The sequence below is a fragment of the Phaseolus vulgaris genome, chromosome 4 (assembly GCF_051622355.1).
Source record: "Phaseolus vulgaris cultivar YP4 chromosome 4, ASM5162235v1, whole genome shotgun sequence".
Classification (NCBI taxonomy): domain Eukaryota; kingdom Viridiplantae; phylum Streptophyta; class Magnoliopsida; order Fabales; family Fabaceae; genus Phaseolus; species Phaseolus vulgaris.
Window position 1 is genome coordinate 36,141,086 of NC_143501.1, and position 66,269 is coordinate 36,207,354.

The following is a 66,269-nucleotide window of genomic DNA, read 5'->3' on the forward strand; positions in this document are numbered from 1 at the left end:
GTGGGTGGAATTCATTGAGCAATTTCCTTATGTGATCAAACACAAGCAAGGCAAAGTAAATATTGTGGCGGATGCTCTTTCTAAAAGATACAATTTGCTAAATCTTTTAACCTCTCAATATCTTGGTTTTGATCACATTAAGGAACTTTATCATGATGACCTTGATTTTTCTCTCATCTATCAAGAGTGTCTTAAGGGAGGACACAAAGATTTTTTTATTCAAGATGGCTTTCTTTTTAAAGGAAAACGTCTTTGTGTTCCCCAATGCTCTATTAGATTATCTCTTGTTAGAGAAGCTCATGAGGGGGGTTTAATGGGACATTTTGGGGTTGCTAAAACTTTGAATGTGTTGCATGAACATTTTTTTTGGCCACATATGCATAAACATGTTCATAGTTTGTGTGATAAATGCATAGCTTGCCGCAAAGCTAAGTCTAAAATGCATCCCCATGGTCTTTATACTCCTCTTCCTATCCCTTTAATGCCTTGGGTAGATATATCTATGGATTTCATCTTAGGCTTACCCAAGACATCAAAGGGAAAGGACTCCATTTTTGTGGTAGTGGATCGTTTTTCCAAGATGGCTCACTTTATTCCTTGCCACAAAGTGGATGATGCATGCCACATTGCAAACCTCTTCTTCCAAGAAGTGGTTCGCTTACATGGGATTCCTAGGTCTATAGTGTCCGATAGAGATCCTAAATTCTTGAGTCACTTTTGGAAGACCTTGTGGGGCAAGCTTGGGACTAAGCTTTTATTTTCTACCACTTGCCACCCACAAACTGATGGTCAAACCGAGGTGGTGAATAGAACTTTAGGACAACTATTGAGATGTTTTATTTCAGGGAATCCTAGAGTGTGGGAGAATTTACTACCCCTTGTTGAGTTTGCATATAATCGTGTAGTAAATTCTACCACCTCCCATTCTCCTTTTGAGGTGGTCTATGGGTTTAATCCCCTAACACCTCTTGATCTTCTTCCTATTCCCCTTCATGGAGATGTCTTGTGCAAAGATGGGGATGAAAAGGCTTCTTTTGTAAAAACTTTGCAGAAAGACATCAAGAAGAGAATCGAGAAGAAGGTTGGCAAGTATGCTGAACTTGCCAATAAAAGGAGAAAAGCATTGTTGTTTGATGAGGGCGATTGGGTTTGGCTTCACTTGAGGAAGGATCGTTTTCCTACTCAAAGGAAGTCCAAACTAATGCCTCGAGGGGATGAACCTTTCCAAGTCCTCAAGAGGATTAATGACAATGCTTATGAGTTAGATATGCCTGATACATTCTTAGGTAGTCATACTTTTAATGTCAGCGATCTAACTCGTTTTTCTGTAGGTCTCCAGAATTCGTGGACGAATTCTCTCCAACTCGGGGAGTATGATGGAGATCAAGCTCAAGAGTACATGGAGGCCAATCAACAAGATCAAGAAGAGGTAGAGGCACAAATGGAGGACGCCCATGGAGGTCAAAGCCCACCTCAAAGGATTACAAGAAGCATGTTCAAAGCTTTGGGAGCTAGGGGACATTTATTTTCTCTTTTTGTAATTTCTTTAGTTGAAGGTGCTTAGAGGGAAACATTAGAAACCTCTTTTGTTGTAGCATCTTTTAGGCTTTAGTTAGGAGCTTTAGGAGGGGGGTGTATTAGTAGATAGGTGTAGGAGTAGAATAGGAGGTGCCAAAGTGAAGGAAGAAGTCACACCTTCCTCATGCATGGTTTAGGCGCCGGTTTTGAATAGGTTTAGGAGGGAATTTTGAATTCTCTTAGCTTTGTTTTTCAGCACCTTAGGCTATAAATAGAGGTGCTCTCTTTGTAAATTTCAGATTTGAATTTATCTAAAGAAACTATACTCAAAATTGGAGTGAGCATTGGAGAGCTTTTGAGCCTTCTTCTCTAGTCTTATCTTGAAGGATCCATGGTGTCCTCAAGTGGCGGCAACACTCTCATCTAGGAGCAACCACACTTCTAGTGGCGAGATCATTCATCATTCATCCATCTTCATGAGCACTCTCTTCTCCTTCCTTTCTTCTCTTGTTAATTTCCTTGTCTTAGCTTGTTTCCTAGTTGTTTAGGTTCGGCAATTTCAGCTTGTTATTGTGTAGCTATGGTTCATTTGTGTTCTTGGCTGTTTTTCATCTTTTCTTCTTCAATTCCAGCAATTTGATTCGGTACCTTACTGTTTTGTTTTGTTAATTAGTATTTTTGCCTTTCCTCCATCTCTTTTGGTTCAATTTGACAATATGTGGAACATCCAAATGAGTTTGGGATTTGGTACTAGTTTTTGGTGAGTTCTTGTCTTAGAACAATGATCCAACTCTAAGAAAAGCGCCTCAATAATGTCCAGCTCAAGGTGATTCCTAAGAATGTCAAGAATCATTCTCTATATGGCTAGTGGAATCACATCAGAACAAGTAATCCAATCTTAATTTGATTCTCATGCTTATTATCGTTGCAAATTCCTATTTAAATTCGCTGAAATTAGCTTTCAGGATTAAATGGTTGCTTTGGATTGATAATAAGGGTTTAGGATTGAAATTCTAACTGACCAAGAGGAGAATCTTGTGAACTTTGGATTCTTTAGTGCAATGTTTTTGGTATTGCTGATATAAATTATTTGAATTAAAAATACTGAATGCTAAATTTTTGTAGTTAATTCTTTGGAGAGGAGAGAGGTTTGCAGAGGAGGAAGAGAAATGAATAAGAAATCTGCAAACACCCAAGCCTTTGAGTGTTTTTTACTGTGTTCTTATATAAGTATTCAGAGCAAATGCTGTCAGGCTAAGATACTTTTTTTTCTCGCAAGCAATTTAAGAGGTTCAAACTTGAAATTAGTAAAATCTGATTGAAACTGAAATTTACTGAGAGCAACTCATTTTCACTTCTAGGTTCTAGTCAGATCTAGCGAGCCCTCCAGTTCTGTGCAAGCCCAAGACATAACACCCCTCAGGCTGTACTTTGCCATAACTGAGAGGGCAATCAGCGCAGTGCTAGTGCAGGATCAGGACCAGATCCAAAGGCCTATATATTTCGTTAGCAAGGTGCTGCAAGGCCCGGAGGTAAGGTACCAGGCCCTAGAAAAGGCAGCATTGGCGGTTGTATTCTCGGCGAGGAGATTGCGCCATTACTTCCAGAGCTTCACGGTACTGGTGATGACTGATTTGCCAGTCCAGAAGGTTTTGAAGAAGCCCGATGGCTGGAAGGATGGTGAAGTGGGCGGTCGAGCTTTCGGAGTTCGACATCAAGTATGAACCCCGGGGATCGATCAAAGGGCAAGTCTTCGCCGATTTTGTGGTCGAGTTGTCCTCCGAGGTGGCACAGAACGCCGAGGGTGACTTTCGCTGGGTACTCTCTGTTGATGGGTCGTCCAACCAGCTGGGCAGCGGGGCTGGGGTCATTTTGGAAGGGCCCAGCAGAGTGTTGATAGAGCAGTCATTGAGGTTCGCTTTCAAATCAAGAAACAACCAAGCAGAGTATGAGGCTTTGATCGCTGGAATCCTGCTGGCTAAGGAAATGGGGGCGAGAGTGCTGATGGCCAAGAGCGACTCGCTGTTGGTCACAGGACAAGTAACTGGCGAGTTCCAAGCCAAGACCCGCAGATGGCAGCCTACTTGGAGTACGTGCAAGAGCTAAGAAGATCTTTCGCTTCATTTGAAGTGGTGCACGTGCCAAGAGAACAGAATGCCCGAGCTGACTTCCTAGCCAAGCTCGCCAGTTCGGGCAAGGGGGGCAGGCAGAGGACTGTCATTCAAGAAACTTTGAAAGCGCCTCGAGCATTCGTGGCAGACCACCAAGTTCTCCATGTTGGTAGATCAATGGGAAGACCGGCGAGAAGTCATAGATCCCTAACGCAGGAAACTCTGAGGGCGCTGAGGGTCAGAGCGCGCCCAGCGAAAGGGGCAAGATCGATGCATGTTTGCGCTGTCCACGAGCCAGACACGTGGATAACGCCTTACCAACGTTATTTAGCGGATGGTGTGCTTCCAGTTGACTCAACTGAGGCCAGAAAAGTAAAGAAGAGCTCCAGCAAGTTTACCCTTATTGACGGCGAGCTGTACAGGTTTGGATTCACACACCCTCTTCTTGTATGTATACACAGAGAGAAGTGCGCAAGGATTATGGCTGAGCTCCATGAGGGAATTTGCGGGAGCCACATTGGAGGTCGATCGCTGGCGACAAGGACTATCCGTGCAGGCTATTACTGGCCCACGATGAGAGAAGATTGCAAGAGATACGCCCAGCGTTGCAAGCAATGCTAGCAGCACTCCGATTGGCACAAGGCACCCCCAGAAGAGCTGAAGTCGATTTACAGCCCCGGGCCGTTTCATACTTGGGGAATTGACATTCTGGGACCCTTCCCATTGGCGATCAGGCAGATGAAGTACTTGGTAGTGGCGATTGAATACTTCACCAAGTGGATCGAAGCGGAGCCAGTGGCCCAGATCACCGCACACAAGATCGAGAGCTTTGTATGGAAGAACATAGTGTGCCGGTTTGGTGTGCCTAAACGCTTGGTGTCAGACAATGGGACTCAGTTTGCAAGTCACCTCTTGAAAAAGCTGTGCGAAGAGGTGGGGATACAACAGGTGTTTGCATCCGTCGAGCACCCACAGACGAATGGCAAAGTGGAGTCTGCCAATCGGGTGTTGCTGAGAGGTTTAAAGAGAAGATTAGAGAAAGCTAAGGGATCGTGGGCTGAAGAGGTACCCCGCATAGTTTGGGCATACCATACCACTGAGCAGTCAGGAACCCACGAGACCCCCTTTAGTTTGGTTTATGGATGTGATGCAATGATTCCAGTCGAAATCCAGGAAAGCTCGCCGAGATTCCAGAACTTTGTGGCGGAAGACTCGAACGAAGAAAGAAGAATGAATATGGATTTGCTGGATGAGGTCAGGGAGGAGGCGAGAGTGAAGGCCGAAGCAGTAAAGAGAAGAGTTGAGCGAAGGTACAACTCTAAGGTAATGTCAAGGCAGTTTAGAAGCGGCGATCTGGTGATGAGGAAGGCCCATCAGTATGAGATGCAGAACAAGTTATCGCCTAAGTGGACGGGACCGTTCAGAATAACCGAGGTGCTCGGGAATGGGCCTATCGCTTGGAGACGTTAGAAGGAGGGGCGATTCCTCGCACTTGGAACGCCACACATCTCAAGTCATATTACAGTTAAAGCCTTGTAAGTAAAGACGAATATGAAGAGATTTGAATAGTTTCTGTTAAAACAATTTCAAGGGGGCACTCTTTTTTCCCTAAGGAGGGTTTTTAATGAGGCCACCCAATAAAGAAGAGTTTTTCAAAGTTTAAAGCTTCTATGTTTGCATGCTTATGGCTTTGAGAGTTTTAGAAACAAGGCCTTATTACTCGTATGTGATCTAGGGCAACAGTAAAGTCACATTGCATGCTTCAATGAGTAAAAGTTTTAAAGTCCCCATCGTTTTTCGGCGATCGGTGGCAATAGCATAATGTTTTAAGATCTCATCGCCACCTGGCGATCGGAGGCAAACGAGTATAAGTTTCAACTCCTTATCGCTGCTTGGCGATTGGAGGCACAAGTTAAGTTTTAAGTCCTCATCGCCACTCGGCGATCGGAGGCACTAGTATAAAGTTTTCAAGTCCTCATCGCCACCTAGCGATCGGAGGAACAAGTATAAAGTTTTTAAGTCCTTGTCACCACCTGGCAATCAGAGGTGAAAGTTAAGTTTTAAGTCTTACTCGCCAAGAACGAGTTTAGGCGAGAACAGATCATAAGTCCTACTCGCCAAGAACGAGTTTAGGCGAGAACAGATCAGAAGTCCTACTCGCCAAGAACGAGTTTAGGCGAGAACAGATCATAAGTCCTACTCGCCAAGAACGAGTTTAGGCGAGAACAGATTAAGAAGTCCTACTCGCCAAGAATGAGTATAGGCGAGAGTTCAGAGCAAGATGACAGGTATGTCCAGTATGAGTTAAAATCCGAACGCCTAGTCCTTGAGCAGGGGTTAAGGGATTCCTTCGGGACGCCCCCTCCTCAAGTATGAATAGCTAGCCCCGGTACCAGATAACAGTTAAAATCCGGGCACCTAGTCCTTGAGCAGGGGTTAAGGGATTCCTTCGGAATGCCCCCTCCTCAAGTATGAATAGCTAGCCCCGGTACGAGATGAGATTAAAAGTCCTCAGTGCATCCAGGTGAAAGGTAGCCCTGGGCAAGTTGAGGCACCAGAGAAAGTCCTCCTCACCCTCGAGTGAGTTCAGGCGAGATGAGATTGAAAGTCCTTAGTGCATCCAGGGAAAAGGTAGCCCCTGGGCAAGTTGAGGCACCAGAGAAAGACCTCATCGCCTCGAGCGAGTGTAGGCGAGAAAAGATTAAAAAGCCCTACTCGCCGTTGCGAGTGTAGGCGAGAAGAGATTAAAAAGACCTCCTCGCCTCGAGCGAGTGTAGGCGAGAAAAGATTAAAAAGACCTACTCGCCGTGAGCGAGAATAGGCGAGAAGAGATTAAAAGTCCTCCTCGCCTAGAGCGGGTGCAGGCCATAACAGATACAAGACCTCTTTGCGAGAGCGAATTGAGGCGAGATTGCAAGTTCCTCAGTGCATGCAAGGGGAGAAGAGAAGGATCTGAAAGGCAGCTCTAGCCCCCGATGAGGGAACAATGGTAAAGATCAAGTTGTTTCAAATTAAAGGCTCAGGGAAGGCAGAGGGGGATCCGTTGAAGGCAGCTGTCCTCCCAGAATGAGCAAACTTGATAGCTCAAGATACGAGGCAGCTTCGTAGAGGACGCCTTGGCAGTCAAAAAGGAAAATAGCATCCGAGGAAGCCCATGGCTTCGTGTTTGAAGCTCGAAAGAAGAAGTACACAGCGAGAACTAAGTTAGCAGAGTTTGAGGCGATGACATAGAAGTGAGCATATCACTTGGCAGGACAGGCGAGCTAGATTTCAGATACTAAGATTAACCCACGCCTACTGCCTACAAGAGTTAGTCAGTTATATCAGATGATTACGCAGCAGATAAAGGCGAAACCATGCGTACATTGAAGGAGAAAATGGAGTAGTGAACTTCTTAGTCTTTCCGCTGAAAACAAGTTATCAGCTCAAGACTGGGGGGCTTGTGTACTGACCAGGTCATCAGGCGTGATGATGTGTCTTGCACGTGCTCGGGTGGGGCGTGCTCAATGGAACGCGTAGGCTAGAAAAAATGAATGGTTCAGAAGTGGGCATAGTCGCTGATCGCTGAATTGGCGTTCTCCGATCTCCAGTGTGCATAACCGGCGGTCACCAGAGTTACGTCGCAGTCGCCGTATGAGAGTGCTAGGAGAACGGATGATCAGAGATCGCCCAGGAATGCTAGGAGATCGGGTGGTTTACACGCCGCCATAAGGAGCACATCGCCGGATCTCCCAGCAAACTTAGTTAAAGCTGTTGAAGGCTCAGAAGGGTAATTTCAAGCGTGTAAGTTCAGTAAGACGATTGTGGCACCAGCATGGGGCATGAAGGTCGAGGGGGTTGGAGGGAACACCTTGCTCATCAACGACAGGATCCCCAGAGTGGACATTTGTTGGTGGCGAGGTTTCCCCAGCTAGAACATGCATGGCGTAGCAGTAAGGAGGGTGCCATTCGCGATGAGCGATATCACAGAGATGATGCACTTTGTTGCATCCGATACTCGCCTTGTCGGGTGGTGTTTCACAGCGCATTATGTCCAGGTTGCTCCTTGAGTTGAGGACTTAGCTGTGCGGCTGGTTACTACACAAGAATGACGTTCAAGTTGCCCCAATTCAGATGACGACACGTGTAGGGTTGGATGTCACCAGTTACTCCAACCTAGATGATAACACGTGTAGGGTTGGGAGCAATGGAGAAATGACGCTTAAGTTGCCTTAGCTCAGATGAAGACACGTGTAGGGTTGGGCGCTACCTGCTATCCCAGCCCAGATGGCGACACGTGCAGGGCTGGATGCGAGCCACGCGTCCAAAAGCATAACGGCCTGGAGAGAGAAGAAACCTAGCTATAAAGGTAACCTTAACAGAATCTGCAGAGGTACGTTTTTCATTACGGCTGATACTGCTAGGGTTGTGTGCCTACAATACGGTCCTACAGAGCATATTCTCTCTTAGTTTTTGGGTGTTCTTGTCACTGACTTGAGCGTCGGAGCGCCACCGGCCGCAGAGGCGCCACTGTGTTTTTCAGGTTCTCAGAGAGGCTATCTGTGGAGTGGACTTGGAAGGCACGTGGTGTCAAGCTGGTGAGGAAGATCGTGACGAGGCAACGCTCTTGCGCTAAGTCAACCGGCAGGATCAGTTTCTTTTCTTAAAACAATCTCATTTAAAGACATTGTTTGCGTGGGATGATCTATCTCTTCTATGTTAGTTGCTTCTTAATTTTTCTTAAATTGTTTCAGATTGATGTTTGATTTGACAACAAGCTTTGGTATATATCTTTTTATCAGCTTTCTCAATATTCTTTATACTTGCAAATTTTTTGATTTTTTTTCTTGTGTTATGAAGAAATTATGATGAAACCACAAATATGATTTTCATTAGATATATATAGTAAGTTGGTTGGTTCAGTAATATTTGGATTGGAATGACATACAATTTTTATTGCCGACTGTTTTTAAAGAAAAAAAAATAGTATCAAGACTTATCAACCATCTTACTGTCTAAATACTCACTCCTATTCACCTCAATTTTCCTATCATTAGAAAATTTGTTTTAGACCCTGTAATGACTAATTTCTCATGATCAGGATTTGGTCCCCATAGTTTTCACTCAATTTAGGTTTTGATCCCAGTACATTTTGTTTAGGTTTCTTTCCCTGTAGTATACCAAACATCAGCTAGTGTATTGGCATGTTGTTGATAACCGGGGCTAAATCAAACTGTTTACAACTTAAGTCAAAATCAAGGTAAAGCTAAGTGTAGACTAGAAATGTATTTAAACCTTATTTTTATTCCACAAAGGAGACAAGAGCTAGTCATCGAATTTAATGTATCATTTTTTCTTGGAATTCATAAGCATATTTTTTTTATTTTGTTTCTTCTGGTTATTTATTACTTTCCCTTTAAATGTATTAATATTTTATCTAATTGCTTTAAATTGGTGGATCTTCAAGAAATGTTGAAGAAAAGGTAGACCAGATGACAACAAAGCATGCAAAGGTACAACCATCTATTAATGAGGTACAAATTATATACTTAAAATTTTATTCTAATACCGTTTTCATTTATTTTTTAAAAATTGTCAATTAACTGTGATCATATTTTAACTTATTTCAGGTACCGGATGTTGGAAGTGGTGCTTAATGGATGATGATGTATTGATCAGATGATATACTGGATTGCTTTGATGATGGTGTATTGATCATGATGATATACTGGACTGCTTTGATGATGATGTATTGATCATGATGATATATTGGACTGCTTTGTACTTTTGAACAATTATGTGTTGTTATTTTAAACTTAATTAGGGATGTATGAACTTTTGAACCATTATGTGTTGTAATTTAAAACTTGATTAGGGATGTATGAACTTTTTATGTGTTTTAATTTTCAATTACATATAAACTTTTGAACATTATTTGTGTGCTTTAATTTTCAATGAAATGAATGGATAATTATAACTTTATACTCTATTTTATTTTATTATGAAAAAGTGGTGGTTAAATTTTATAATTGTATAAAACAGATTAAAAAAAAATATAAAAAAGTGCTGGTTAAATTTTATTTATTCAGAATTAAAATTACGTCAGTTAAAAACGTCACTACTTACATATATTATGGTGCCATAATTTTTTTCAATGAATGTAAATTGCGATGGTTATAACTGACACTATTTACATATAAAAACCGCCACTACTTACACTATGTTTAAAGTGGCGGGTGTTGCGGCGGGTAGTGTAAAACCGCCACATTAAACTTTGTGGCGGCCAGTTCTGTGGCGGTTATAAACGCCAGTTTATACGAAAATAACCGCCACAATATACACTTTTTTTTGTAGTGATTGGACCAAATGTTGTTCTCTGATAGGACATACTTAATATGATCCTTCTAAAAGATGTCAATCGATATTTTGCTTGTTGAATATCATTGAAATGTTTTTTCTAATATATACTTCTTCTTATGTTTAAAATTTATTTCAATAACTTACTTTTACATATTTTTTTGTTTTGTGAACTACGATAACAATACTATGTATACAAGTATATACATATATAAGTGCAAAAACATTTGAAAGACAATAAATTCCATTAGACTTATCCTTGTGAATATCTTGTATATATTTAATGTTTTATGTATTTATTTTTGTACCGTCCTGGTAGTCGGAAGTGATGACGTGGCAGCGAGCTATTATGTAGGCGTGTTGAGCAAGGCCCATGGCTGGCAGAAGGGAAGGAAGTCGGGGGGCTCGTGTGGTCGTCAGTTATTAAGTTGGCGTGCCCCGGTCTCTAGCATACCTAAACCGGCGGTCACCGGGTTTGAGATGAAGTCGCCAGATGCGAACCCTCGACGACCTAGTGGTTAGCGATCGCCGAAACGGGAACATCGCCGAAGATGAAGTCAGATAGTCATTTTCTAGCTAGCCAGAGGATGAGGTCGGGAGACAGCTTACCTGAACATACACGGTGAAGCAAGTAAAGTAGATCATGAAGGCGGCCGGCGAGACCGCAGGGAAGGTGTGTACGAAGGCACCCGAGCTCGCCACTCAGAAGAGATCACGCTCCAAGACAGCTATGCACTGAGGTGTGTCATGCATAAGTAACTTAGCCAAAAGCCTGAAGAGTAAGAAGTGGCGCCCAAGTCAAGGATGCTCCAGATGGTGACACGTGTATAGCTGGATGCGAGCCACGTGTCCAGATGTGTAACTGACTGGAGAGAGAAAGTGCGCAGGTATATAAGAGATTCTAACGAACTTCTGAGGTACGCACGTTTAGATTACTTCTTTACGCTTGCGAGTCTTGAGTACGCTGAGAGAGAATTTTGCACGGTTCTTTAGAGTTCTTGAGTTTTCTCTTAGTATTTGGTGGTTCAGTCGCTGACTTGGGCGTCGGAGCGTGATCGGCCGCAGCGGCGCCGTTCTGTCTTTTGCAGGTTCTTGAGGTGAATCACGGTGAAGGACGGAGGCTAACACGGCGCAAAAGTCGATCCAGGTTTGACGAGGCAAGGTTCTTGCGTCCCGGTCAACAGGCAGGATCAATTTTGAAATACTTTTATGCCTTGAATTGACTATATGTTGGGTTTACTACTAATAGATCATAAATATTTAGGGTGTTACATCAACGGATAAAAAAATAATTAAAATGTCAAATATAATAAAAAAACTAATCCAAAAAAAAATGTCATTATCAATCATTATTAGAAAATAAATTTGTGATAAACATTTTAACAATTCTTTTATTTTAATGACATTCATTGTGAACAATTAACTTACTGAAAAACATTTAAAGAATAAAAAAATCCAAAGATCGATTAATAACTAAGGTTTTTAAAATTCTAATATAATAGTAAAATATTTTTTCAGTATTAGTTGTCAATACAGCATAAAGACAATATGTATATAATTATTTCATTATTATGAATAAAGTCAAACAAATTACTATATTTTTTATGGTATAATTAAATTTTTTTAAGTTATATAATGTTTTCATAGCAGTATCAGTCAAAGATATTATATGTAACTTACTTCTATGATCAATCTAAATTTTTTTCATATTTTTTTCTAAAATATATCATATAAATGACCTATAGTTTAATTTCTAAAATTATAAATGAACCAGTGAATTAATAATTAAGTTACTACTAGGAAATAAATTAATTAATTACTCAACTATATTTTTTTTTATTCCTAGGTTTTAGATTTCAATTTTAAAAATCTAAAAGACATCCATTTATACTAATAAATTAATTATTAAAATTAATTTTAATATTCAAAATTTCAAATTTATACATCTAATTAACACAGTTTCAATATCAAGACTAAGTAATAAGAATTTGAGGGAGACATTAATGCTTTGTTGTGATTGAAATATCCAAAAACATATATAAAATTCAAAAACAAACAAGAGGTTTAAACCGTTGACCTCAAATAAGAAAAAAAATATTACCACCCTTTTTTACTCTTGTACCGATCAGGTAATCGGAAGTGATGATGTGGCAACAAGCGATAATATAGGCGTGTTGAACGGGACACCTGACTGACAGAAGGGAAGTACATCGGGAAGTCTGTGTAGTCGCCAATCGTTGATTTGGCACTCTCCGATCTCTAGTGTGTGTAATTGGCGGTCGCCAGAGTTGCGCCATAGTCGCCATATATGAGTACTAGGAGATCAGGCGGTTAGAGACCGCCGAAAGGGGCACATCGCCGAAAGATTAGGAAAGCTTGCCTAAGGCTTTCAAGGGGTACAAGTACGAAGAAGGCGCCAATGATATGCTTATCACGCAGCAGTGGAGGATGAGGTTATCAGATGATCATTCCCTAGCCAGAGGTCAAGGCAAGGGAACAGTTTCCCAGAGCATGCATAATGTGCAAGTGAAGCAGATCATAATAGCGGCAGGCGAGACCACAGAGAAGGTGTGCATGGTGACACCCCGTACTCGCCACTTAAAGGGTCGCGCTCCAAGGTAAGTTGTGCACCAAGTTACTCCTTGTATGGGTAACTTAGTCAAATGGCTTGAAGAGTAGAGGTGACGCTCAAGTGGAGGGAGCTCCAGATGGTGTCACGTGTACAGCGGGATGCGAGCCACGTGTCCAGAGGTGTAACCATCAGGAGAGAGAAAGTGCTCAGGTATATAAGGAACACTTAACAGACTTTTGAGGTACGCTTTCAGAATACTTTCTAGTACACTGAGATTCATTGCGCACGGTTCCTTGAGTTGAGATATTCTCTCTGAGTTTTTGGTGATTCCGTCACTGACTTGAGCGTCGGAGTGCGATCGGCCGCAGCGGCGCCACTTTGTTTTCTTCAGGTTCTTGCGAGGAATTAGGGCGTGAGGAGCAAAGGCTAACGTGGTGCGAAGCTGATCAAGAGGAGAGACCTTTGACGTGGCAAGACTCTTGCACTCAGGTCAACCGGTAGGATCATCAGGCGCCCACCGTGGGGCCGTGTAAAACGTGTTTCCCATCCACAGCGTGAGTTTCTTGAAGTTTCTGTAGTTCTTGTGTGGTTGTGTGCTAGGGCAACCATTTTCAAGTTTTTCACCGTTTGTTTGAGTTTTCGATCGGTGAATTGAGGTTTTTCACCGTTTGTTTGAGTGTTCGATCGGAGAATTGAAGTTTTCCACCGTTTGTGCGAGTTTCGTTCGGTAAATCGAGGTTTTTACCGTTCGTTTGAATCTTCGATCGGTGAATCGGGAGTTTTAGTAGGAAAGCAGGAGTTACGTGTTGAGATTGCGAGTTTCTGTGGAGGTGTTGACCGATTGATTGCTGGATCGATCGTTCTGCTGGAAAAGGTTCTGGTCGTTGGAGTTTGATCTGCTGGTATTTCATGAGAAAGACGAGAAGCACGCGTCCAAGTCCCGTTGTGCCGACTACTGAAGAAGGCGCCATGAGCATGGCGCAAATGATGGAGATCATGCACGCGTTGCAAGTCGCGCGTCCAGCAGGCGAAGATGCACGAAGACCTCGCCTCTCAGGCCAGGAACGAGGAACTCAGCAAGGTCACTGAGGAGCTGCGTCAGGCTCTTCACGAGCAGAGAGGACGCGCAACTGTTGAAGAAATTACACCGTCATCGCCGCCACGCGTCTTTCCGATGCCGTTTGCTTAGGCGATCACGGACACGGCGATCCCTGCGAGCGTGGTAGCCGTGACAGCTTCTTTCACCGGCGTGGAAGATCCTGAAGCACATCTCACTGCGTTCCACACGCAGATGATGCTGTCAGGAGGCTCAGACGCAGTTTATTGCAAGATGTTTATGAGCACACTCCAGGGAACAGCGCTGGAATGGTTCGTTAGCCTGCCTACAGGTCACATAACCAGCTTCCAGCAATTCTCAAAGCTTTTCGTTGACCATTACATCGTGAACAAGGCGCCACCTAGGGTGTCTTACGACTTGTTCGACGTAAGGCAGTATCAAGGAGAGTCCCTCAGGGACTATCTGAATCGTTTCGGAGCACAGATGGTTCGCTCGCCTGCCAAGGACGAGGAGATGTTGGTATACGCCTTCAAAAAGGGCGTGCTGCCTGAACCTTTCAGCGAGGCGTTGATTAGGGGCCACCCCGCCACGTTTGCTGAAGTTCGGCGACTTGCTGTGGCCCACATCGCCGACGAGAGCGAGGTTGCAGAAAAGAGAGGGAATGTGGCTCCTGCTAGGCCACGGGCCCAAACTAGAATTCAGCCGCAGAGGGTGCTGGAGACGGCGACAGCTAAGAAGGATCAAAGGACTCGCCATCCTTACGACCCAAAGAAAAACAAGGGAAGGGGCCCAAGGCGCCCTAGGGAGTTCAATCGCCCACCCAGGTACAAGTTCGTCATGGGGTTGGCGGACCTGATCGTCGTTCCCAACATAGCTGCCAGGCTTAAGGCGCTTGAGAAAGTTTCAGACAAGGTGTTAGGACCAAAACCGAACGCATGGTGCGAATTCCACCAAAGTTTTGGTCACTCCCTTGATTCATGCTTGGCCCTGGGTTACCAGCTCGACGATTTGGTCAAGAGCGGCTTCTTGAACGACTACTTACTAGACAAGAGAACGGGGCAAGCGTCGAGCTCCCAGCCGGCGAGCAGTGAGGGCCAGCAGCATGAGGTGCCCTCTCACGGCGAGATCCACACCATCGCCGGAGGCTTCTCAAGTGGTGGATGTACCGCATCACAGAGGAAGAAATATGCAAGGTCTGTGATGGCAGTAGATGTGTTCGAAGATCACTCACCAGATGTGGACATTACGTTCAGAAAGGAGGATCTCAGGGACGTTGTGCCTCATGACAACGATCCCATAGTTATCTCGCTAGTCACGGCGGGAAGGAAGGTCCACCAAGTACTGGTGGACCAAGGTAGCTCGGCAGATGTCATGTTCTGGCTGACTTTTACCAAGCTACAATTACCCCTTGACCAGTTAAGGCCCTACGGAGGATGCCTGTATGGGTTCGCTGACGACCAGGTGGAGGTTAGGGGGTACATCGAGTTGAGAACCACGTTCACAGACGAGGCGGCCTCGAGGACGGAGAAGATCAAGTACCTCGTCGTGAATGCCCCCTCAGCGTATAACATTCTGTTGGGAAGATCGACCCTCAACAGAATAGGAGTTGTGCCCTCAACCAGGCACATGAAGGTTAAATTGTCGTCGATGGAAGGGGTGGTGATCACTATAAGGTCTGACCAGAAGGAGGCAAAGAAGTGTTACGAAAACAGCCTCAAGACCAAGAGGTCGGTAAGCTACGTCACCACGACACCACCTCCCGGTGTGGAGCCTGGGGCAGCAGAGGGGCGGGTTGTCGATTCGGCGATGGAAGTGACCACCGACGGCGATGTCGTCATTGTGCACGCCGAAGCAGGGGGAGAGAACGCCGATCGGGGGGAAGAAGCGAGAAACCGCCCAGAGGAGGCTAGGGAGTCGGGAATCGCCAGGGCGGTGATCGCCAGTGAAACAAGGCCCAAACCCGTCGAGGAGTGGCTCGAGAGGGAGATCGGGGGCAAGGTCTTCAAGTTAGGAAGATCTTTGGAAGGTGAGATACAAGACCAGATCGCCAGGGTGATAGAAAGGCATCTGGATGCTTTTGCATGGTCTGCTTCAGACATGCCGGGAATCGATCCCGATTTCCTGTGTCACCACCTAGCAATGGTCACACAGGTCAGACCAGTGCGACAGAGAAGAAGAAAGTTTAATGAGGAGAGAAGACAGGCGATTAGGGATGAAACGCAGAAACTCCTCGCCGCAGGCCATATCAGGGAGGTCCAGTACCCTGAGTGGTTAGCTAATGTCGTGCTGGTAAAGAACAACAACGGGAAGTGGCGCATGTGCGTCGACTTCACGGATCTAAACAAGGCTTGCCCAAAGGATTCATACCCTTTGCTAAGTATAGACGCCCTAGTCGACAGTGCAGCAGGGCGCAAGTTGTTGAGCTTCCTCGATGCCTTCTCTGGGTACAACCAGATTAAGATACATCCTATGGATGAAGAGAAGACCGCCTTCATGACTGAGAGATCGTGCTACTGCTACACAGTAATGCCCTTCGGGATGAAAAACGCAGGGGCCACGTACCAAAGGTTGATGGACAAGGTACTTGCACCGATGCTGGGAAGGAATGTGCAAGCGTACGTAGATGATATGGTCGTGACTTCGTTAGAAAAAAGCAAGCACATCTCAGATCTAGAGGAGCTGTTTACCACGATCGCCAAGTACAAATTAAAGCTAAACCCAAGAAGTGCAATTTTGGCGTAGAGGCCGGGAAGTTCTTGGGTTTCCTCTTAACTGAAAGGGGAATTGAAGCAAATCCTGATAAGTGTGCTGCCATCTTGGCGATGAGAAGCCCCGCTACCGTGAAGGAGGTGCAGCAGCTTACAGGTCGGATGGCCGCCCTATCTCATTTCGTGTCAGCTAGTGGAGAGAAAGGCCATCCGTATTTCCAATGCTTAAGGCGAAACAATAAGTTTGTCTGGTCGAAGGAATGCGAAGAAGCTTTCGTGAAGCTTAAAGAGTACCTGGCGAGCCCGCCGGTTTTGTGCAAACCTTTGGTAGGAACCCCACTCAGGTTGTATTTTGCTGTAACTGAGAGGGCGGTGAGTGCGGTGCTCGCCCAAGATCAAGATCAGGCTCAGAAACCTATCTACTTCGTTAGCAAGGTGTTGCAAGGCCCAGAAGTAAGGTATCAAGCCTTGGAGAAAGCTGCACTGGCAGTCATATTCTCGGCGAGGAGGTTGCGCCACTATTTTCACAGCTTTACGGTGTTGGTGATGACCGACTTGCCTATCCAGTCTTAAAGAAGCCTGATGTAGCTGGGAGAATGGTGAAGTGGGCAGTGGAGCTGTCAGAGTTCGACATCAAATACGAGCCCCGAGGACCGATCAAGGGGCAGATTTTCGCTGATTTTGTGGTCGAGCTCTCGTCGGAAGCAGCACGAGTTGAGGGGGACGATTTTCGTTGGGTACTTTCGGTGGACGGATCGTCTAACCAGCAGGGTAGCGGTGCTTGAGTCATTCTAGAAGGGCCCAACGGCGTGCTGATAGAACAGTCCCTGAGGTTTGCCTTTAAAGCTAGCAACAACCAAGCAGAATATGAGGCGTTGATCGCAGGTATCTTGTTGGCTAAGGAGATGGGAGCTAGGGTGTTGATGGCCAAGAGTGACTCATTGTTGGTCACGGGACAAGTAACAGGCGAGTTCCAGGCTAAGGATCCACAAATGGCGGCTTACTTGGAGTATGTGCTGGAGTTGAAAGGTTCCTTTGCCTCGTTTGAGGTGGTGCATGTACCCAGAGAGCAAAATGCCCGAGCTGACTTGCTAGCCAAGCTCGCCAGTTCAGGCAAGGGGGGTAGGCAGAGGACAGTTATTCAAGAAACTCTGAAGACGCCCAGGGCGTTTGTGGCAGACCACCAGGTTCTTCAGATAAGTAAGTCGACGGAGAAAGCGATGAGTCCTTGACCCAGGAGACCTTGAGATCGCTGAGAATAAGAGCATTTCGAGGGGAGAGGGTGAATGTGGCGCAGGTCTGCGCTATGCATAAGCCAGACACATGGATAACGCAATACCAGCGCTGCCTGGCAGATGGCGTTCTCCCGCTGGATCCGACGGAGGCTAGGAAGATAAAGAAGAACTCTAGCAAGTTCACCTTGATCGACGGCGAGTTGTACAGGTTTGGGTTTACGCACCCACTTCTAGAATGTGTGCACGGAGAAAAATGTACAAGAATTATGGCCGAGCTCCATGAAGGTATATGTGGGAGTCACATCGGGGGTCGAGCTCTGGCTGCAAGAGCTCTCCGTGCAGGTTATTACTGGCCAACGATGAAGGAGGACTGCAAGAAGTATGCTCAATGTTGCAAGCAATGTCAGTAGCACGCCGATAGGCACAAGGCACCCCAGAAGAGCTGAAGTCAATTTATAGCCCCTAGCCGTTTCACACTTGGGGAATTGACATTCTGGGACCCTTCCCATTGGCGGTCAGGCAGATGAAGTACTTGGTAGTGGCGATTGAATACTTCACCAAGTGGATCGAAGCGGAGCCAGTAGCCCAGATCACCGCACACAAGATCGAAGGCTTTGTATGGAAGAACCTCGTGTGCCGGTTTGGTGTGCCTAAACGCCTGGTGTCGGACAATGGGACTCAGTTTGCAAGTCACCTGTTGAAGAAGCTATGCGAAGAGGTGGGAATACAACAAGTGTTTGCATCCGTTGAGCACCCACAGATGAATGGCCAAGTGGAGTCTGCCAATCGAGTGTTGCTGAGAGGTTTAAAGAGAAGACTAGAGAAAGCTAAGGGATCGTGGGCTGAAGAGGTACCCCGCATAGTTTGGGCGTACCATACCACTGAACAGTCAGGAACCCACGAGACCCCGTTTAGCCTGGTTTATGGGTGTGATGCGATGATTCCAGAACTTTGTGGCGGAAGACTCGAACGAAGAAAGAAGATTGAATCTGGATTTACTGGATGAGGTCAGGGAGGAGGCGAGAGTGAAGGCTGAAGCAGTGAAGAGGAGGATTGAGCGAAGGTATAACTCTAAGGTAATGCCGAGGCAGTTCAGAGAGGGCGACCTGGTGATGAGGAAGGCCCATCAATACGAGATGGAGAACAAGTTATCACCTAAGTGGACGGGACCGTTCAGAATAACCGTGGTGCTCAGGAACGGTGCCTACCGCTTAGAGACGTTAGAAGGAGGGGCGATTCCTCGCACTTGGAACGCCACGCATCTCAAATTATATTACAGTTAAAGCCTTGTAAGTAAAAAGACGAACATGAAGAGATTTACATGCTTTCTGTTAAAACAATTCAAGGGGGCACTCTTTTTTCCCTAAGGAGGGTTTTTAACGAGCCCACCCAATAAAGAAGAGTTTTCAACTTTAAAGTTTCTAAGATTGCATGCTTTCTAGTTAAAAGTTTTAAAGTCCCCATCGCTTTTCGGCGATTGGCGGTATCTAGTTAAAAGTTTTAAAGTCCCCATCGTTTTTCGGCGATTGGCAGCATCAGTTAAAAGTTTTAAAGTCCCCATCGTTTTTCGGCGATTGAAGGCATCAGTTAAAAGTTTTAAAGTCCCCATCGTTTTTCGGCGATTGGCAGCATCAGTTAAAAGTTTTAAAGTCCCCATCGTTTTTCGGCGATTGAAGGCATCAGTTAAAAGTTTTAAAGTTCCCATCGTCCTTCGGCGATCGGTGGCAATAGTTAAAAAGTTTAAAAGACCTCATCGTCTTTCGGCGATCGGAGGCACCAGTGATGATCAAAGACCTCAACGCTCTCGTGCGTCTTGAGGCAACAGAGGATGTCCTCCTCGCCTTTGAGCGAGTGTAGGCAAGAACAGAGGAAGTCCTCCTCGCCTTTGAGTGAGTGCAGGTGAGAACAGAAGAAGTCCTCCTCGCCTTTGAGTGAGTGCAGGCGAGAACAGAAGAAGTCCTCCTCGCCTTGAGCGAGTGCAGGCGAGAACAGAAGAAGTCCTCCTCGCCTTGAGCGAGTGCAGGCGAGAACAGAAGAAGTCCTCCACGCCTTGAGCGAGTGCAGGCGAGAACAGAAGAAGTCCTCCTCGCCTTTGAGTGAGTGCAGGCGAGAACAGGTTAAAGGTCCTCAGTGCATCCAGGGGGGAGGAGGTGTATACCCTGGGAAAGCTGAGGCACCAGAGAAAGTCCTTCTCACCCCAGAGTGAGTTCAAGAAAGATAAACTGAAGGATCAGAGGTGTTCGTGACCTTAAACGGCGGGAAGGGAAGGTTGATGGGAAACGCCCTTCCTCCTTTAAGCGAAACATCAATTTTGACCCAGTAAGACCAGATAAAGCTTCCATGCTTGCAGGCGGTGCGAAGAAAGAAAATCCCTCTCGTCTTGAACGAGTTCGGATTATTGTTCTAAAACTCAGGGAGGTAGAGAAGGATCCGAAAGGCGCCTCTACCCAGAGATGAGGGAACCATGATCAAGTTATAAAAGGAAGAAAGATCGCATCGCCAGAACCCTACAGCGTGAGGGTTGAGATAGCGAATGGGCTGTACGGCGATTAGAAGAGTACCAGGCGATGACAGGAGTGAGGAGTCACCTCGCTTGGCAGATCAGGTAAACTGTGTTTTAATACTAGTTTGAGTTAAAACCTGCTGCCTAGTAAGTGATTTATGCTAACGCTTGTTGCCTTAAGTTCACAAGTTGTGTTAAATGTCATCGCTAAAGAGTTAATAGTTGCTCAAGTTTACTTTGAGTTAACAGTTTGATAACTTGTTATAAGGTTAACAGTTTACTCAAGTTAAAAGCAGTATGTGAAGGGTTAAGCCCGAGTATTGCTGAGTTGATGCAGTTAAGTAAGTTTCACTGGTTACGCTAGTTAACCCCACAGCAAATAGAGGCAAAAGCATGCAAGGTAAGAAGAAAGACGATATTCAGGAAATGAAAATTATATAAAGCAACGTCAAAACAAGTCTATACACAGATAGCTATTACAAACAAAAGATGAACGACAAGTTTCAAAGAAGAGGTGATGGGGAGAGGCAGTTAGTCTTCGGAGGGTACAATCTTCCCATCCACCACTTCGTTGCAGATCGACACCATGGAAAGGTCGAGCTCAGGGTATTGGCATGCTACTTGCTCCAGAGCGGCGTCGAACCCGGCGGAGAGGACTTGAGCAGCGCTCTGCTCGAGCTCATGAGTTTGCTTCTTCAGACCTTCTTTCTCCTCATGAGATCGAGCAAGTTCTTCAGCAGCTTTTTTGCTCTCGTCCCAAGTTTGGGCCAGCTCTGCAGCGATCTTCTTGGTCTCCTCGCGAGCTTCGGCGAGCTCGGCGAGAGCCTTGTCCCTTTCATTCTCGACCTTCCCTAGGAAGACCTCCCTATCTGCCGACCTTTTCTCAAGTTTTTCCACCAGGGAATCTTCAGCTTTTCGTGCAGCCTCCATATCTGCAACCTTGACCCTGTATGGAACTAATTTGCTCTCCAGGTCAATCTTCTCTTGAAGCTGGGTGTGCAGTTTTTGGCGCAGATCGGAGGCCTCCTTGTGTGTGTTCCTTAGCTCAGCGTCCAATGCATCCTCCAACCTTGAGTGTTCCATCTCAGTCATCAGCAGGTTGCAAGTGAGCTTCTCCGCCTCAGCCCTTATCATAAGATTTGATTCCTTGAGCGCGGAGTTCTCCTCTTGAAGCTTCTTGAGTGAAGCCTTCACAACTCTTGATACGAGCAAAGGAAGATCTTCCGCCATGGTCTTCAGTTGGGTTGTGAAGGGTCCCAAGGTCTCTTCGAAGGAAGCTGGGAGGCTTGAGGCCGATGCTAGAGGCACTGGCGGGGTTTGATGTTGACTTTCACCACCACCCTCTTGAGTTTGTAAAGCAAGGGGGCTTCTAGGCGTGGTGGTGAGGTCGGGGATTCTTTTATCAGTATAGGCGAAATCTGAGCGCCCTCATCTTCTCCTAGTGCGGCCCCAGCGATGGATGTGGTGGAAGGAGGACCCTCACCGACAGATACAAACGGTGTTGAGGCACTTGGAGGGTTTTCCACGTAGTTAGGGTCGCTGCTTTCAACTACTTGGGGCGCGGCGGCCAAGGGTGTTGCTTGGACTGGTCCTAGCAGAGCTGGAGGTGAGGGCGGTGTTGGTGTTGGGAGTGTAGGTGGTGTAGAGATGGCCACCCTTGTCCTCTTAGTAATAAGACCATCCTCAGTATCTTCGTCGTCATGTTCTTCCTCTTGCACCACCCGAGGAGTCTTCCTTTTGGGTTTCCTCAAAATTAGTTTTTTCCTTTCTGGGGCGGGTTGTGCCCCAAAAGAAGTTGGACCTCGGGGAGGAGTCTTGCCTTGGGCAGCGGCAATCTCCACCACCGGGTTGGGCACAGGTTGGGAGCCCGCCGCGAGCTTGTGAGATCGGACGATCGCCCTCAATTACGCCAGTTTCCCTTTTCCCAACATGTTATCTGCACAAGGTAAAGGATAGATGAGCAACCAAAACAGAAGCAGAACATACAAGTATATTTATACAGAGACAACACAAACAACACATGGATTAATGATCAAGGCCTGTACAGAAGGGTAAAAATGCTAAGTCAGTTTAACATGAAGCAAGAGTCTTGGTACTAGAGTAGGGGCTAACCTATGTGTATTTCGAGTTCGCTCTCGAAGAACTCGAAGGGAATTATTGAGGCAGTAGGGAAGGTGATGTTGGCAGCAGCCACACTCTTCCAGAAGAGACAAAGATCTTTGTCTAACTCCCCCATGTTGTCAGGACTTCTTGGTCTCCTGAAGCTGTCCTTGGAGTCCTTGTTCCCCTTGTTTACCCAATACAGGGGGAAGCCGTCAAGCAGTGAGGGGTCTTGATCGTTCTGGCACACCTTCACAAACTTCCCTTTCCAGTCTTTATAAGATTGCTGGAAGATTGAGAAGATTGATCTCCCAGCAATCCCGTTCAAGCTGACCCCGGGGCAATCTCCGGGATTCTTTGCCTCAAAAAGGAAGAGGAAGACATCGACTGAGGCTGGCAGCAACAAGTGCGCACAGAGGATTTGGAACGCCCTTACGAACGCCCAGCTGTTGGGATGAAGCTGGGCAGGGGCGATGTTGAGCTCGGTCAGTACCTCTCTCTCGAAACGAGTAAAAGGAAGCCTAAGCTTCACTTTCTTGAACAAAGTAGCGTAGATGAAGCAGAACAACTCGCCGTTGTTCCCCTTATCGTCCGCACAAATCGGTTCTCCCGAGAGGCAAGGCAGTACGGTCACTTTGCTATCATGCTCCTTGTGAAATGAAAGGTCGGGTTGATCTCATTTCCTTAGTCGGTGCACGCCTAACTCAGTATTTATTGAGGAGGTCTCTTTCAACAGAGTTGGGGTGGCCCAAGGATAGAGCTCTTTATAGTCTTGCAGAGGAAGGGAGGCTCCTCCGGCGAGTGGTGGAGTTGCCTGGGTAGGGTTGGCATGAGAAGAGGCAGGTGATGAGAATCAAATAAAGGAGGCTTTTATTAATGAAGGGAGAGGTCATTCACCTACACATTTGAAGTTCTTCCTTCTAGTCTTTTCAAAATTAAAAGAAGACATAAAATAAAGAGAGGATCAAGCCTAAAGCCAAAGAAGTCTACAAACCTTCAAAGAATGGGCTTCAAATAAATATCTCTCTTTATAGTTTCTTTTATAAAATGTAGAATGTTTAAATATATAGTTTTTAGGAAGGCGCTTAGAGGGAAACCTTAGATACCTCTTTTGTAAAAGCATCTTTAGGCATTAGTTTAGAATTTTCTAGAAGGTGACTCTTCATGCTTAACTTTAGGTGCTAGAAGTGAGTAGCATGCAAGGGACTTTTGGTTAGCTTGTTTTGTAAGCTTCATGACCAGCCCTTGCTCTTATAAAAGGAGGGCTTAGGTCCTTCATAATGGAGATTTGGAAATTGTAATAGAGAAACTCTACTCAAATTGAGAGAGAATTGTGAGAACTTTGTCTTCTCCTACACCTTGTCTTATCTTAAGTGCCTTGGTTCTCTCAAGTGGCGGCTTCCCACACTTATCTTGGAGCATTCATACTTCAAGTGGCGTGTTCATCAACCAAGTTCTTCAACCACATAAGTCTTCTCTCTTTTCCATCTAGTTCTTCCATTTCCATGTCCATATGAACTCCAAAACAAGTGTAGTTTCTTTTAATCGGTTCATCTTCCTTTTCTTACACTTTTGTTCGGTTCTTTTCAATTTCTCACTGTTTTAATTCGGTTCAGTAGCTTCTTTTCATGTTTTTTTCGGTTCAATTGCTTTCTTTAGAGTTTCAATCGGTTCATTTACTTTCTTGTTCAATTTAATCGGTTCAATTGGCAAGAAATGGAACTTCCATGTGAGTTTGGTGTTTGGTGCAAGTTTTGGTGAGTTCTTGAAACATAGAACATTGATCCATCTCTATAAAAGTGCCTATTCAATCTCCAACTCAAGTTGATTCCATAAAATGTCAAAGAATCATCTATATCTTGCTATTGGAATCATATCATGTGGTATCATGAGTCTTAGGTTTGTTCTTGTTTAATTTTGAGTTGTGTTGCACTTTTAATTCAAGAGCTCTATCTTCTTGTTGTTTCTTTTCTGTTTTTAGGATTATAATTGAGTATTCTTGCTGTTTTCTTAATTGTGCCTACCAAGTGTTTGTGTTTTTTCCTTTTTGAATCCATACAAGTTTTGTCATAGTCATGTTTTTCCAAGAATGTCATCACTTCTTGTAGTACTTTTATTGCATTTTTTGTTTCTTGCTTTGGTGTAATACAGTTTTCTGCATTTGTATCTTGATCCTTTGTGCATTTTCTGTTTTAGAATTGAGTTCATACTTGTATTTTAGACCTATACAAGTTCCTATACCTCATTTTCCATTATGTCTTTGCTAGTTCTTAATTCTGTTTTTCATTCCTGTTAGGATTCCTCTGTTTTCTGAAAACGTGCTTACTGTTTTTCCTTATTGCAATTGATTTACTCACTGGGAAATTCTGAAATTCTGGATTTGCGTTCTTCAAAGTGTTATAAAAGCATAGAAAAAAGAAGTACTAAAAAATTCAAAGTACACAAAAAATGATAAATAAAATACAAAATGTGTACAATTCTGCCGAAAAAAATACGGTAATCTGGCAGCGATTTTGAAAAATTTATCTCAATTAATTGGCTTACCGTTTTTAAGTAATTCCAGTGCCATTATTGAGTTAACATCTTGAAGTTTCTGTGGTTTAAATTTCATAATCCAGTTCGCTCTATATCATTCCAGTTAAATCAGTGAACATCAAGCACAGTTTGCATAAAAAATATTTTCCAGTAGCTTGTTTTTGTTTTCTTCATCTACTCTAGTGCTTTTCTTTAGGTATTCTTTTGTGTGCCTACTTTTTCATTGAGTTCCTTATTTTCTTGCTTGTCTTTTATTCATTAATCTTTGAGTTTTTCATACATCTAGTTTTCCTTTTGTTATAGCCTTTCATTGCTTATACCTTTTCTTGTTTGTCTTTATTGCTTCATTGGTTTTGTTGTGGTTGGCTTTGAGATTGGTGTGCCTTGCTTTGACATCTTTCATTTGAGGATTCCAAGACCTCAAGATCAGATTGGTGCAGGGACATTATTTCTTTGAGAGTGACTTCTTAAGCCAAATTCACTTCGGAAGTTTGCTACCAAATTACTTTTTGCTAACTTTGTTTGCTGTTTTGTTGTTTGCTGTTTTCTTTTATACATGGCTTCATATTACAGCAGTGGTTCTTCCAAACAGCTTTCTTCTAGCAAAGCTGCTGCTCTTGATGAATTAAAAAAGGCAAAACGAACCATTAATCTCAATGATGAAGCTACAAGAAAGTTGGAGGAAAGATTACAAAGACTTGAAATGAAGCAAGCTAGGTCCTCTCATTCTATTCATGGAGAGCATCATCATTATAGACCTTCATCAAGAGGCTCTTCCAATGATCATGGACGTGAAGAAGATCATAGAAGAAGGAGACCTCAACCCAACTTTCATGGATTTAGACCATCTCATGCTCATGAAGATAAACGTGAAGATGACTACTACCGAAATGCAAAGGCTAGGCTACCTTCGGTCCAACTTCCTTGTTTCAATGGCTCTAGTGATCCTAATGTATATTTAGATTGGGAGGCTAAGTGTGAACAAATATTTGAGACCCATAAGATCCTTGATGAGCACAAATATAAGCTAGCCACCTTAGAATTTAGTGAGCCAAAGAATGGTGGCGTACAATTGTAATGGACATTATGTATCGCAAGAAACCTCCCGTGGTTTCTTGAAATACTTTGAAAGAGTATATGCGCGCGAGGTTTGTTCCTCATTCTAGGAAGGAACACTTGTTGAAGTTCCAAAGGCTTCCTCAAGGACATAGGATGGTAGATGAATACTTTAAAGATTTTGAAACCACTTTGACTAAAATGAATATGCATGCTAATGAAAAGTCAAAGATAAAATGGTTTGTCCGTGGTTTAAGAAGAGATATTAGAGAATTTATAGAATTAAATGAGTACTCTTCTTTGAAGCAAGTGTTTCGCATAGCCATCAAGATGGAATTATATCTTTTGAAAACCACGTCTACAAAACAAGTTTCTACTACAAATTCTTCTACTCCTAAGTCACCTACCAAAACTTCCAATATAAAATGTTTTAAATGTTTAGGTTTTGGGCACATAGCTCTTCATTGTCCACAAAAAACCTTAATGACAAACAAGGTAAAACAAGACCTACCTCACCCACCTCCCTCATGTAAAAATGAAAAAGACAAAGAAAGCCAAGTTGACATGAGTCTTATCCTTTCACCTCCAAGGTGTTTTCCTTCCTATTCTTTTTCATTACCCAAGGTTTCTATTTCAACACCATCTTGGTTAAAAAGTGTTAGGGATGATTTCATATCTCCTAATGGTTTTCACCATTTAAGAGGCCTTTTTCCAAAAGATATCATCATTCCCAAACAAATTTTTCCAACTTGGTCGATTTATAGAACCTCCTTTTCTGAAATCCCATTGTTTACAAATGATAAGTCATGTTTACATTTTTCTTCCACTTTTAATTGTAAAACTAAACTGACTTTGTTATATGCAGGGATTCAGAATTCGTGTACGAATTCTCTCCAACTCGAGGAGTATGATGAGAATCAAATAAAGGAGGCTTTTATTAATGAAGGGAGAGGTCATTCACCTACACATTTGAAGTTCTTCCTTCTAGTCTTTTCAAAATTAAAAGAAGACATAAAATAAAGAGAGGATCAAGCCTAAAGCCAAAGAAGTCTACAAGCCTTCAAAGAATGGGCTTCAAATAAATATCTCTCTTTATAGTTTCTTTTATAAAATGTAGAATGTTTAAATATATAGTTTTTAGGAAGGTGCTTAGAGGGAAACCTTAGATACCTCTTTTGTAAAAGCATCTTTAGGCATTAGTTTAGAATTTTCTAGAAGGTGACTCTTCATGCTTAACTTTAGGTGCTAGAAGTGAGTAGCATGCAAGGGACTTTTGGTTAGCTTGTTTTGTAAGCTTCATGACCAGCCCTTGCTCTTATAAAAGGAGGGCTTAGGTCCTTCATAATGGAGATTTGGAATTTGTAGTAAAGAAACTCTCCCAATTTGGTGATTGAGTGAGTGAGATTTGATTTCTCCTCTTCCTAGTCTCATCTTGAGAGCCTTGGTTCCCTCAAGTGGCGGCAATTCACACTTATCTTGGAGCAATCACACTTCAAGTGGCGTGTTCATCAACCAAGTTCTTCATCCACATAAGTTTCCTCTCTTCTCCATTTAGTTCTTCCATTTCCATGTCCATATGAACTCTAAAACAAGTGTAGTTTCTTTTCTTCGGTTCATCTTCCTTTTCTTGCACTTTGGTTCGGTTCTTTTCAATTTCTTACTGTTTTAATTCAGTTCAGTAGCTCCTTTTCATTTTTTTTCGGTTCAATTGCTTTCTTTAGAGTTTCAATCGGTTCATTTACTTTCTTGTTCAATTTAATCGGTTCAATTGGCAAGAAATGGGTCTTCCATGTGAGTTTGGTGTTTGGTGCAAGTTTTGGTGAGTTCTTGAAACATAGAACATTGATCCATTTCTATTAAAAGTGCCTATTCATTCTCCAACTCAAGTTGATTCCATAAAATGTCAAAGAATCATCTATATCTTGCAATTGGAATCATATCAGCAGGCCTCTCAGCCTGTGTGGAGGGAGCACCAGAGGCTCGTGAGGGGTTGCGTGTTGATGGAGGATTTGTCCCAGGGACAACCCTACGAGTTTTGGGTGGAGGGTTTCGCGATGAAGAAGGAGGACTAGCGGTGGGCTTTGTGTGAGCCATCGCAGGAACTGCAAAGGAAAGAAAAGGGATGAAATGAGGATAGCAGAGAATGACTCGATTGAGGACGAAGAAGATAGAACGAACGAACAAGGGTTCGCTGGGATAGATGTTGTCAAGGACGAAACCTTAGGTTACGAGAAAAAGAGATACAGCCCACAACGTATGCTTCAGACAATTAATGGATGATGCAAACCGATTAAAATGCAGTAAGTATCAATAGGAGGAGTAAAAGGGTTACCCTTTTATGATCGGATGAACGCTGAAGAAAGTTGAAGATTGAGAGAGACGAGAAGTTTCGTGGTTCGCAGAGAAAGTGTTTGAAATGCTTGAGGATGAAGAAAGATGATGAAACAGTGAATAGCGCGAAGGGTTTAAGGGTTTTCGAACATTGTAGGAAGCGCAAACGACGATTAAAAACGATCGTTGATGAGGCCACGTGTCATTTGATTAAAGAGGGGGTTGGTGGAGCGTCAGAGAGGCAAAGGGTACGAACGTACGGAGATCCGTACAAGTGCGAGTGAAGCAGATCGTGATAGCGCCAGGCGAGACCACAGAGAAGGTGTGCATGGTGACACCCCGTACTCGCCACTTAAAGGGTCGTGCTCCAAGGTAAGCTGTGCACCAAGTTACTCCTTGTATGGGTAACTTAGTCAAATGGCTTGAAGAGTAGAGGTGACGCTCAAGTGGAGGGAGCTCCAGATGGTGACACGTGTACAGCGGGATGCGAGCCACGTGTCCAAAGGTGTAACCGTCAGGAGAGAGAAAGTGCTCAGGTATATGAGGAACACTTAACAGACTTTTGAGGTACTCTTTCAGAATACTTTCTAGTACACTGAGATTCACTGCGCACGGTTCCTTGAGTTGAGATATTCTCTCTGAGTTTTTGGTGATTCCGTCACTGACTTGAGCGTCGGAGCGCGATCGGCCGCAGTGGCGCCACTTTGTTTTCTTCAGGTTCTTGCGAGGAATTAGGGCGTGAGGAGCAAAGGCTAACGTGGTGTGAAGCTGATCAAGAGGAGAGACCTTTGACGTGGCAAGACTCTTGCACTCAGGTCAACCGGCAGGATCAACTCTCTTTAACCTGTTGTGGTTGTTTCAAAACAACTACATTCGATGAATTTGAAGGTTTCATGTACACAACTTTCATATTTTGTTTTAACTAAGTGACACTTTTTAAACGTCTATTACCTAGAAGTTTAGTTCTGAACAAAAATTGAGAAGTTGAGATCATACTCAACACTCATTTAAAGAGTTTGAAAAGGCAGAACAATATGAAATAAGAAAATATGTTGTACATTTTACATCAAGCGTCTGATGTATGTACTGGGATTTGCAGTATATAGTGTTGTAAACGTCTAACCATATTTTGTTTTACTTTCTAAGAGTTCTTAATTTTTGATCAATTTAGTAGACGATTTCATGATCTGAAAAGTATTTGACGAGACGTTCTATAATTAATATTTATTTTCTATTGAATTATCATAAGAGAATTACATACATAAATATATTTTTATTCAATACTTACATCCTTATACACAAGTATTGACATATTATTTGTTTCTATTGTATTACACAGGACCTATTATAAATTTATTTTGTTATATATTGTTCTTAATTTTGACATCACATTATTTTTACATTATCCATCTCTAGTAGTAATACCACATCACACACACTAAAAAAGTAATTTATTGTGCATAAAATTAAGGTCTTTCTAATAATTTTTTTTTTTACACACAACACAAAACACATAAGAAGAAAGTATTTTATTGTACGCAAATATAAGGTCTTTTTAGTTACTTTTGTTTTAGACACAACACACACACTACACAACACGCACACAACATACACAACACACAACACACATGACACCCACACAATAAGAAAGTATTTTATTGTGTGTGAAATTAAGTTCTTTCTAGTCAATTCTTTTTTACACACAAAATACACACACATACATCACGCAACACACAACACAACACACACACACTTACACACATAACACAGACACACACATGCAAAACACACACAATAAGAAAGTATTTTGTTGTGCGTGAAATTAAGGTCTTTCTAGTCAATTATTTTTTACACACAAAACACACACACAATAAGAAAGTATTTTATTGTGCATAAAATTAAGGTCTTTTTAGTCAAATCCCCTTTACCCTTATCTTCTATAATAATTGCATGCAAATTTTTATATTATTGTGTTTGTCTCTTCTTCTAAGAGATAATCCATGTTATATTCATATATAATTATAAATTCATGTTTGAAGAGAATTTGGTGTTAATTATGCATATAATTTGATTGATTCTCTAGAGGATGTTGGATTTTTCAACAAACATTTTAAAGCAAAATTTCTAAATTCTTTCTAAATCCTTTTAATCAATCATTGATTGATGTTAATATAAACTTTAATTTGATCAACAATTAATCAAATAAATCAATTTAGAGTTATTTAACATAAGTACTACATGTACCCTGTTTGTTTTTTTGAAAAGAAAAAACCTAATCAATAAATAATTTAAATTGTTTCAAAAAGTTTATTTGTAATAAATTCATTGATTATAAGTACTACATGTACCCTGTTTGTTTTTTGAAAAGAAAAAACCTAATCAATAAATAATTTAAATTGTTTCAAAAAGTTTATCTGTAATAAAGAAGAAGAAGAAGGAGAAGAAGAAGAAGGAGAAGAAGAAGAAGGAGAAGAAGAAGAAGGAGAAGAAGAAGAAGGAGAAGAAGAAGAAGGAGAAGAAGAAGAAGAAGAAGAAGAAGAAGGAGAAGAAGAAGAAGAAGAAGAAGAAGAAGAAGAAGAAGAAGAAGAAGAAGAAGAAGAAGAAGAAGAAGAAGAAGAAGAAGAAGAAGAAGAAGAAGAAGAAGAAGAAGAAGAAGAAGAAGAAGAAGAAGGAGAGAGAAGAAGAAGAAGAAGAAGAAGAAGAGAAGGAAGAAGAAGAAGAAGAAGAAGAAGAAGAAGAAGAAGAAGAAGAAGAAGAAGAAGAAGAAGAAGAAGAAGAAGAAGAAGAAGAAGAAGAGAGAAGAAGAAGAAGAGAAGAAGAAGAGAAGAAGAAGAAGAAGAAGAAGAAGAAGAAGAAGAAGAAGAAGAAGAAGAAGAAGAGAAGAAGAAGAAGAAGAAGAAGAAGAAGAAGAAGAAGAAAGAAGAAGAAGAAGAAGAAGAAGAAGAAGAAACGCACTCTGATATGGGTTCTAAGTCAAGAACTCACCAATACAAGTACCAATTCCCAAACTCATTTGGATGAACCAAATATTGTCAAATTGAATCAACAAAGGAATTATAAAAGAGAAGACCGAACAGAATTAAACCACAAACAAATGTTCCGAACAGAATTTAGAAAACCAAAACATAGGTGCTGGAAAATTAAGGACAGCCGAACCAAAAAATGCTCAAGAACACAAAACAACAAGAGTAATTGAAAGAGAAGAAAGGAAGGAGAAGAGAATGCTCATGAAGATGGAAGATAGGTTGGATGATCACGCCACTAGAAGTATGGATGCTCCTAGATGAGTGTGGAAGCCGCCACTTGAGGAAACCATGGTCCTTCAAGATAAGACTAGAGTAGAAGCTCAAAAGCTCTCCAAATGCTCACTCCAATTTTGAGTATAGTTTCTTTAGATGAATTCAAATCTCCATTTTACAAAGGAAGCACCTCTATTTATAGCCTAAGGTGCTGAAAAATAGGTGGGAAATTTCAAATAAACTCATTTGAAATTCCCACCAAAAACAAGTCACATGGGAGGTGTGACCTTTTTCTACTATGACACCTCCCAAAAACTACACCTACACCACTCTCCTAAGTCACATGGACAATGTGACTTTATTTTACATTTTCACACACCTTTATTTAATAACCAAACCTCCTAAAACTATACAAGAGTATTTCAAAGCTTGGCCTTGCCCCTCATGGGATGGACTTGGGCTCTTTGGGCTTTGGCCTTCTTGGGCTTGGGCTTGGGCTTTGGGCTTGGGCCTCATCTTTATTTTATTTCTTCTTTTAATTTTGAGAAGACTAGAAGGAAGAACTTCAAATGTGAGGGTGGATGTCCTCTTCCTCCATTAATAAAAGCCTCCTTTATTTGATTCTCATCATACTCCTCGAGTTGGAGAGAATTCGTCCACGAATTCTGAATCCCTGCATATAACAAAGTCAGTTTAGTGTTACAATTAAAAGTGGAAGAAAAATGTAAACATGACTTAGCATTTGTAAATAATGGGATTTCAGAAAAGGAGGTTCTATAAATCGACCAAGTTGGAAAAATTTGTTTGGGAATGATGTGATGTTTTGGAAAAAGACCTCTTAAATGGTGACAACCATTAGGAGGTATGAACAAATCATCCCTAACATTTTTTAACCAAGATGGTGGTGAAATAGGAACCTTGGGTAATGAAAAAGATAAGGAAGGAAAACACCTTGGAGGTGAAAGGATAAGACCCATGTCAACTTGGCCTTCTTTGTCTTTTTCTTGTTTACTTGTGGTAGGTGGGTGAGTTAGGTCTTGTTTTACCTTGTTGATCTTTAAGATTTGCTTTTGTGGACAATGAAGAGCTATGTGCCCAAAACCTAAACATTTAAAACATTTGATATTTGAAGTTTTGGTAGGTGACTTAGGAGTAGAAAGATTTGTAGTAGAAACTTTGTTTGGAAACATGGTTTGTTTGGAAAAATTGGAAGGAGAAATTTTGTTTGCATCCTTCCTAGAAGAGTTGTAGAAATCATCATCATGAGTATTTTTGAAAGTTTTGTTCAAAAGATATGATTCTACCTTGATGGCTTTGCGAAACACGCTCTTTAAAGAAGAATATTCTTTTAATTCTACAAAATCTCTAATATCTCTTTTCAAACCACGTACAAACCATTTAATCTTTGACTCTTCATTAGCATGCATATTCATTTTAGTCAAAGTTGTTTCAAAATCTTTAAAGTATTCATCTACCATCCTATGTCCTTGAGGAAGCCTTTGGAACTTCAACAAGTGTTCCTTCCTAGAAGGAGGAACAAACCTCGCGCGCATACACTCTTTCAAAGCATTCCAAGAAACCACGGGAGGTTTCTTGCGATATATAATGTCCATTACAATTTTATGCCACCATTCTTTGGCATAGCCCAAAAAGGATAAAGAAACTAATCTAAGTTTTTGGTCATCTTGGACCTTATACACATGAAAATAATGGTCAACCTTAGTCTCCCATTCTAAATACACATTAGGATCACTATCACCATTAAAACTAGGGACTTTTTTACAAGCAATGTTGAACACTTGGTGATATCTTTGGTCACGGTTATAGCTCTCTTCATGAGAATGATGGTGATGCCACCTTCTTCTATGTTCTTCTTCACCAAGGACTGAAACTTTGCAAGGAGAATGCTGCTTGTAATATGCACCACTTGAATAGCCAGCCATTTTGCAAATAAAAAACAGCAAACACACAAAAACAGCAAACAAGTTAAGAAACAAAATTAGCAAAAACAGTGAGCTTGGCAATGAAACTGCCGAAGTGAAATGAGGCTGAAAAAAGAGATCACTCTCAAAGAAATAATGTTCTTGCACGAATCTGATCTTGAGGCCTTGGAATCCTCAAATGAAATATGTCAAAGCAAGCACACCAATCTTAAGAGCAAACCACCACAAAACCAAAGAAACAATAAAGACAAACAAGAAAAGGTATAAGCAAGGAAAGGTAATTGCAAAAGGAATACTATACGTAAGACAAACTCAAAGAGTAAGAATGAAAGACAATCAAGAAAATAAAGAACTCAATGAGAAAAGTAGGCACACAAAAGAAAACCTAAGGAAAAGCACTAGAGGAGATGAAGAAAACAAAAAATTTAGCTACTGGAAATTTTTTTTTATGCAAACTGTGTTTGATATTGACTGATTTAACTGGAACGTTGTAGAGCGAACTGGATTATGAAATTTATACCACAGAAACTTCAAGATGTTAACTCAATAATGGCACTGGAATCAATTAAAAACAGTAAGCCAATTGAGAGAAATAAATTTTTTAAAATCACTGCCAGATTACCGTATTTTTTTCGGCAGGAATGTACACTTTTTTTATTTTATTTATCATTTTTTGTGTACTTCATATTTTTGAATGATTCTTTTTTCTATTCTTTTCTAACACTTTGAATATCTCAAATCCAGAATTTCAGAATTTTACAGTACGTAAATCAGTTGCAATAAGGAAAAACAGTAAGCACTCTTTTCAGAAACAGAGGAATCCTAATAGGAATAAAAAACAGAATGATGAACTAGCAAAGACATAATAGAAAATGATGTAGTGGAACTTGTATAGGTCTAGAATACAAGTATGAACTCAATTCTAAAAAGAAAATGCACAAAGGATCAACATCAATTCAGAAAATTATATGACACCAAAGCAAGAAACAATCAAAACAATAAAAGTACTACTAGAAGTAATGACATATATGGAATAACATGACTAAGACAAAACTTGACATGATTCAAAAATTAAAAGACACAACACAAATTGTAACAAGTGAAAGGAAGCTTAAGGTATACTCTAGGAAGGATAATGCCATTCCAAAAGAGCAACCATACTCATAAGAATTATGAGTGCCGTAAACCTTTCCACAAACACTTGGAGCAAAAGAAAAACAGCAAGAAAACTCAATTAAAATTCTAAAACAGAAACTTAAATTGCAAGAAATTAAAAGAGCTCTTGAAAATAAAGTGCACACAACTCAACAATTAAACAAGAAGAACCTAAGACTCATGATACCACATGATGTGATTCCAATAGCCACATAGAACAAGATTCTTGACACTTTGAGGAATCACCTTGAGCTGGAAAATATAGAGGCACTTTCTTAGAAGTTGGATCATGGTTCTAAGTCAAGAACTCACCAATACAAGTACCAATTCCCAAACTCATTTGGATGAACCAAATATTGTCAAATTGAATCAACAAAGGAATTATAAAAGAGAAGACCGAACAGAATTAAACCACAAACAAATGTTCCGAACAGAATTTAGAAAACCAAAACATAGGTGCTGGAAAATTAAGGACAGCCGAACCAAAAAATGCTCAAGAACACAAAACAACAAGAGTAATTGAAAGAGAAGAAAGGAAGGAGAAGAGAATGCTCATGAAGATGGAAGATAGGTTGGATGATCACGCCACTAGAAGTATGGATGCTCCTAGATGAGTGTGGAAGCCGCCACTTGAGGAAACCATGGTCCTTCAAGATAAGACTAGAGTAGAAGCTCAAAAGCTCTCCAAATGCTCACTCCAATTTTGAGTATAGTTTCTTTAGATGAATTCAAATCTCCATTTTACAAAGGAAGCACCTCTATTTATAGCCTAAGGTGCTGAAAAATAGGTGGGAAATTTCAAATAAACTCATTTGAAATTCCCACCAAAAACAAGTCACATGGGAGGTGTGACCTTTTTCTACTATGACACCTCCCAAAAACTACACCTACACCACTCTCCTAAGTCACATGGACAATGTGACTTTATTTTACATTTTCACACACCTTTATTTAATAACCAAACCTCCTAAAACTATACAAGAGTATTTCAAAGCTTGGCCTTGCCCCTCATGGGATGGACTTGGGCTCTTTGGGCTTTGGCCTTCTTGGGCTTGGGCTTGGGCTTTGGGCTTGGGCCTCATCTTTATTTTATTTCTTCTTTTAATTTTGAGAAGACTAGAAGGAAGAACTTCAAATGTGAGGGTGGATGTCCTCTTCCTCCATTAATAAAAGCCTCCTTTATTTGATTCTCATCAGGAAAGACTCGTTCTCAAATCCATCCAATTCTTCCTATGTCTCTTCCACAATATCATCCACAACTGCATACAATACCCCAATTCCTTCTTCCCCGTTCAAAACTCAGATTTTTTGGCCAACTAAACCATACCTTCGAATCAAATATTTAATTTAAATCCAACCAAAACAAAATGAAAACAATAAAAATATAGTAGATTATGACCAGAAGAAGATGACATTCAATATACCAAGATTTCAAAACCAATAAATTCTTCATCCGTCACCAATCTCCAATTCCCTTAATTTAAGTACCACACCATCAACACTACACAGTATTATCTAAGGGAGACTGTTTCTTAGGGATTGAAACTAATGTGATTTATACTGACAAAAACAATAAAATATTACATTCAAATCTCAAATCACACTTTGAGACATTTTCTTCTTCTTGCATCATAATTACTATGAAAAGTAGCATTACATTGAGAAATTAACATCACAGGTATATTTACAAATCATCAATAAATGTTTTTCTTATTCTCCTTTAATCTCTTCCATCATAGCTCACTGTCCATTCCTCTCTTGAATTGGCATTTCATCATGAAGATAAAATACCTAAGTCTGGATTCTTTCACCATATATTATTAAAACACATCCGTGTGCTGTGTTGGTCGTGAGGCAATTCCACAGAGCAGCCCCAAACCAATGAACAGTGCTAAGAATGTGTTCTCTTGGGTTGTTAATGTTGAGGCTTTGTCACTCAACATCCTCGTCTCGTTCTTGGCTCTTCCTAGACTCAAACCCAATTTCCAACAAAATGTTAAGTTTGCATGTTTTATGTATAATCCTCATTTACATATTTTCTTTTGTGGAAAAAAATTGTCTTTTTTTGTGTGAATAGTACTCAATATATGTATTACTAAAACATGCAATCTTCTGTCAACAAAATGTTTTTTAAGTTGAATAACTAAGAGAAAACACAACATTGAGAAAAGTTTTGAATCTAATTAATCAAATCCTTCTATATACATTACCTTTTGGTATACTTCCTTGATTTGATTTTGAGATAAATCTCATCATTCTTTGAAAAATTTTATGTGCGTCTTCGTCGTCTTCATCTTTGTCCATATTATTGGGTATTTCTTTAAACTCTAAAAATTCAAAGATAGATATAAATATTATTTTTGTCACTGGTCAAAATTTGATAACTTTGATTAGAAAACTCTATGAATCTTCGCCTTTTATAGGAAAAAAAAAAGATGAGTAGTTCAATGAAGGAGGATTAATCTTAATTTTATTACTAATTTTCTTTTTAAAATGATTATTTAAATATACACTACAAGAAAATCATTAAAACAGAAACTAATTTTAGAGATAAAAATAATTAGTTACTATATTGACTAAATTTAGAATCTAAATATTTGGTAGTTAAAATCTTGGTAGCTAATTAGATATCAATTTAGAATCTATTTAACAATAATAAGAACTAATTTAGAAACCAAAATTTATTTTAGTCTCTAAAATGGTCTCTAATTTAATCAATATAGCAACTAATTAATTATTGTCTCTCTAAAATTGATTTTTATTTAATGATTTTCTTGCAGTGATATTTAAAATAAGAAAATTAGTTAATGTATACATTTAATTATTAAATAATGTCATTAATGTAAGCATTATAGTATTTATTCATTTATTTATTTGTGTAAAATATTAATATATGCATTAGTTTAATGTGTTATATAATTAATATTTTAAAATGTTACTAGTCACATCTCTAAAATATCTCTCTCTTTCTCTCTCTCCACACACAAGCATAGGAACAACAATGAGGGAGATGAGTGTGAGTTTGACTATCTTATCCCGTTTCTCTAAGGTTAGGTGGGCCAAGTCACTATACTGTAGCGATTAGAGTGGTAAATGTCATATTTATGTCATATTTCATATTAAAATAGAAAGCGCTTGTGGATATTAATTTATAAAATAACTATAATATAACTCCTAATTTATGAATTTAAACATGTTTACATATTTTGTGATTATAATATGAATAAGAATGATTTATTCCCAAATTTGTGTTAATTTCATTATTCTAGGTAAAAATGGAGATGAAAGGGCAAAAGGAGAATATACAAGACAAAAGTGGAGAGTTGAAACGCTATTCCTCTATTGAATTGGCATTTCATCCTGAAGATAAAATACCTAAGTCTGGATTCCTTTCACCATATATTATTTAAACACAATAGTGTGTTGCGCTGAGAATGTTGTCTCTTTGGTTGTTAATGTTGAGGCATAGTATTAATACATCAACACCTTCATTTCAACACCTCTGTTACTCAACATCCTCGTCTCGTTCTTGGCTCTTCCTAGACACAAACCCAATTTCCAACAAAATGTTAAGTTTGCATGTTTTATGTATAATCCTCATTTACTTGTTTTTTTTATAAAAATATTGTCTTTATTTTTAATAGTACTGAATATATGTATTACTAAAAAAATGAAATGTTGTGTCCATGAAATGTTATTTAAGTTGAATAAATAAGAGAAAATTCAACATTGAGAAAAGGTTTGGGTCTAATTAATCAAATCCTTCTATATACATTTCCTTTGGTATACTTCCTTGATTTGATTGAGATAAATATCATCATTCTTTGAAAATGTTTATGTGTGTCTTCGTCGTCTTCATCTTTGTCCATAATATTGCTGGGTATTTTTCTAACTCTAAAAATTCAAAGATAGCTATAAATAATATTTTTGTCATTGGTTAAAGTTTAATATCTTTGATGAGAAAACTCTATGAATCTTTGCCTTCTATAGGGAAAAAATGATTAGTAGTTCAATGGAAGAGGATTAATATTAATTTTTTCGTAATTTTCTTTTTAAAAAGATTATTTAAATATACACAACAAGAAAATTATTCAAATAGAACCTAATTATACAGATAAAAATAATTAGTTACTATATTGACTAAATTAGAAATCATTTTAGAGACTAAAAAAATTTTGGTTTCTAAATTAGTTTCTATTATTTGTTGACCAATTTTATTATCTAAATAATTGGTAGTTAAAACCATGGTAGCTAATTAGATACCAATTTAGAAACTATTTAACAATAATAGAAACTAATTTAGAAACCAAAAATTATTTTAGTCTCTAAAATGGTGTCTAATTTAATCACGATAACAACTAATTATATTTGTCTCTAAAATTATTTTTTATTTAATGATTTTATTGTAGTGATATTTAAAATAAAAAAATTAGTTAATGTATACATTTAATTATTAAATAATGTCATTAATGTAATAAATTAATGTAAGCATTATAGTATTTATGTGATATCATTTAATATATTAAGACATATTAATGTAACATAAATAACTCTAATTTGTTTAATTATTCATTTAATTATTTGTGTAAAATATTAATATATGCATTAATTTAATGTATTATATAATTAATATTGTAAAATGTTATTAGTCACATCTCTAAAAATATTTCTCTCTTTCTCTCTCCACACACAAGCATAGGAACAATAATGAGGGAGACGAGTGTGGGTTTGACTATCTTATCTCCTTTTCCTAAGGTTAGGTGGGCCAAGTCACTATACTACAACAATTATAATTCTCAGATATGTTAAAAGAGTGATAAGTGTCATACTTATGAAATATTTCATATTAAAATAAAAAACACTTGTGGATATTAATTGTTAAAATAATTAATATAACCCCTAATTTATGAATTTGAACATTTTAACATATATTGTGATTATAATAAGAATAAGAATGATTTATTCCCAAATTTGTTTTAATTTCATGATTATAGGGAAAAATGGAGATGAAAGGGCAAAAAGAGAATATACAAGATAAAAATGGAAAGTTGGAATGCTCAAAATACTCATCCAAATTTGCCTAAGCTAGAAGCTTCCACAAGATCTCACCCAAGCGAGCCCAATCTTGCCTAGGCGAGATCACTCCAGAGACGTTGGGTCTGTTTCTGTCCAACTCGCCCAGCCAAGAAGTCACTTAGCCCAAGCCCAACTAGGTTAAATATGAGGCGTGAGGCACAACTGTAGACATCAATGTGGAGAATAGGAGATAGAAAACCCTAGAAGAGACAGCCGTCAAAGAGAAACATCTTGGATTTTCTTCTCTTGCTTTTCATGCTTATAATGGCCAACACGAGTGGCGAATTATATCCTTGGGATTAGGAGTAGTTCACACCCTTGTGTATTGATAAGTGTCTAATTTCAGTAATATTTCATATTAAAATATAGGCACTTATTGCTAATTTACATATAAAATAATCCATAATTTATGAATTTATACCTTTTTACATTTTTTATGATCTTTATTTGAATAAGAGTATTTTATTCCCAAATTTGGTGTTAATTGCAGATTTCTAAGGAAGATTGGAGATTTGGATTAAAGATGAATGATTTGAGCTAAAAAGATAAAGATAGAAGGTCCCAGAATGGAAAAAGATGCAAAGAAAGATTGGGCCTTTTTTTATGTTTTATCATTTAGCCCATTAGCGCGACACAATAAACAAGCTAACCCTAGAAAACTAGGATAAGTAGAGGGCTAGAGGCTCAACCTTAGGGTGGCAGATTGAAAGGAAAACACCATACAGTGAATTGTAACCCCAATTGGGAGAATGGAAGGTGCTAGAAGTATGCGTGGCTAATTCTACCATTTGGGATTGAGAGTAATCTGCTCAAACTCTTATGTATTGAGGTAATATCTTATATATTAATATTCAGTTCTTGATTGATTATTGGTATTGTTGTTTTACTTTTAATTTTCCGTGACAAATTGAGAATCTTAAATCTGACCGGGAGGTATTTTTAGGGTTTGGGGACCTAAACAACAATACTTAACATATTTGAGTGCTAGGAATAGACTAGAAATGTTAATTGCTATTAACGTCTGAGCTTCGTTCTAAGTTGTTCTTATAATTATGCGAGGGATCGATAGTTAGGGAACATTCTTAAGGATTTTATATGCGAGGAATCGATATAAATGATTTTTATACGGGCATCAATTTCAATTAAAGAACTTAATATTGACATATTAATCAAAATACATGAGAGTGAGAGATGAAACCTATTCCCTATTTTTCCAATTGAAACAACTAATTCTTTGTCTATTTTCTTATTGATCATCGTCAACACAACCACTTTCAATGCACTTTTAATTGTTTTGTTCTATAGCGATTATTGTACTTGATAATTCATTATTCCTTGTGGGATCGATATTCGTCCTTAGGGACAATTATTACTTCTGACAAACGCGATGCACTTGCCGTAAAAAGTCATCATGTATTGAGGTGATATCTAAATATAATATTATGTTCTTGATTGATGATTGATATTGTCATTTTGTCTCTAACGCTTGTTATCATGATTTAAATCCTTAGATTTGACTGAAAAGTATCTCTAAGTTTCTGACCCAAATGATAATGTTTAACATATGCTAGGAATAGATTTGAAATGTTAATTGCTATCAACATCTAATCGTAATACTAAAGATTTTTTATAAATATGCGAGGAATCGGTATAAATGAATTTTATATGAGATCAACATCAATCAAAGGATAGAATATTACTATACTTTTCAAAATATAAAAGATTAAGAATGATGAACCCCAATCCCAATTTTCCCAAATTGAACCAACAAACTTTTTGACTTTTTTTCTTTATAATTTTTGCAATCATTATAACAAACTCCCAACAAACTTTATTTACTTTTCTTTTCTATTTAGTAAATCTTATACTTAATAATTCAAATGTTCCTTGTGGTTTGATATCCATCCTTAGGGAAAAATTATTATTCCTGACGTTGTACACTTGTCATAAAATAGTTATCAAGTTTTTGGTGCCGTTGTTGGGGAAAAGTTTAATTTTTGTGTACAAATTCCTAAATATTGTGAATATTATAAATGTTTTCATTTTTTTGTTTAAGGTATATAGAGTGAATTTGTGGGGGAAAGTTTAATGTGATGGTTGCGAGAGAACTTTTTTTTTTTTAATAGGTTTCCAATGTAAGTTTACAAATTTACCCTTTTTAAAAAAAAATACTTGAATAATGAAATATGAGGTAAAGTATGTAGAATGAAGTTGTGGGGAAAGTTTATTCAAGTTTGTGAGTAATGTGATGCTTGGGAGAGAAATTTTTTTATTTTTTTAAGAAGTTTAAAATGTAACTTTACAAATTTATCCATTTAAAAAAAAATACTTGAATAATGAAATATGAGGTATTTTTTTTGTATATTTTTTAGTTAATTAAAATTTTAGTCAATATTTTCTTGTATCGTTGAATAATTATTTTCGAAAAAAAATATGAGTTACTAATCATTGTTTGAAGATAAAAATTTCTCAAAAAAATAATATTTTTCGTTATAAAATGAATTGTAATATTAGAAATTGTAAAAAATGTTTAAAAAATAATTTGATATAATTGATTATTTATTTAATTAATAAAAATATAATATTACAATTAATTAAAAATAAAAAATAAACTACTTATTTATGTACAAAATTTGTTTAAATTAAAATATTTTTAACCAAATATTTCAGTTAAAAAATAATAATTATATGTGTTTAAATTAAAATACTATTAATCAAATATTTTAGTTAAAATATATAAATAATCTAATGAGAAAAAAAATATAAAATCAAAACCAAAATATGTTGATGCAAAAAATAAAAATGATAACCAAAATTAAAAACCACAATTTACAAGTAATCAACACATCCAAGTGAGAACAATAAAAAATAGCACAAAATTGATTATGGCATTCATAACATGTACCACAACATTAATTTTCATAAATAAATAAGGTCAACATTGTTTATCTACTAGGGACAATCAATTATCCAAAGAAAAAAACATAGATAATTGATTAGGGGGAAAAAGCATTGATCCCTTGAAAAAAAAAACATAATCAATGTTGTTTTCCTCTAAAATGGCAGGCATAATCTATTCTCGTGTCTTTTTGTCTAAATGAAAAATGTTTCACTGTTATGCACAGAGTTCATGGCAGAAGCTCACGCGGTTTCAACAAAATAGTTGACGGTAACAAAGTAAAATGACAAAAGCTTATGTGGCTTTCTTCCCAAATTTTCAGCAGTAGCGAGGATGGGATAAAACACTTTCGTTACATTTTCTCACTCTCAAATTCACACAAACCAGTAGATACAAACATAAACCATCAATGCAAATCCATCTTCGACAATAGTAAATGACTGGAAACAAACAAAACATAAGTCTTCGTTGGACATGCTTAATCTAACTTTTTTCCAAGATAAAGCAAACTCAAAGCTTCTTCTAACACCTTTAGAGAACTTCATAGTCAGATGAACTAGATTTGAGTAAATGATGCTTGCCTAGATATTTCTTAATGTGGTCAAACAAATTGTGTTGATAAAATGGAGACTACATGGAAAAATACGGTAGGATAATTATCTGAATAACATAGGTTAAATTAATGTAAGCAATCGAAGAAGATTACACAAAGCTCACGTCCATTAAATGAATTTAACACGGTCTAGTGTCTTAACAAATTATTTGACAATACTACATATAATAAAGACCATAAGTCTTTTGTTTGCCCAAACAAAAATGATATAAAAAGATTATTTTACACTTAGTATTGTTCATGACATGACGATATAATGCAAGAGATAAGCTTGATTATACATTTTTTTCTTCAACTCCATTAATAACCTTTTATGTTTAATCTATCTAATTATGTTTATAAAATTATATGAAGTGTTTATCCTTTTGTTATCATGTAAAAACTAATCATCAAAATTTTAATTCAATTGAAATCAAATTTCAAAATTAGATTTCAAAGTGAAAGGCGTGCAATCATAACATTCACTACACTTAAAAGTAAAATTAGCTGCAAAAGAAAGTGAAGGTGATGTTGTGAACGCTAAATAGTGTCCTCTAAGCCTTCAATATTAAAAAGAAAAAAAAAATTGTGTGGGTCGAATGACCACAACTGAAACTATAAATAATAAATAATAATAAAAGTTTAAAATTTGTAGGTTAAGCCTACGTAAACATAATATATATATATATATATATTTAAATTTGTAGGTTATGAAGGTTAAGCTCACGCTTGTTTAAAAATTGTGTGGCCAAACCGTTGACTAAGCCCACGCTTTGAATAAACAATATAAAATATAATTTTGTGTGGGCAACATGTAGGCTAAGCCCACGCTTGTTTAAAAAATATGTGGCCAATATGTAGGCTAAGTCCATGCTTCTTTAAATAAACAATATAAAATATAATTTTGTGTGGGGAGCATGTAGGTTAAGCCCACGCAAAAAACACACCACCTGATCCCACGCACTGCCACTATTTTTATGTCGAGCACCCATCCTAATAAGCATTCTTTTTTAATAATTTTTTTGCTATATATAAATAGGAGTATTACATTTAGATAAATCACCATATACTCTTACAGGAAAAGTTTTGAATCCTACCTTACATTTGCCATGACATTGTTATGAATAGTATAAATTTAAAGTATGCGTATTTAACCTTAGAAATTTATTTGACATGACATTGTTATAAATATTATAAATTTAAATTATGTGTATTTAACCTTAGAAATTTAAATGAGTAATATTGGAACATAATAGCATAGTCTTGTATATTAATTGATAGAGCTACATTTAAATTAATGAATCATTTAAATTTATAACACGTAATTAAGAAAGTGAATTTAATCATACATATACTAATACTATTTTTTTCATGTAAAATTATTTATAAAATATTTATTCTCACTTCTTTTTATATTTATTGTATTTTCCTTAAAAAAAATAATAAAAACCATTCTAAGTATACCTACATTGCTTCCCATATGTTTAACCATTTGCTACGAGCGTGGTGAGTATACACTCACAATCAGCATTGGTATATTATTTTCTCTCCACTTACATAAGATGACACAAGAAACCCTTATCTTTGATTTTCTTTTCATAATGAAATTTAGAACTTTTTTTATAAAATTTTGTAGACATTATTATGAAATCTGACATCTCAGTTAAATTGACATCCCATGATCAAACTATCATTTGTCATTATATAAAAAAATATTATTAAAAAAGAAAAAAAATACAAACAAGTATGGAAGGATTAGACCAAAACCCATACAAAAGATGGATCATCAAACTAAGACTAAACAAACATAGGAACTAAACACCTAATATGATACAAATGTAGACCCCATAAAAGACTATCACACAACAAGGTCCATAAAAAAATAGATAATTCTTTTTAACCTACATTAGTACACTTCGTAGCACCTTTTCTTTGGATGCCCAAACTTTTTAGTAATTTAAATTTCCATATTAACTTATTTATCCAATACTTATATAGTACATTCTTTCATGAAGTTGTTCTCCAAATGTGAAGAAATATTTGAAACAAGATAAAAAGGATCCTTTCTCTAAAGCATGTTTATCTATCTTGCCATAGACACCAAATTCCTCCACCCCATTTTCAATATTGATATGTACCCTCTCTATATATCTTTACCACCTTATGTCGCGCATCACTTTTCATAATTTGTGATATTAGTTTCTATTTCGTACCTCGACCCTTTTCTTTTTATTTATTCCCTAAATTATCTTCATTTAATCAGATCTCCCAACGCTCTTGTATTTATATTTATTTATTCCCTTCTTATCCCTTGTCTCTCATTCTCAGTATTTTCACTTTCCTTATTGTGTTGAAATATTTGTATAAAATGTGGTGAAAGATCAGCATGTGGCTGACTTAGAAGAGCTATTTACGACAATAGCCAAGTACAACTTGAAGCTGAAACCTTGCCAATTTCAGGTCGCCGACCTGCGGAAGGCCCACCCATATCAATTAGAGAACAAGCTATCCCCCAAGTGGACTGGTCCTTTCAGAGTGACAGAGGCCCTTGGGAATGGGGCATAAAGGCTTGAGACGTTGGAGGGAGGCGCGATTCCTCGTACATGGAATGCGACCAACCTCAAGTTTTACTTCAGTTGAACAGTAACCTTGTACATAGTTCTTAGGGGACACTCTTTTCCCTTTTGAGGGTTTTTTAATGGGGTCACCCAATAAATTTCGATTGAAATATTTTCTCGAATTTTTGTACAATGCAGTTACGAACTTGTTCACCTTGCGTTAGAGGTCTCGAGAGCAGGAAAGGTAGCTTCGTAGAGAACAACTCCCGCCCCCTCGAGTGAGAACGCCAAGGTCGAAGGAAATAGTTCACCAGTTAAATCCTCCTCGCCTTTGAGCGAAGATGAAGTCAGATACAAGCCATTCCCTTGTGTTAGAGGATCTCGAGTGCGGGGGAGGTAGGTTCGCAAAGAACACCTTCCCTGCGAGTGAGAACGATAAGGTTGAGAGAAATGGTTCATCAGTGAAATCCTCTTTTAAGAGGTCGGTCACTGGTCTTTCCTCGGGTTAGAAGTCTCGGGAGAGGAAAGGGCAGGTTCGCAGAGAACACCTCCCCCTCGAGTGAGAACGCCAAGGTTGAGTAGCGCAGTTTACAGTTAAATCCTCCCCTGATTCTGAGTAAGGGTGAGGTCGGTTCAGGCTAGTGTGCAAAGCCCCGCTACCTAATGAAGAGTACGCGATAGATGAGACGGGCAAGTGTGCTACATAAAGTTCAAAGAGTTCGTTAGAGGCATTGTTGGAGGCATTAGTATGAAGTACAACAGTTAATAGTCAAGACACGTGTGCATAGGTTAAAACGGGCACAGAGAAGCGTCACTTCGGTGCATTGTTCACGTCCTGTCACACCAAGCCACGTAGGTCGCCCGGGCGAGGACTTAGTGTCTTTGCTGAACAAGTTAAAGCTCGAGACTGGGGTGTTTGTGTACCAACCAGTCCTCGGGTGTCGTTTGACCACTAGTAATGATGGGGCCGCGTAAGGTGGGTCCCACGAGCGGCATTGGGCCGGTGTCTCGCGAGGCACGTGCGCCAAGGTACCGAAGAGTGGTCAGACATCGATCACCAGGATGTGCTGATGTGTCCTCGGCAGTATAGAGAGGTCGGACATCGGTGACTCGAATAGTAGAGCTGGGCCACGAGAGGTGGATCCCAGACCACACACCAGTTATCAGTTAGGGAGAAGCCTAGGTCATGAGAGTCCATGCGGGTGGTGTGGATGACGCGTTCAGGCGTAACACAAGTAAAGAGCCACTAGAAAAGATACAACCTGTAAGGGTCACGTTCCAGGGGTGAAGTTGCACGCATGGCACGTGAGCAGCTAGGGCGCTACTAGGACGGGTGACCCCAGAGATCAGGTGCACGAGGTGGCACCCAGGTGGTCATCCCGTCAGAGGTCGCACTCCAGTTAGGGAGCCCTATGCGCTAGGTTGCCCTTGTTAGAATATATGGCCTTAAACGAGAAGGGGGGTGAATTGTTTAAGAAAGATTTTAGTAAACTTTTAAGCTTAGAATGAAAATTCTTTGAGAAAACCTTGATTAAGGATTCAGTTTTTCAAAAAACAAAAAAAGCACAAAGCTGGAAAAACAATCGGTTTTTTTACCAAAACAATCGGTTGTTTATACCAGTTTTTAAATGACAAAACTGAATTTAAAGAGATAGGGATAGAGAAATTGTACACAGTTGTTTATACTGGTTCACTCCAAATCCAGAGCTACATCCAGTCTTCTCAAAACCCTGAGGAAATCCACTAAGTAATTACCACTTGATCACTTACACAACAACCAAGAGAATGGCCTTGAACACCTCAAGAAACACACTCTCCTTGGCCAACACTAAGATTGCTGATCTTGAACACCTCAAGAACACACAGCCAAACTCAGCAAACACAGAAACGAATTGTTCAAATTCGTTTTTGGGAATTTGATGAGTACTATATTACAGTTGATTCGGTACACTTGCCGAGAAAAACAAATTGAACACTTTGTATTATTCAAAATACAGATGATTGAGATAAACGCAATTCAATCCCAAGTATCTTTCTCTATATTTGATAAGTTAGTTTGGTATTTGGTTGAATTAAACCCTAAATCTTTGAGTTCTTGTGAAATCTTTAATTTGGTTATGAACAAAGTCTCAAAATTATTTTCTATACTTAATGAGTTTTAAAACAGAACATCTTAATTAGAATTGTTCTTTGTGGGTTCGACATTCGTACTTTAAAGAGTAGTATATTACAGTTGATTCGGTACACTTGCCGAGAAAAGTCAACAAGTTTTTGGCGCCGTTGCCGGGGAACAATTTCTTTTAAGAATTTCTGAAGTATAACTCATTGAGTATTGTGAATATTCTTTTTTCTTTGTGAATATACACTGGTTTATATCTTATTCTTTTATCATGTGCTAATCCTTGCTTGAGTTGTCTTAGATACATGTTATTGAGAGGACAAGTTCCTGAAGATCAATTGGAATTTGATCCAGAAATTGAGAAGACAGCTAGAAAAAATCAGAGCAAGAAGAGAGAAGAAAAGAAGAAGCAAGGACAAGCAAAAGGAGAATCTTCCAACACTCTCAACTCACACAATCAAACAGAGTTCCAAATGACTGATAATAGACAAAATCCACCTAGAAGGACATTGGGAGACTATGCTATGCAACAAGGACCAAGGCATTTCTCTAGCATAGCCATACCTCCTGCCACCAAATCATTAGAAATGAAGCCAGCTTTTCTTAGCTTAATCAGCACTCATCAATTCACTGGAATGGATCATGAAGACCCTTATACTCATTTATCCACATTCTATGAGTTGGTTGGGACCATGGGCTTCAAGGAAAATGATATTGAATCTGTTTATCTACGTCTATTTCCTTTCTCACTTGCAGGCAAAGCAAAAGAGTGGTGAAAGTCGCATCCAAACTAGAGTCTAAGTAGCTGGAATGATGTAGAAGAGAAATTCCTACACAGATTCTTCCCACTCTCTCGATACATCAAGGTTAAGTCTGATATCTCCACATTCAGGCAAGGGCCAGAAGAACCTTTTTGTGAAGCTTGGGAACGCTTTAAAGTGATGTTAAGAAGATGTCCTAATCATGGCTTTGAGGATATTGCTCAGTTGAACATATTCCACAATGGTTTGAGGCCTGATACTAAAATGATCTTGGATGCTGCAGCAAGAGGTACAATGATGAGTGTTGATGCAGAACAAGCTACAAGAATCATTGATGCCTTAGCCTCAACAGATTACCAAGCTCAACATGATAGATATTCAGTGCAAAAGAAAGGGGTGCTGGATCTTAGTACTTCAGATGCAATTTTAGCACAAAACAAGATTTTGACTCAGCAAATTGAGACATTAACCAAGCAAATGACAAAACTGCCTCAACAATTACATGCAGTAAATTCTCCTTCAATTCAGAATCAAGCTTTGAAGTGTGATTTTTGTGGGGGAGATCATCTTAATGGCCAATGCTCTTACCAAAATCCATTAGAGGAAGAGGTTCAGTATATGAATAATCAAGGAAGGCAAGGTGGCTTTGCATATAATTATCCAAATAACATGGCTCAAGGATGGATGAATAATCCAAATCAAGGATTTGGGTGGAAGCAAGAGGCTGGATCATCTAACAGACAAGTCCCTTATCAGCAGCAACCACATTATCCTTCCATTCATGAGAGAACATCAAAATTGGAAGATACTTTTGAGAAGTTCATGCAAGCCTCTCTATCCAATCAAAAAAATACTGAAGCATCAATAAGGAATTTAGAAACACAGGTGGGGCAGTTGGCTAAACAGTTAGCTGATAATCAAGGAAGTCAATTTTCAGCCAATACACAAACCAATCCCAAGGAGCATTGCAATTCTATCACTACCAGAAGTGGGATAGTTATAGGAAAAGGAATTGGGAAAAATTTAGTTGTTGAAGAAGAGGTTTTAAGTGAGAGAGAAAATGAAAAAGAACAGAGTGAGTGTGAGGGAGGAGAAAGAAGGAATAAGGAAGATGTTGTACATATTGGAGAGAAAATAGAAAAAAATCAAAAAAGTGAAAAACAAGAGAGGAGTGTTCCTATAAAAGATGTACCTTATCCACATGCTCCTACAAAGAAATGCAAAGAAAGGCAATTTGCAAGATTTATGGATATTCTCAAAAGATTGCAAATTAACATTCCTTTTACTGAAGCTTTAAAGCAGATGCCTACATATGCTAAATTCATGAAGGAATTATTGACAAAGAAAAGAAAATTCAATGACCAGGAGATAGTTGAATTGGAAGTTGGATGCAGTGCTATAATTCAAAAGTCATTACCGCAAAAATCTAGAGATCCTGGGAGTTTCACTTTGCCAGTTACCATAGGAAATCTCACTGTTGGAAAGGCATTATTGGATCTTGGAGCTAGTATTAATTTGATGCCTTCATCAATGCTGAAGAAAATTGGAGATGTAGAAGTGAAACCAGCAAGAATGACTTTGCAGTTGGTTGATAGATCAATCAAATATCCACATGGAATAGTTGAAGATCTATTGGTAAAGGTAGATAAATTTCTATTCCCAGTAGATTTTGTTGTAATGGATATTGAAGAAGATGTTGAAGTACCTTTAATACTAGGAAGACCATTCATGAAAACTGCCAAAGTTATAATTGATGTAGACAAAGGAAGATTGAAGGTTTGTGCTCAAGATGAAGAAGTAAGCTTTAATGTTTTTGAAGCAATGAAATATTCAAATGATCAGAAAGAGTGTTTCAGAGTGGATGTGATTGTTGTTGAACCTTCAATGATGTTAATCAGGCGTCAAGCTATATGACGTTAAACGAGCGCTTGCTAGGTGGCAACCCAGTGTTTTGTTTTGAAATGTGTCTTTAATTTTTGTTTTGATTTAGTAGTATGTTTTAATATTTGATGTCTTTAAAACCAGTTTGATATGTGAAATGGTCATGTAGGTTTGAAATGTTTGGTGAAATGAATAGATGGGAGAAAGCTTATAAAGGTTTGAAACTTTTGGCAAAGACAAAATGAAAATTTTCAAGAAAATTTCATTGCAGGGTAATTTTAGCTTAAGCTAGAACTTTTAGCCTAAGCTAGTTATGCAGAAAAAGAAGAAAAAATTTTGTTCTGCAACTTTCACTTGAGCTAAAAAGAGCTAACTTGAGCTAAAGCAAATCTGTTGCTCTCTGCCAAATTTTAGCCTGAGCTAAAATGAGTTAGCTTGAGCTAGAAAACTCTGTTGCTCTCTGCCAAATTTTAGCTTAAGCTAAAAAGAGCTAGCTTGAGCTAAAACAAATCTGTTGCTCTCTGCCAAATTTTAACCTGAGCTAAAATGAGCTAGCTTGAGCTAGAACAAATTTGTTGCTCTCTGTCAAATTTTAGCCTGAGCTAAGAAGCTCTAGCCTAAGCTAGTGAGATTTCTAAAAAAAAAAAAAAAAAAAAAAAAAAAAAAAAAAACTGCAGCATTTTATAAAAATCACATTTTGAAAACCCTGCACCCTAACTCAGTTTCAGAAGCACCCTCTGTTCTAAAAAAAATCCCAAAGCTTCCATCTACATAACCATTCTCAAACAAACATTTCATCTACATTGCCATTATCAAGGTAAGTAATTACTCTTCTCCATAATCATTTTCATTGCCATTTCCATTCAACAAAGCCCAGTCATGCATGTTTCTGCTTCCAGTTAACAGTTTCGTTTTTAAATTGAAAGATTCAATCTTTTTGAAATTTCAATGTCTTGATGTTGAATAGGATTGTGGAATAGGATAATCAAAGTTAAGCATTGTCTTCCATGGATTAAATACCAAAAATTACTCATTCAATGCCATTCTATATTATGCATACCAAGTGTTTGTTAAAATGTCAATCAAATAAAACACTTTGGTTTGAGAAATGCTTATTCTTACATGTGCAGAAAAATGAGTCACACCAAATCCGCAACTGGTATTAAATAATCTGTCGTTGACACCCACTGAATTTCATGATTATCTATCTTGGCCTGGGGACAGGCACAATTTTTCAGGGGAGGCAGGAGCATATGGAGTTGGGACTAGAGTTGAAGATACACCAGAAATGGCAGCTGAACCAACTGGAGCAGCAACAAATGATGAACATTGAAGTTCAGAATGATGATGTTGGCACAGAGCGGAACAAAATCACAAGAGGAGATTGATACTTATCATGCACAATGAACAAAAAACTGGTTTTATCTTTTTGTTTAACTTTACTTTCAGTTTAATTTAGTAAGTTGACTTTAACAATTTAGTTTAGTATAGTGGTTGATGTTTGCATATTTTGTGAAATCTTGTATATAGATGCTGGTATAATTTTTTGGAAAAAAGAAATCAAACCATAGTTCTAAATTAGAACAACCAAATGGATTGATCAGGGACTTAATTTGAAAAAGAATTTGTAGCTGGAACCATCACTCAAACTGAGAAAGGATAGTAATGTGTAAAAGTTGGAACAAGGTAAATAGTTGAAAGCAATGTTTGAGAACAAATGAGGAATTGAAATTAGCCAACCAAGTGAGAGTGTGAAACCTTTAAACAGTTTGAGAGACTTTCACTAGTGAAGAGTTAATTGAGGTTGCCTAATTTTCTAGTCAATTGCATCACAAAATAATATATGGAGATGATTGAGGCATGTTTAATAGAGTTGGAGGTGAGAAAACTCAGAACCAAACAGCTAATCTTTGCAATATATGATGAAATGTGCAGAAAATAACCCTTTTTGAGCCAAATTTGTTTTATTGCACCCTAGCTTCTGATATACATATATTGTCCTACCTTGTGGTATGCTAACAAAAGGAGAGCATAGGTGCAATTCAAATTTATATAATTAAAAGAATTGGGTGTGTGGCTGCTGGGATTTTGAGAATGAAAAAAAAAGAGAAAAAAAAGAAAAAGAAAAAAAAGGGAATGACAAAATTATCCAAATTCTCATTCTCTTTTCTAAAAAAAAAAAAGCAAAGGGAATTACAAGAATATAAAAAGAAGCAATGTGAATGAATCTTATGGAAGGAATAATGGATAACACAATTAGAAAGTGAATTGCAAATATGCTAATATTTTGTTAAGTGTGCATTTTGTTATCCTGGAAAAACCAAATTTTCTTTGTAACCTAGCCTCATTACAACCTGAAAAAGACCTCAAGATCTATGTTTGTGAAAGTGTTTGTAATCAATTGGAAATGAAGGGCAACCTTAAATTAACTTAGAATTCAGTGAAAAAAAGAGGGAAAACACTCACCAGTGAGGAATGAAGAGAGAAATTCCTTAGTTTGATTCTCAGTGAAGAGTAACAATTTTTTACCTTGGAAATTGAATACATTATTATCTTGTCTTGGTTTGAATTGATAGGAAACACCATAATCTTTTGTTGAATTATCTTGTGCTATTTCCATGAAGTTGTTCTGATATTAAACTATAGATTTGATTTCTAAGGATTTTGGGGAAGAATGAACTCATATTTTTTGGGATTCAATTACTTTGCTTGAGGACAAGCAAGATTCTAGGTTGGGGGGAATTTGATAAGTGCCAATGTGTAGTTTTTATGGTTGAGAAAATTGAACACTTTGGAACTTAATTGATGCTTAATGTAAGAAAATTACCCTAATCTGAGAATTATTGAATCTGATTATATATTTTTTGAACCAAGAAACAAATGAAGAAATTTAATCTCAATTTTTGTGTAAATTGCAGATGAATATGAAGCATTGAAAGAATTATTCAAGCTGGCTTTGAAAGAAAAAAAAAAGTAAAAACTTAATTGGATCACAAGAAGATTTAGCTCAAGCTAGAGGATTTAGCTCAAGCTAAAACTGTCCAGAATTGATTAAAGGTGCAGTAGAATTCTAGCCCAGGCTAGAATTGCTAGCTCAAGCTCTCAAGCTAAAAATGCACAGAAAGATCTAGCTCAAGCTAAAACGGGCTTGCTTGAGCTAAAGTTGATTATATAAATTCTGAAACATATCTCAAACCAGGGTGGAAAACAGATTAGGTTTTTTAAAGAGAGACTAGTGAGAGAAAGAGAAGAAACCTCTGTTCTTAGGAGAAGAACTTGCTCAGATCAGCCCTTCTTATGCAATCCAGATCAAGAATGAAGATTGGAGGAGCTGTCATGAGTGGCTAAGTTCTTTCTAACTTGGGATTGAATGTAATTTATCTTGATCAAATGTATTCTTGGTGATATATATATATATATATAAAATTATCTTTTCTACTTGTTCTATGTATTTTCGTTTTATGCTTATTGCTTGATTCTGTCTGATCAATAGAGTCTTCATTTTGATCCTTAAATTTAACTGGAAAGTACCTTTAAGGATCTGAAATAGACGAAAATGCTTGATAACTTGTAATGCTAGGAATAGATTCGAGGTTATTGATTGCATGATAATTCTGTTCCTAAAGCTGGATGATTTGTTAAATATGTGAGGAATCGATGTTTAAGAAATTATCTTATGAATTTCATCTGTGAGGAATCAAGATGAATGACTTTAAATTAAGCATCAAGAATAAGTAGTTTTGAGTATTATATACTGTATTATTCAAAATATAGATGATTGAGATAAACGCAATTCAATCCCAAGTATCTTTCTCTATATTTGATAAGTTAGTTTGGTATTTGGTTGAATCAAACCCTAAATCTTTGAGTTCTTGTGAAATCTTTAATTTGGTTATGAACAAAGTCTCAAAATTATTTTCTATACTTAATGAGTTTTAAAACAGAACATCTTAATTAGAATTGTTCCCTGTAGGTTCGACATTCATACTTTAAAAAGTACTATATTGCAGTTGATTCGGTACACTTGCCGAAAAAAATCAACAACAGAGTACAAAGATTACACTTGTTACAGATGAATATCTGAAATCAATACAAGTAGAATCCTATTCCAACACCTTGATCAATCACAAACTCTTAGCAATCTCTACTCTTTGAAAAAAACTCATTAGAAAAACTTTGCCAAAAGATTCTTAATTCTCAAATCTGTTTTTCTGAATTTATTCAAAGATGTAGTTTGTTATCAAATCTTAACAAACTCTTAAATTGCATTAAAAGATTGGTCAAAGCATTTAATGACTGGAGCATAAACAGTTAAAACATTTAAAGCTCAGTCAAACAGAAAACAGTTTTTCTGTTATGGTCCCAAAACAAACAATCGGTTGTTTCCTCGAATCAATCGGTTGTTTTGGTACTTAACAGTTCAACCATTCAAAAACAGTTTTCAATCTTTTTCTCAAAACGCCTAACTATAAACAATCGGTTGTTTCGACAAAACAATCGGTTGTTTCAACTTAGTTTGAAAAACATTTTACTTTCATAAAGATTGAGAATGCTAATACTTGAGATTTAATCAAAGGGTGGATTACAACATAGAAACTACCTCAGAACAAGGCTTAGACCAGCACAGCAACATCAAGCACAGCCAAGGCTTCAACATCCTTCAAAGGATTTGGATTCTTCAAAACTTGAACATCACTAGGTTCAACAATCTCCCCCTATTTGATGAAGACAAATCTCTGGTGCTTGTGTTTGATCTGATTAAATCTGAAGCAGTTCCTGCAAAAATAGCATTTATACTGTCCAAAGCTTCTTACAGCAGTAAGTCAGTTTATTACTCATTCAAAGTATAAAACATGATAAACAATCGGTTGTTTACACGAAACAATCGGTTGTTTCTATTAGCAGCAACAAAAAACACTTTTATATCAGAGATTTTAACATTTTATGCAATATCAGACAAAGATATACAAGAACCAATAATTCTCCCCTTATTTGTCTTCACAAATAGACTTTAACATGTACCAAAAACAGATTTAAGAGAGATTATTAAGATCAAGAATACCTAACTCATTTCTTAAGAAGAAAAACCTCTCTTTTGGTAATGGTTTTGTGAAGATGTCAGCTAACTACAGTTTGGTCTCCACAAACTTCACTTCACAGTTCCCATTATATACATGATCTCTGATCAAATGATGTCTTATTCCAATATGTTTGGTCCGTGAATGTTGAATCTGATTTTTGGTGAGATTGATTGCACTTGTGTTATCACACAACAAGGGAACCTTGCTTATTTGTAAACCAAAATCTGCAAGTTGTTGCTTGAGCCATAGAATCTGTGCACAACAGCTACCAGCAACTATATATCCAGCCTCAGCAGTAGAGAGAGCAACACATGCTTGCTTCTTGCTATGCCATGAGATTAGGCTTGAGCCAAGAAGATGACAAGTGCCACTTGTGCTCTTTCTATCTAGCTTGCAACCTGCAAAGTCAGAATCTGAATAACCAATTAAGTGTATTGGAGAGTGAGAAGGATACCATAGTCCTACAGATGATGTTCCTTTGAGATATTTCAGAATTCTTTTTGCAGCTTTGAAGTGTGATTCTTTAGGATTTGCTTGATATCTTGCACATAGACACACCGCAAACATGATGTCCGGCCTACTAGCTGTTAGATAAAGCAAAGATCCAATCAAACCTCTGTATTTTGTTTGATCTACACTCTTTCCAGCAGCATCCGCATCCATGTAACAGTTTGATGGCATTGGAGTGCTTGCTTCTTTGCAATTCTCTATTTCAAATTTCTTGAGAATCTCCTTGCAATACTTTGATTGACTTAAGAAGATCCCATCCTTTGTTTGTTTAACCTACAACCCAAGAAAGAAAGATAGTTCTCCCATCATAGACATTTCAAACTCACCTTTCATTGCAGCCACAAATTCTTCACACAATATGTCTTGTGTAGCACCAAAGATGATGTCATCAACATAGATTTGCACAAGAATTATTTCTGCATTTGACTTCTTGATGAAGAGAGTTTTGTCTACCATTCCTCTTTCATAACCATGAGATAACAGAAAGTTGCTAAGCCTCTCATACCACTGCCTTGGAGCTTGTTTCAATCCATACAAAGCTTTCTTCAACTTGATGACATGGTTGGGATACTTGTGATCTTCAAAACCCGGTGGTTGATCTACATAGACTTCCTCATTGATGTAGCCATTCAAGAAGGCACTCTTTACATCCATTTGGAAGAGTTTAAAACCACTCATACATGCAAAGGCCAGCAGTAGCCTCACAGCCTCCAATCTAGCCACAGGAGCAAAGGTTTCACCATAGTCTATGCCCTATTCTTGATTGTAGCCTTTGGCAACTAGCCTTGCTTTGTTCCTAGTGATCACTCCATCCTCATCTAGCTTGTTCCTGAAAACCCATTTCGAACCAATAATATTCATTTCATTAGTTTTAGGGACAAGAAACCATACCTCATTCCTTTCAAACTGATTTAGCTCTTCATGCATAGCTTCAACCTACTTCTCATCCTTGAGAGCTTCCTCAATTGACTTTGGTTCAATTTGAGAGACAAAAGTTGTGTGCCTGCAGCAGTTTGAGATGGAGCTACGTGTGGAGACACCTTCCTTTATCTGCCCTATGATGTTATCCACTAACAGATCTCTAGGAATCCTCCACTCTTTGGGCAGCTCACTCTGTTGCAGAATTTCAATCGGTTGTTTCTGCGAATCAACCGGTTGTTTTTCTGCACAGATTTCCAACTTCTCCAAATTGATGCTCTGTTCATCTTCCTCAGCACTGGTCTTTGGGATCTGACTGATTCTGTGATCTACCTCATCAAAGACAACGTGAACTGATTCTTCTACAGTCATCAACCTTTTGTTGTAGACTCTATATGCATGGCTTGTGAGTGAATAACCATTTCCTACAAAAGAGATTTTCAAGTACAAAGATTTGGTCCCCTTATGAATGTGGGTCCATCTGGTTTATACTTATCAATAAAAGCTTTATTTCCCTTGGGAATCCACTTCATAAGCCCTTTAGGAACAACATGTTTTCTGATTTTACAGAATCTCACAGAATGGCCTCTTTTCATGCAATAGAAGCATGTAACAATCGGTTGTTTCGATGGTCCAATCGATTGTTTTTCTGGCATTTTCGAAAATGATTTTGAAAATCTATCTTGTTTGTTTTGTGGATTAAAACCCAATCCAGATTTTCCAAAAACACAATTTTGAGATGCTAGCACACTCTCAAAGTTGGATTGGCCTTTAGAAAGCTTATCCACTGTTTTAACAAGATAGTGGACCTTCTTTTCAAGATTTTCACAATTTTCACAAACTAGAGTATCACACTTGCAAGAGGAGTTTTTGTAAATGATTTCCAGATTTTCAAAATCCATTTTTGAATGTTCTAAATCCTCTTCCAGTGTCTTTACTCTATTTTCTAGTCAGCTGTTCTTTTCTTTTAACCGATTGTTCAAGAGAGCCAATCGGTTGGCTTCTTCATGCGTTTCTTGAAAGGCTTGAAGCAATTGGCCATAATTTTCAGAGTTTGAAGAGTTTGATGAACTTACACTACTTGAGTCATCCTCTTTTCTGGCCATGAAGCAAAGATTGAGGCTTTTCTTATTTTGCCTTCTCTTTCTTCTTGCTTGACTTTTTGTCATTGCTTCCTTTGGTTCATGAGCAGCCTTGAGTGTCTCCCACATTTCCTTAGCAGTTTTGCACTTTGATATCCTGAAAAATTCATTAGTATCTAGTGCAGAAGCTATAATGTTTTGAGCAGACCTATCAAGCTGAGCCATCTTACATTCATCATTTGTCCATTTGGACAAAGGTTTTGCAATGAAAGAATTATCCTTTTTGAACTTTGGAATGTAAGGACCATTCTCAATTGAGTCCCAAATTCATTGATCAATAGATTCAATAAAGATTTTCATTCTTGCTTCCCAAAACTTATAATTTAATCCACAAAAAAAAGGTGGTTTGTAGATTGAAGCACCCTCCTCAAAAGACAGTTTTCCAGCCATAGAAAAAAGATTTTTAGATCAACTTGAATAACTTTCAAGAACCAAGCTCTTGATGCCAATTGTTAGAATATATGGCCTTAAACGAGAGGGGGGGTGAATTGTTTAAGAAAGATTTTAGTAAACTTTTAAGCTTAGAATGAAAATTCTTTGAGAAAACTTTGATTAAGGATTCAGTTTTTCAAAACAAAAAGCAAAAGCGCAAAGCTGGAAAAACAATCGGTTGTTTTACCGAAACAATCGGTTGTTTATACCAGTTTTTAAATGACAAAACTGAATTTAAAGAGATAGGGATAGAGAAATTGCACACAGTTGTTTATACTGGTTCACTCCAAATCCAGAGCTACATCCAGTCTTCTCAAAACCCTGAGGAAATCCACTAAGTAATCACCACTTGATCACTTACACAACAACCAAGAGAATGACCTTGAACACCTCAAGAAACACACTCTCCTTGGCCAACACTAAGATTGCTGATCTTGAACACCTCAAGAACACACAGCCAATCTCAGCAAACACAGAAACGAATTGTTCAACAGAGTACAAAGATTACACTTGTTACAGATGAATATCTGAAATCAATACAAGTAGAATCCTATTCCAACACCTTGATCAATCACAAACTCTTAGCAATCTCCGCTCTTTGAAAAACACTCTTTAGAAAAACTTTGTCAAAAGATTCTTAATTCTCAAATCTATTTTTCTGAATTTATTCAAAGATGTAGTTTGTTATCAAATCTTAACAAACTCTTAAATTGCATTAAAAGATTGGTCAAAGCATTTAATGACTGGAGCGTAAACAGTTAAAACATTTAAAGCTCAGTCAAACAGAAAACAATTTTTCTGTTATGGTCCCAAAACAAACAATCGGTTGTTTCCTCGAATCAATCGGTTGTTTAGGTACTTAACAGTTCAACCATTCAAAAACAGTTTTCAATCTTTTTCTCAAAACGCCTAACTATAAACAATCGGTTGTTTCGACAAAACAATCGGTTGTTTCAACTTAGTTTGAAAAACATTTTACTTTCATAAAGATTGAGAATGCTAATACTTGAGATTTAAATCAAAGGGTGGATTACAACATATAAACTACCCCAGAACAAGGCTTAGACCAGCACAGCAACATCAAGCACAGCCAAGGCTTCAACATCCTTCAAAGGATTTGGATTCTTCAAAACTTGAACATCACTAGGTTCAACAGCCCTAAAAGTGGGTAATACCGATGCTAGGGCACACCCTCAGAAATCCTAATTTGGGTAGCGGAAACAGTGGAAACCCTAGACTATTTAAAGGGTAGTAATAGACCTAACAAGGTACGTTATTCATTTGCGCTACTTTACACACACAGATTTCACATGAGCTTTTTACAGCTTACTTTGGTGTTTCCTAGCCCTACACTGACTTGAGCGTCAGAGTGCAAACGGCCTCTAGGGCGCCCTTTGTCTTTGTAATTTAAGGTGTTAGATCGAGAGAAAGGCACGAACGAAGGCACCGAGAATCGGGAGTAGGAGTATCATGAGACGTACGAGGGTAGTCGAGTCAACCGGTAGGAACAACTGCCATGAACCCATCTCGACAACCCACTACATATCTTCTAAAGAAGAGAACTAAAACTCATAAAAACCCTTCCCAAGAGGGATTGCTTTCCACGGTCCAATAGTGTTCCACACAAGATGCAACTTTTTATTTAAGGCAAGGTGTGTGAGAGGTTTATTCCCCTTATAGAGAATAATCCGAACATGTAGATGGGCCTTGCAATCCTCAAGACCAGCCAAGTAATCTTCCTCTTCAACCCGAATAGCAACCATGTCCCCCTTAATACAAGGTGTAGGTAGTTGGGATAAAGGGATGCCACAAGTATTTCCCAAGGCCTGACCATAGGGTTGCCTATGTCCTTGTGTAGCAACCGCCTTCTTAATTGGAATCACTTCATTCTCTTTCAAACAACCCCAAGGTATCAAGAAACCGACAAAGGCCTCCTCCATTCTTTAAGTTCCAAAAAACTCCCCGAAAAGACACTCTTGAACCTACTGCACCACCGCCAGCAGCACTCGCACACGTTTCTCTATAAAAATCTTGACTTTACCGCAAATTAGATCTGGCTACATGAAAAAGGTGGAAAATTTTGTAGTTGTAATGCCTTGACACCACCACCACCAGCACCCGCACACATTTCTTTATAAAAATCTTGACTTTACCACAAATTAGATCTGGCTACATGAAAAAGGAGGCAACTTTTTTTTGTATGAAATGCCTTGACACCCCCGCCAACAGCACCCGCGCACGTTACTTGATAAAAAATTTTATTTTACCACAAATTTTAATAAAAATCTTGACTTTACCACAAATTAGAACTGGCTACATGAGAAAGGTGACAACTTTTTTGTGCAATAGAATTTCCAAGAAGAAAGTTTGAAGTCCTACTTCAAGAAACTCTATCCTAAAAGCATATTAACACACCTTTACAAAGAAAAAGATTTAAGGAAGAATACACCTTGTATGTAGACGTACAAAGTCGCCGCGCCACCACTAACGTCTCGACAGATTGCTATGTCGCTACTGACCATCCCCCATGACCCATGCGCCACCACCGTCCATCACCAAGTTGGAGAATGAACGGTCACACACACAAACCCTATAGGTGCACCAAAACCCTTCGGATGAGAGAGAATAAAACAAAAATCTTATCTCCAAAATTAATTTAGTTTTCTATTGTATTAACTTTAACATCAAAAAATCTATACCTCAAATAATTTATTTATTATGTATATTTATTTTTTATCGGTAAAAAATGGTATACATGAATATTCATCTAATAAGAAGTTCTAATTGGCCAACTTGAAAAACTAACATGTAATCAATAAATAAGAATATTAGAGGTATTCTAATTGATTAAAAAAAATATGTTTAGTTGAACTTTCCAAATGTTGTACAAATACAAACTGAAAATGTGAAGTCCTAATACAAATTGGAAATGTGAAGCCAAATAGTATAGTATTGCAAACCCAGGTATCAATAAAATGAGAGTACTAAATTATTTAATTAAAATATTTTTGAAAAAAAAATATAATTATAACCATATACATGAAATAACTTTAAACGTGTTTAAAGATAGAGAGAGTAATTTATAAGTAATACTAATAGTAATATATGATCAAAGGCAATAATTATACGGAAGCGTATAATATATTAAATAATATCATATGTATCTGAAGTGACATAAAGGCAATCCAAACAAGAAGTTTTATCATATGGGAATCCCTGAACTTGTACGGGTACAAACTTAGGATACAAAGTGAGCTTATTACTATCGCATAATAAAATGTACAATAGAAATGTCCAAAGTTGGAATTGAGGTTATGTTTTTTATTATCTTTGGTTGCAGCTACAAAATAATGAAGAAAGTTATGTTGCACAACAGTTCAGATATTATACTACATATAACTTCTTCTTGCATCATAATTACTATGAAATGTAGCATTACATTGAAAAATTAACATCACAAGTATATTTACTAATCATCAATAAATGTTTCTCTTATTCTCCTTTAATCCCTTCGATCATAGCTCACTTTCCATTCCTCTATTGAATTGGCATTTCATCCTAAAGATAAAATACCCAAGTTTGGATTCCTTTCACCATATATTATTAAAACAAAACAGTGTGTTGTGTTGGCCATGAGACCATTCCACAGAGCAACCCCAAACCAATGAACAGTGCTAAAATGTTGTCTCTTGGGTTGTTAATGTTGAGGCATAATATTAATACATCAACACTTCTGTCACTCAACATTCTCGTCTCGTTCTTGGCTCTTCCTAGACACAAACTCAATTTCCAACAAAAATGTTAAGTTTGCATGTTTTATGTATAATCCTCATTTACATGTTTATGTATAAGCCAAGTTGTCTTGCACTCAAAAAACAAATGACGACAAGACTCCTCTTCCACCCCGCAAATTATACAAACTGCTTTCGATCGCTACCCCTTTCCTTTCCAAATTGGCCTTGGTAGCAATCTTGTTTTTCAACATCCTCCAAGCAATGACAAGAGTTGAAGGCAACGCTTTAATCCTCCAAAACTTTACGCACACAAACGTGTTTTCGCCTCTAGTTCACCCCTTAGAAAATGTAAGCAAAATTGACTGAGTAAGTTGAAAACTCACTCTCCTTCCAAATCCAACTATCTTCCATTCCAACTCGATCCTCAACCCTTGAAGCTTCTGAAGAAGTTGACTCTCTAGAACCTTTTTCCACTCAAACAAAGTCCTTCTCCAAGCTAACTGATAATAAACATAATATTAGTGTTGTTTACATATTAATATAATATTAGTGTTATTTATATATTAAATATATTATTATTGTTATTTGTTTATATATTAATTTAAGCTGACACTTAAGATTTTTTTTCTTATTAATTTACAGTATTTATTTATAAAACTTAGGTTAAGTTTATTATAAAAAACCTGTAGATAACAAAATAATTATCTCACTTGGTCAATCAATAAAACAATTATAAATATATAAATAACAAAAACTCATTATCCAATATCGTCATCAACACTGAAACTTCTATCAAATGCATAATCAACAAAATTGTAGAGAAGAAAGACTCGCTCTCAAATCCATCCAATTTTTCCTATGTCTCTTCCACAATATCATCCAAAACTGCATACAATACCCCAACTCCTTCTTTCCCTTCCAAAACACAGATTTTTTGGCCAACTAAAACATACCTTCCAATCAAACATTTAATTTAAATCCAACCAAAACATAATGAAAACAATTAAAAATAGTAGATAGTGACCAGAAGAAGAAGATGACAAAATAGTGTGTTGTTGAGAATGTTGTCTCTTGGGTTGTTAATGTTGAGGCACAAATCAGAATGTTGAGCCCCAAACCAGAATGTTGTTGTCTCTTTCATTTCAACACCTCTGCCACTCAACATCCTCGTCTCGTTCTTGACTCTTCCTAGACACAAACCCAATTTCCAACAAAATGTTAAGTTTGCATGTTTTATGTATAATCCTCATTTACATGTTTTTTTGTTTTCAAAAATAAATTGTCTTTTTTTGTGAATAGTACTCAATATATGTATTACTAAAAAATGCAATGTTTTGTGAACAAAATGTTTTTTAAGTTGAATAACTAAGAGAAAACACCACATTGAGAAATGGTTTGAATCTAATTAATCAAATCCTTCTCTATGAATTACCTTTTGGTATACTTCCTTGATTTGATTGAGATTAATCTCATCATTCTTTAAAAAACTTTATGTGCGTCTTCGTCGTCTTCATCTTTGTCCATGTTGCTGGGCATTTTTCTAAACTCTAAAAATTCAAAGATAGGTATAAATATTATTTTTGTCACTGGTCAAAATTTGATAACTTTGATGAGAAAACTCTATGAATCTTCGCCTTTTATAGGAAAAAAAAAGATGAGTAGTTCAATGAAAGAGGATTAATCTTAATTTTGTTAGTAATTTTCTTTTTTAAAATGATTATTTAAATATACACTACAAGAAAATTATTAAAATAGAAACTAGTTTTAGAGATAAAAATAATTACTTACTATATTGACTAAATTTAGAATCTAAATAATTGGTAGTTAAAACCTTGGTAGCTAATTAGATAACAATTTAGAAACTATTTAACAATAATAGAAACTAATTTAGAAACCAAAAAAATTTTAGTCTCTAAAATGGTTTCTAATTTAATCATTATAGCAACTAATTAATTATTGTCTCTAAAATTGATTTTTATTTAATGATTTTCTTGCAGTGATATTTAAAATAAGAAAATTAGTTAATGTATACATTTAATTATTAAATAATGTCATTAATGTAATAAATTAATGTAAGCATTATACATTTAATTAGTTTGCATGTTTTATGTATAATCCTCATTGTTTCTCTCTCTCTCTCTCTCTCCACACACAAGCATAGGAACAACAATGAGGGAGATGAGTGTGGGTTTGACTATCTTATCCCATTTCCCTAAGGTTAGGTGGGCCAAGTCAGTATACTGTATCGATTAGAATTCTCATATATGTTAAAAGAGTGATAAGTGTCATATTTATGTAATATTTCATATTAAAATAGAAAACGCTTGTGGATATTAATTGATAAAATAACTGTAATATAACTCCTAATTTATGAATTTAAACATGTTTACATATTTTGTAATTATAATATGAATAAGAATGATTTATTCTCAAATTTGTGTTAATTTCATTATTCTAGGGAAAAATGGAGATGAAAGGCAAAAGGAGAATATACAAGATAAAAATGGAAAGTTGAAACGCTCCAAATACTCGTCCAAACTTGCCTAAGCTAGAAGCTTCCAGAGGATCTCGCCCAAGCAAGCCCAATCTTCTTAAACATAAGCTCTGTTGTCCTATAATAATAAAATCCAAATTATAAGTAGTGACACTTTAAGATGAGCTCATAATTCTATACAATAAATTATAATAAAAATACATTTCTCTATGTTGTTGAGAGTTTGAAGAAGGCTCTTTGTTGTTTAGAGTTTGAATCATCTCCCCTAGAACTAGATGCATGAAATTTTTTATTTATTTTTTGTATTCATCCCTTTCTTTAACCATTTTCAACTCTTCTTGTAACAAAGCAAATTGAGTATTCCTTTCTTTCAGTTGGGCCTCATGTTACATTTGTCTATATGAAAGTGATTCAGAAACTAGTTGTTTTAAAAGAGATTTAATAGACTCTCTATCATTTTCACTAGAATTACGAGAATGGAAATACATGGTTAAAGTTATGTGTTATAAGAAATTTACCAAAAGAAAGATAAGTGGAGTAATGTAGGTAGATTCCCAGGAAAGGGAGGTGAATCACTTGGATCACTTAAGTACCAAGCCTTTCCTAGCCAGATTCTATCCTTCAAGACTTTCACAAACCTTTCTCTAAGTAATTCACTTAGAGCACAATCAAGAATGAAAACACAATTTTATGCAAGAAAACAAAATGCAAAGCAATTAAACAATGCCAAGCAAGAAAATACACAATTGAAAACTTGCTATCTAGAAGGCTTTAAGCTAGACGTATCCGAAGGTGAGGCTTCTAGGCACTTAGAACCATTGAAGACACATTCACCGTCTAATGCACAATTAATCCACTAGTTATTCAAAGGTTTTGCAAATTACAACTCAAAGAAAATACAATGAAGATTGTATTGACAAAAATTAAAAATACCTATTCTATTCATTTCTTTCTTTTTAGTATTCCTTCTTTGTGTATGTGTTTAAACTCACTTGTTGATGCCCTCTTGCTCAACCTCCCAAGGATATTCAATTTGGTATTCAAATTTGCACCTACTAAGTAATAAAGCTCTCACCAAAGATGTTGGCTCCAAACTTATCAATGCACATTTTTAAAATTTTACCACCAATCAAAGAGGTCAACAAGATTTAAAGCAATGAAAAAAATCAATTTGGAATTGGACAACAGCAAAGAGAATAATTATATAACACAACTTGAAATAATATTGAATGAATATGACAAACAAACAAAATAAGGCACTCAACAAAAGGTGGCACACAAATTGAACCTAAAGAATGGCACTAGAATTGGATTAATAAAACCAAAACAGTACTACTGGAATTTTGAGGTACCAAATGCGTGACTTAAAATATTTATGTTGAGTTGTATAGTTCAAAGTTGAATTTGAAATTTAAATCACAAACAGTGCAAGATCTTAGCTAAATTTTGGCGCTGGAATCACACCAAAACAATGTGTCAATTAATTGTGATAAATTTTTCAAATCTGTTGCCACTTCACCGTTTTTGTTCGCACCAGATTGCACACTTTTTGTTTTTGATTTATCACTTTTTCTGTATTTTGAATTTTGTTTCACTTTTCTTTTGCACTTTTCTTCTAACACTTCAATTTGTTTAGATCCAGAATTTCATAATTTTTCTCCAACGAATTTTAA

General features: G+C 37.8%; 1 protein-coding gene and 1 pseudogene across 1 annotated transcript; one reads left to right on the top strand and one right to left on the bottom strand.

Annotated features, from left to right (window-relative positions):
* Positions 1–47,960: 47,960 nt before the first annotated feature.
* LOC150028030 (uncharacterized) lies at positions 47,961–50,318 on the top strand. Its single transcript, XM_090301015.1, is given in 1 exon segment — positions 47,961–50,318. A coding segment is annotated over 1 exon segment (2,202 nt). The 5' UTR covers positions 47,961–48,116.
* Positions 48,507–48,613, bottom strand: LOC137838944 (small nucleolar RNA R71; annotated as a pseudogene).
* Positions 50,319–66,269: the final 15,951 nt, after the last annotated feature.